General features: G+C 40.9%; 2 protein-coding genes and 1 long non-coding RNA gene across 3 annotated transcripts; 2 read left to right on the top strand and 1 right to left on the bottom strand.

The window, feature by feature from the left end:
- Positions 1–3,660: 3,660 nt before the first annotated feature.
- Positions 3,661–13,725, top strand: LOC139188464 (uncharacterized). The gene is made up of 2 exons (XM_070805924.1): positions 3,661–3,777; positions 4,837–13,725. Exon 2 carries the CDS (start codon positions 4,847–4,849, stop codon positions 10,331–10,333), a length of 5,487 nt encoding a protein of 1,828 aa, XP_070662025.1. The 5' UTR covers positions 3,661–3,777; positions 4,837–4,846; the 3' UTR covers positions 10,334–13,725.
- A 2,874-nt stretch (positions 13,726–16,599) lies between these two features.
- LOC114827706 (uncharacterized) lies at positions 16,600–17,234 on the top strand. The gene is made up of 3 exons (XR_003776898.2): positions 16,600–16,783; positions 16,862–17,019; positions 17,095–17,234. It is a non-coding gene; the product is annotated as an uncharacterized lncRNA (long non-coding RNA).
- Positions 17,235–28,507: 11,273 nt separating this feature from the next.
- LOC139188683 (uncharacterized) lies at positions 28,508–29,023 on the bottom strand. The gene has a single exon (XM_070806351.1). The coding sequence runs from the start codon at positions 29,021–29,023 to the stop codon at positions 28,508–28,510; it is 516 nt and encodes a 171-aa protein (XP_070662452.1).
- Positions 29,024–51,784: the final 22,761 nt, after the last annotated feature.

The raw sequence follows: 51,784 nt of genomic DNA, 5'->3' as shown, positions 1-51,784 counted from the left end.
ATCTTTTTGTTCTGAGCTTCCAGCTCATTGACTTTAACCTGAAGAGCAAACTTTTTTTGTTCATTCTTTCGTTGCTTCGCACCAGGTGCGAAGGGGTGTCGTTCTGCATGCTGTGGCTTCCTTCGCTCCCTATGTTAGAGAGGGGTGCATGGTCAAAAGAGAGTGTACGAATGGTGGAAACCAGCTTGACAAAGCTGAAGAGAGTAGGAATAAGTGCGATTCCCATAGACGGCGCCAAATTTTGATGCACAAAATCAATGAGGACTTTGGTACAATAGAAAGTGTTAAGTTTGTGACCTTCGCTAGATTGCTCTGGTCACTAATATGGATAAGTATGTAAATAGATACAGACAAGGAAGCAAACACAAGATGTATGTGGTTTACCCAGATTGGCTATGTCCACGGAGTAGAGGAGTTCTCATTAATTGTGAAGGGTTTACACAAGTATATAGGTTCAAGCTCTCCTTTTGTGAGTACTAGTGAATGATTTAGTACAAATGACATTAGAAAATATTGTGGGAGAATGATCTCTTTTAATAGAAGAGAGTTTCTAGCTTTGTTCTGATATTGACACGTGTCGTGTCGTGATTGGCTTCTGATGTTGACACGTGTCGCGCTGTGATTGGCTTCTCGTTGGAGGGAAACTTTTCTGGGTCCTTGATGGTATAACGTTGATCGGTGCTTGGTAGTTTTGAGATTGGTCAAGTATGGTACAAACCATGCTCCCCTAAGTTCTCGACTGAAGGAAGCTCCTTGGTTGGGGAATTGCAAGATCCAAGCCGCTGAGTAATTACGAAACTTCTAAGTATCAAAGTGTGATATCGTTTTCACTTGCCTTATCTGTCTCATAGGTAGATGTGGCATCTTCTCTGGAAGTATTTTTCCTCCATCCAGGTATGGTATCTTTAACCGGTGGAAATGCACAATGTAATGTATCAATTTCACTTGAAGCTTACTTGTAGTTTCAGGCTTGATCAAGCGCGATACAGACCATGTAGTATAAGTCATCCAAGTCGCCGAGCTAGGAGATCTGCGGAAAGAGGTGACAGACAAGGTAAGCAATCAGAGTTCCAAGCATTCAGTCCCAGATTAGAAGTTTAATTTTGAGTTCCGGTTGATTGTTCTCATTATCCCTATCTTGTAGGCAGCAAGAATGATAAAGAGAAGAAAAATGAGAAGATATGATATGAGATACTTTTGCTTTTAAAGAAGTAACTTTCCACAGGCTTATTCTTGAACTGGGTTCCTCCAGAGTATAAGGCCGACTTAAGAATTTGAGGGTCAAAACAAGTCCATCAAATCTAGAGTATGTTTGACCCTGATGATATGGGATACCTTTGCTGTTGACAAAGTAGTGGATGTGGCATGGCAAGGCTTTGCTATTTGGTGACGGTGTTAGTGAAAGGTTGTTGAAGCTTCTCGAGCTATTTGGATAGGGCAACGATGTCGAGCTTGGATTTGACTTAGGCTCATCCATCTAGATTATGCAGTTCTGCAAGAGGGCATCGTGCTAGAGTGATCTGTTCCAGCTCATCGTTGAACCTTCTGCTTCAATCTTTTGCATCATAGAAGTGGTGCGCAACCTTTGCATTTGAATGGTCTTTCAGAGTACTACTTCTCAGCGACTCATCCATGCTTGGCAGCTTCAGTGTAAAGAGCTAGTATCGTATCAACTGTTCTGAGGTATTTGCCAAAGGGATTCGTGACCTTGACAACAGTTGAGGATGAGTACTCGAAAGCAATGTTAGGCAAGAAACCATGCAAAGATTCCGGGCAATCAGTTCCAAATCGAAAGTTTGATTTCAGGTTTCGACTGATTGCGTTCTTCCTCTTTGTCTTGCAAGTAAGAGCAAAGGCAAAAGAAAAGACAGGAAAAAAGCATGATATGGGATACTCTTGCTTTTAACGCTGATGATATGAGATAATCTTGCTCTAGTGTGGCTTGTTTGCAGAGGTATTATCGGGGGGAAAAGAAGCTGAGTATTTTGAGAGACTTTGCTGAGAGTGCCCTCTCGGATGTGAAGAAAAGTTGATCATTTTTTTTATTTGCAGGTCTACCTAGCTGTGGAGGATGAAGGTCGACATATATAGGAATTGTCCCAACAATGATTAGTAATGATGTTCCTTTACCCTTTTCGGTCATAGCAATGAATTGGGAGTTGCAAGATTCACGTGTTTTAACTTTTTAGAGCACTTTGAAAGACTGGTCTGTGGTATTTGTAAAGATGATGTTGCGTGTGAAGATTGCAAACAAGCTTTATCCAAGGAAATTTGGCTCTCGAAGTTCGGAGAGCGGTGCCTCTTCGGTTTTCGAACAAGCAATCCTGTCGGGGATCTGGCTCTTGAGATTCGGAGAACGGTACCTCTTGAATTTTTTAGAAAGCAACCCTGTTGGGAGTCTCCGGTCGAGGGAGTTGACAAAGGAGGTGTCTTGCTAGTAGCCTAGTTTCCAAAGTAACAAAACTTCACAATTTTCCTTTCTAAGTGGTAGCCCAAAACTCCTCCTTCATATATATTTGTTATGAAAGTTATTAGACCCAAAGAAGAGGAGGCTTAGGCAATTTTTTTTTTTGAATTTTTGAATTTTCAAATATATATATATATATATATATATATATATATTTTTTTTTTTAAAAGCTTTATAGGTGAAGCTTTGGTGTTGAAGCTTTGTTGGGTACCTGATAGGAGCATATTTATGCGACTTAGTATGTTTGTTTTCGTGCATTTATGTTCTTAGTTCTTAGTTATGTTAGTAGTTTAAGCCATTTTTGTGTGTTTGTAGGTTCTATGGGCCAAGGATGCAAGAAGATGCATTTTGGAGCACTTTGGAGCATTTTTGGGCCAAGATTGGATGGTGCAAACATGGAGACATGAGGATGGACGAATTTGATGATTCAATGGGCTAGAAATCTACATGTGTGTGTGCAAAGTGTTGGCCTACAACTTCAAACATCATAGCTGCCATGTGATGGCAGAAAATGTGTTTATTGCTAGCTAAATGGATGAAGAACATGCATGTGCAAGTATAAACACCACATGGGCAGCAAGAAGGAAAGAAAACAGCAACACACACACCACATGGGCAGCAAGGAATCAGAAATTAAAGCATGGAAGAGTGGGAAGTGATGATGACAACACAAACACACACACACGGCAATGGAATGGAGTTGGCAGATTTCTACAACTTTGATCAGCTGACTTTGGGAGCAAATTGCGAACAGCTCAGAATGAATTAGAGAATGAGCCTTATATTCTTGGAAAGCTACAGATGTCTATTTTCTAGAACATTTCACGGATTGTTAATATCATTTTTCTAGAAGAAGTTATAGGCATTTGAGTAAGGGAAGGTCTAGCTGACGACAACTTGCAGATTGGAATTGAAAGCAAACAAAAGAAAAGAAATAAAACAAGGGGAGTGAATGGACAGCAGAAAAGCAAGGAAATTGGACCACTATGAAGTGGATTTCTTGTTGGTCTCCCACTTATAGCTTTGGGTGGCTTTGGCATGATTATTTCTAGGTGGAAAGAGCACAAAGACAGCACACACACACAAGGCAAAAAGCTGGCAGCATCTTCCTTCATTGCCGTGGGTTTTTTTTCCCTTGTCCATTACCTTGCAATTGCTTGACATTTCCAACCTCTATATAAGCACCATTCAGCCTTCAAGGATGACACACAGCCATTCATACACATTTCCATTAGTTCCAAGGCTTGCAAAGAAGGAGGAGTGCTTGGAGTTGTGCTAGCCATTCCATTGGAGTTGTTGGAGCATTCTAGGTGTCTTCTACTTTGTTTCTCTATGTTTAATATCAATTGTTTTTGTTTAATTGCAAGTATGAGGAACTAAACCCTTACTTAGCTAGGGTGAAGTTCGAAGCCATGAACATGTTTGAGATATGAATTGATTTCTTCCAATTGTGATTTAATAAGTTGTGAATGCAATTCAATTAACTACTTTCTTCAAAACTAATTCTTGTATGTTGATTAAGGATGCATACTTAGTTTTCATGCATGAATTTGATGCTAGGATATAAATGAGTTTCACCTAATCGTTACAAGTTTATATTCATTGGTAGTGAAGGTTGCTAGTCACAATCGCGTTAATTGAATTCTTGGCAAACGTATCATGCATTCATAGTTACGAATGCCTCGTTAACACTTATGATTTTCATAGAACGTAATGATCTTTAATTGTATCTCTATTATGCATTCATGTAGAGGACTTTTGGAGAATAATTTGGATTGTCGTATGCATTCATCCAATTCAATAAATCAAGGAAAATCTGAGAATTAATTAGTGCATCACGGTTAATCTGGGGTGTTGAGTTTCATAATCTATTGAAAAGCAATTGGAAATCAATTCATGTACAAGTGTGTCATGTGTGAAGAATGGATCTCTAGCTAATCCATCAACCATCTATTTAGTTTTACTTTTTGTTGTTATCTCAATCTCATCCAAACCAATACCTCCCATTTACTTTCTTGTATCGAAGTGTGTTTAAGTTTGTTTAGTTTGTGCCTTAAAGTGTTTTGAACTCTTTGAGTCTAGTTTAGTGTTTTAAAACCTACTTTTGTGTTTTTAAGTTTCTTCTTATATTCTTGAGTCTTATATTTGTTGATTAGCATCCCTAGTTAATCCCCGGTCTAGAACGATCCCTACTTGCATCATTACTACAATTGTCATCAATAGGGTTTAATTTGTGTGTCAAGTAATTCTCACATCAAATTTTGGCGCCGTTGCCGGGGATTAGCAAATTGCTAATCCCTTGTGTTTTTGCCGTGTGTTTTTAGTGTAATTTACCTAGTTTCTTATTTTGTTTTGTTTTCTTGGTTTAGGTACTAATGCATGACGCGGAGTTCTCAAACTGTGCATATCTTGGACTTTAACAACGATTTTGAACGTGATTTGAGAAGAAAGAGGAGGCATCCCGAACCTAGTGAACCTAGTTCAAGTTCAGAGGCCGAATATGAGTTTGAAGAAGAGAAAGAAGAAGTTATGGCAGCGGACAATCGGACCATTAAAGAGCTTTCGGCCTCGGGGTTGACCAATGCCGCACCATTATGCATTCAATACCCCGCGGCTGCCCAAGGCAAGACCGATGAATTCGAGTTGAAGTCAAGCTTGTTGCACCACATTCCGAAATACCATGGGCTTTCCATGGAAGAGCCAAACAAGCATCTCAAGGAATTCGAGGTTGTTTGTTCGAGCATGACACCCATAAATGTCGACGGGAACATTCTGATGATGAAGGCTTTTCCATTCTCACTTTTGGAAAAGGCGAAGGATTGGCTTTACGAGTTAGCACCCGGAACGGTTACATCTTGGGATAGTATGAAAAGAGCTTTCTTGGAGAAGTTTTTCCCAACTTCAAGAGTCATTCTCTTGAGGAAACGGATTAGTGGCATCCAACAAAATCAAGGTGAATCGTTTCCTTCTTATTATGAACGTTTTAAATCACTTGTTGCTTCTTGTCCACAACATCAAATGAAGGAGGAGCTGCTCATTCAATACTTCTACGAAGGACTCCTTCCCATGGAACGCCAAATGCTTGATGCCTCGGCGGGAGGTGCGCTGGTGGATAAAACTCCGGGGGCTGCAAAAGTTCTAATTGCCAACCGAGCACATAATGCACAACAATACGAAGGTGTTGGACAAAGAGACCACCCACGGCCACAAGTGAATGAGGTAAGTTCTATGCCCGAAATTCAATCCCAATTAGCTAACCTTACTTCTATTGTTTCTCAGTTGGCCGAGGGAATGAAGATTCATGGACCAAGTGTGTGTGGCGTGTGCTCTATGCAAGGACATGCAAATGATCAATGCCCTCAATTGATTGAGAATAGGGGTTGGGAATCTGCCAATGCCGTGGGTTTTGGGAACCAAAATCAACCACGCCATGATCCATACTCTAATACCTACAATCCGGGGTGGAGAGACCATCCAAATTTCAAATGGCGGGATCCTCAACAACCCCAACAACAAGGAGGATTTAGGCAGCAACCACCGGGCTTTTATACAAAGCCATTCGTCCCCAATCAAAACCAAGTGCAATCTGCCCCAACAACCTCAGGTATGTCTTTGGATAATGATCACATTGTTAAGTTACTTACTACTTTGACGCAGGAAGTACAAACTCAAAATAAGGAGAGACAAATCCAAGACAAACGGGTGGACAATTTGGAGAAGCAAATGGGTCAAATTGCAGAATTTATGGGGCAAATTAGAGAACAAGGCAGATTGCCTAGTTCAACCGTTATGAACCCGAAGGGAGGATTTGAAACCGCTAAGGCCATCATGTTAAAAAGTGGTAAACAGGTTGGAACGGACTCAAATACATCCAAATCAAGTCAAGACGAGGAGGACAAGTTGCTGCAAGAAGAAGCACAGGGAGAAAAGCCCAAGGCCAAGGAAGACCAAACCTTGCCGAATTCATCTAGTCCTCCTAAACCATCCCAAACCACCAAGGTAAGTCCCAATTCAACTTTTTCTAGTTCTATTCCACTAAATGTGCCCTTTCCTGGCAGGTTTAGGCAATCAAAGAAGGAAGAAGCTGAGAAGGACATTCTAGAGACCTTTCGGAAAGTTCAAGTCAATATCCCGCTCCTTGATGCGATTAAGCAAGTCCCGAGGTATGCTAAGTTTTTAAAAGAACTTTGTACAACAAGGAGAAGGATTTCGAACAAAGAGGTGGTTCAAGTAAGTGAAAATGTCTCTGCCGTGTTACAAAGGAAATTACCCCCTAAATGCAAAGATCCGGGTAGTTTTACAATTCCGTGCGTTATTGGTAATACTAAGTTTGAACAATGCATGTTAGACTTAGGGGCTTCAATTAATGTTATGCCATACTCTATTTATGCATCTATGAACTTAGGTGAGCTTAAAAATGATGGTGTGATAATTCAATTAGCCGATCGTTCTAATGCATATCCAAAGGGTGTTTTGGAAGATGTTTTGGTGCAGGTTGGTGACTTGATTTTTCCAGCGGATTTCTACGTGCTTGACATGGAAGATTCACCCCATTCCACCCCATTGCCGATTCTATTAGGGAGGCCCTTCATGAAAACAGCCCGCACCAAGATAGATGTGTTTAAAGGAACTTTAACGATGGAATTTGATGGGGAAGTCATTGATTTCAATCTTTCTGAAAGTATTAAATTTCCTAAGGACGATCATTCTTGCTTTTCTATTGATATAATTGATGATTTGGCGCAGGATTTTCTCGATTGTTTGGAGAGGGATACACTTGAAACAACAATTGCACAAGGAATTGGGCAAAAATCTGGTTTTGCTGTGCCTAGAAGTGTGGAGGAGGCCGAGATAGTGGCTGCCCTTGAGTCACTACCTCAATATCATGGTAAGCCTTCTAACCCAATTTCAATTTCAGTCTCCACTAATAAGTTGTTACCCTCAGTAACTCAGGCACCCGTACTTGAGCTTAAACCGTTGCCCGATCATTTAAAGTACGCCTTTCTGGGAGATAACGAGACATTGCCCGTCATTGTCTCCTCATCACTCACGGCCATAGAGGAGGAGAAGTTGATCCGAGTGTTGAAAGAGCACAAGACGGCCATTGGGTGGACTTTGGCCGATATTAGGGGAATTAGCCCGACTACGTGCATGCATCGCATACTTCTAGAGGAGGGGGCTAAACCAACTCGAGAGGCTCAGCGCTGTCTCAACCCTCCAATGATGGAAGTTGTGAAAAAGGAGATTATCAAACTTCTTGATTGTGGAGTAATTTATCCGATCTCTGATAGTCGTTGGGTATCACCGGTGCAATGTGTTCCAAAGAAGTCCGGAGTGACAGTGGTGAAAAATGCCGAGAATGAGCTTGTGCCAACCCGTATCCAAACAGGTTGGAGAGTGTGCATTGATTATAGGAAGCTCAACGCCACCACAAGGAAGGACCACTTCCCTTTGCCGTTCATTGATCAAATGCTTGAAAGGTTAGCCGGTCATTCTTTTTATTGTTTCCTTGATGGTTATTCTGGATATAATCAGATTGTCATAGCGCCGGATGACCAAGAAAAGACAACTTTCACATGCCCCTTTGGTACTTTTGCTTATCGTCGCATGCCTTTTGGTTTATGCAATGCTCCGGCCACGTTTCAAAGGTGTATGGTAAGTATCTTTTCAGATTTTGTGGAAAAGATTATTGAGGTATTTATGGATGATTTCAGTGTGTTTGGTGATTCATTTGATGGTTGTTTGGAAAATCTCACAATAATTTTGAAACGATGTGTAGAAACTAACCTTGTGCTTAATTGGGAAAAATGTCACTTTATGGTTAGACAAGGCATAGTTCTAGGGCATATTGTTTCAGAAAGAGGAATTGAAGTGGATAAATCGAAAATAGATCTTATACGCTACTTACCCTCTCCTACTTCGGTTCGAGAGATTCGTTCGTTTCTTGGTCATGCAGGATTTTATAGGCGATTTATCAAGGACTTCTCCAAGATCTCAAACCCTCTTTGCCGTCTCCTCCAAAAAGATGTGGCGTTTGACTTCAACGAGGAGTGTGAGAAGGCGTTCAATCACCTAAAAGAAATGCTAACTTCGGCCCCTATCATAGTTCCACCAGATTGGAGCTTTCCTTTTGAGCTTATGTGTGATGCTTCCGATTATGCATTAGGAGCTGTTTTGGGGCAAAGGAAGGAAAAGAGGCCGCATGTTATCTATTATGCCTCTCGGACTTTAAATGATGCACAATTGAATTATTCTACCACTGAAAAAGAACTTCTTGCTGTTGTATTTGCTTTAGATAAATTCCGTTCTTATTTGCTTGGTACTAAAGTTATTATTTATACTGACCATGCAGCATTGAAGTATTTATTCACCAAGAATGAAGCCAAACCACGACTCATTCGTTGGATGCTTCTTCTCCAAGAGTTCGATATCGAAATCCGGGATAAGAAGGGAAGTGAAAACGTGGTGGCTGACCACTTGAGCCGTATGGTGCATGAGGAGGATGTCGTGCCTATCATAGAGACATTCCCAGATGAGCAACTGATGTCCGTCAAGGTAAGTGAACCGTGGTATGCTGATTTGGTGAATTATTTGGTGTCTAAACATGTTCCTAGTGAATTACTTAAACACCAATGTGATAAATTGAAGAAAGAGGCACGGTTTTATGTGTGGGATGACCCGTATTTATGGAAATATTGCCCTGACCAAGTTATACGTAGGTGTGTACACGATTCTGAGTTTAATGCAATTCTAACCTTTTGTCACACTTATGCTTGTGGGGGACACTTTGGCACTCAAAGAACAGCACTTAAGGTGTTAGAATGTGGTTTCTATTGGCCTACCATCTTTAGGGATGCTAGAACATTTTGCATGTCTTGTGATAGATGCCAAAGAACGGGCAATATTGGTCCTAAACAACAAATGCCGCAAACCCCCATTTTTAGTGTTGAAATCTTTGATGTTTGGGGTATAGATTTCATGGGTCCTTTCCCTCCATCTTTTGGTTTCACTTATATCTTGCTAGCTGTTGATTATGTTTCCAAATGGGTGGAAGCCAAAGCCACCCGAACTAACGATTCAAAGGTTGTTGCAGATTTTGTGAAAACTAATATCTTTGCTAGGTTTGGCATGCCTAGAGTTCTCATTAGTGATGGAGGCTCTCACTTTTGTAATCGAACCATTGAAGCTTTGCTCAAGAAGTACAAAGTGACGCATAAGGTATCCACCCCTTATCATCCTCAAACCAATGGGCAAGCGGAAGTTTCAAATCGGGAGATCAAGCAAATTCTTGAGAAAACCGTGGGGCCTTCAAGGAGAGATTGGAGTTTGCGCTTGGACGATGCATTATGGGCCTATCGTACGGCCTACAAAACCCCTCTAGGTATGTCACCTTTTCGTCTCATTTATGGTAAACCATGTCATTTGCCCGTTGAATTGGAACATAGGGCGCATTGGGCTGTGAAGACCTTCAACATGGACATAGATGCAGCCGGGGTGCATAGAAAGCTCCAACTAAATGAACTCGAGGAGATTAGGCATGACGCTTATGAGAACGCTCGAATTTACAAGGACAAGACCAAGGCGTATCATGACAAGATGCTTCGTACCAAAACATTCTCCAAGGGACAGAAAGTGCTCCTATTTGACTCTCGCCTTCGGTTATTCCCCGGTAAGTTACGTTCCAAGTGGATTGGGCCATTTATTGTTACTAATGTCTTTCCTCATGGTGCAGTCCAAGTCCAAAGCTTGAAAACAGGACATGAAATCAAGGTTAATGGGCATCGATTGAAGCCCTATTACGACCTGTTTGAGGAGCATGTGGTGGAGGATCTATCCCTCCATGCCGTGGGCACCAAAGATCATTGATGAATGATAGACGTCCGGCTGCACGACGTTAAAGAAAGCGCTTCTTGGGAGGCAACCCATGGAAATAGAGAAGACCTAGGAATTTCCGACTCCAAAACCAGGTGTTTGCGTTCTTTAACCCTCCTCTCTGTTGCTTTTACTTTGCCATGTTTATCATGTTTCCTCGTTGTTTGTTTGTTTGCTTTTTTGTGAGTTTATGTTTGAAACATTGAGGACAATGTTAGATTTAAGTGTGGGGGGGTAAACAAGTTGCTGTTGCATGATTTTCGTGGGATTTTATTCACCTATCACTTACAATGTTGTTTCTTGCTGTTTTAAGTGTTTTTAGTGTGTTTTTAAGCATGTTAGTATGTTTTGACATAAAAATCCGAAAATTTGACAAAAATATAAAAAAATATAAACAAGTTGCTGTTGCATGATTTTCGTGGGATTTTATTCACCTATCACTTACAATGTTGTTTCTTGCTGTTTTAAGTGTTTTTAGTGTGTTTTTAAGCATGTTAGTATGTTTTGACATAAAAATCCGAAATTTTGACAAAAATATAAAAAAATAAAAATAAAAATAAAAAAAAAAAAAAATGGTGTTGAAAAAGCCAAAAAGAGTTGTTTTTGTGTGTTTGTTTGTGTCTTAGGGTACCTTCCAACACAAATAATGAGGATTTGGTTTTTAATTGCATGACTGTTAAAGAAAGTTATAAACATGGATGGAAGTTTGATATGCTCTTGATTTATGCTTGGTTATAGTTATAGTTTACGAATTCACATGTAATCACAAAAAAAAAAAAAAAAAAAAATCAGTTTTTGTAACATGCTTGAAGGAAGGAACTCAAACTAACACTACAACCTTGAGAGACTTGAGCCTAATACGTTCTTTGGAGAGTTATTAATCTGTGCATTTTTGTTTTCTAAAGTCGTTGCATGATCTCATCATTCTTTGCCTGGTTGCTACTTAGAAGGCGTTTCATCATTTAGTTCCAAATACTAGAACTTATGCCCGTTCCATTCAAAGCATGACATTGATTTGCATAACACATATTCAAGATGAAGTTCTGTAGTGAACTAGAGCCAAAAAGCTTATCCCGTGCATATTTGTTTAAGTTTAACCCCGTTGAGCCTTGTTTAGCCTGTTTTCTTTGTTAAACCACATTTCCCTTACCTAGCCTAGATTAGGACTATCCTTACCCTTGTTTTTAAAGCATAATGAAGCATGACTTAAAATGAATTCCTTTTGATTGTCCTTATGCAGAAAACAAGTGTGGGGGAATGAGAGTTTTGTGTTTAGTGTGCCAAAAGAAAGTAATAAGGCACGGGTTAAAAAAAAAAAAAAAAAAAAAAAAAGAGTTTGAAATAAGTGAGGAAATGCTCACAAGTGTTGTTTGTTGTAGAAAGGGTCCAAAAAGTTGAAATCGGCCCTAAAAAGTTGAATGAATAACCCCATTGTGTTTAAAGTTAGTTGCTGCATTCAAAAGGAATTCTAAGCATCAATTTCATTAATTTGCTTATTATGCTTTAAAAAACGTTTGTTTCCTTACCTTTCATTGTTAGCCAATCACCCCTAACCCCGTTACAACCCTTAACTTCAATCTTGAGTGTTATGTGTTTCAATATGTGGAGTTTGGGATTGGTACGAGCATATGGTATCCCTGGTTCTCGCATCTAAGTAGTAGCATTCCAGTCATGAGATCATATCTATACATGCTTAATAACTCCAGAAATTGCTTTCTTTGCTTTAAAGATATGTGAGTGTTCGTTTTCATGTTTACATCAATCTTCTCACATACACCTAGTGTAGGGTGTGTAGTCAGAAATTCAGAGTGAAAATAAGAGTGTATCTTGTAAGGAATTGAGCAAATTCTCTAAGGCATGTTACTACATTCAAAACATCGTTTTAATTGGTTATATGTGAACTAGTATATGGTGACTATGATTAAGTATGTGCTCAAGGGTAGGGAAGGCCAAAATATGTGGTTATGATGATCTTTTGCATGTCATGTTGCATTGAAAATCCCTAAGGTAAATGTTGGAAGGTTTAGGTTTTGTTTTGTTCTTATGTTTTGTTTCTTTGTTTTGCTCGAGGACAAGCAAAAGCTAAGTGTGGGGGAATTTGATAGGAGCATATTTATGCGACTTAGTATGTTTGTTTTCGTGCATTTATGTTCTTAGTTCTTAGTTATGTTAGTAGTTTAAGCCATTTTTGTGTGTTTGTAGGTTCTATGGGCCAAGGATGCAAGAAGATGCATTTTGGAGCACTTTGGAGCATTTTTGGGCCAAGATTGGATGGTGCAAACATGGAGACATGAGGATGGACGAATTTGATGATTCAATGGGCTAGAAATCTACATGTGTGTGTGCAAAGTGTTGGCCTACAACTTCAAACATCATAGCTGCCATGTGATGGCAGAAAATGTGTTTATTGCTAGCTAAATGGATGAAGAACATGCATGTGCAAGTATAAACACCACATGGGCAGCAAGAAGGAAAGAAAACAGCAACACACACACCACATGGGCAGCAAGGAATCAGAAATTAAAGCATGGAAGAGTGGGAAGTGATGATGACAACACAAACACACACACACGGCAATGGAATGGAGTTGGCAGATTTCTACAACTTTGATCAGCTGACTTTGGGAGCAAATTTCGAACAGCTCAGAATGAATTAGAGAATGAGCCTTATATGCTTGGAAAGCTACAGATGTCTATTTTCTAGAACATTTCGCGGATTGTTAATATCATTTTTCTAGAAGAAGTTATAGGCATTTGAGTAAGGGAAGGTCTAGCTGACGACAACTTGCAGATTGGAATTGAAAGCAAACAAAAGAAAAGAAATAAAACAAGGGGAGTGAATGGACAGCAGAAAAGCAAGGAAATTGGACCACTATGAAGTGGATTTCTTGTTGGTCTCCCACTTATAGCTTTGGGTGGCTTTGGCATGATTATTTCTAGGTGGAAAGAGCACAAAGACAGCACACACACACAAGGCAAAAAGCTGGCAGCATCTTCCTTCATTGCCGTGGGTTTTTTTTCCCTTGTCCATTACCTTGCAATTGCTTGACATTTCCAACCTCTATATAAGCACCATTCAGCCTTCAAGGATGACACACAGCCATTCATACACATTTCCATTAGTTCCAAGGCTTGCAAAGAAGGAGGAGTGCTTGGAGTTGTGCTAGCCATTCCATTGGAGTTGTTGGAGCATTCTAGGTGTCTTCTACTTTGTTTCTCTATGTTTAATATCAATTGTTTTTGTTTAATTGCAAGTATGAGGAACTAAACCCTTACTTAGCTAGGGTGAAGTTCGAAGCCATGAACATGTTTGAGATATGAATTGATTTCTTCCAATTGTGATTTAATAAGTTGTGAATGCAATTCAATTAACTACTTTCTTCAAAACTAATTCTTGTATGTTGATTAAGGATGCATACTTAGTTTTCATGCATGAATTTGATGCTAGGATATAAATGAGTTTCACCTAATCGTTACAAGTTTATATTCATTGGTAGTGAAGGTTGCTAGTCACAATCGCGTTAATTGAATTCTTGGCAAACGTATCATGCATTCATAGTTACGAATGCCTCGTTAACACTTATGATTTTCATAGAACGTAGTGATCTTTAATTGTATCTCTATTATGCATTCATGTAGAGGACTTTTGGAGAATAATTTGGATTGTCGTATGCATTCATCCAATTCAATAAATCAAGGAAAATCTGAGAATTAATTAGTGCATCACGGTTAATCTGGGGTGTTGAGTTTCATAATCTATTGAAAAGCAATTGGAAATCAATTCATGTACAAGTGTGTCATGTGTGAAGAATGGATCTCTAGCTAATCCATCAACCATCTATTTAGTTTTACTTTTTGTTGTTATCTCAATCTCATCCAAACCAATACCTCCCATTTACTTTCTTGTATCGAAGTGTGTTTAAGTTTGTTTAGTTTGTGCCTTAAAGTGTTTTGAACTCTTTGAGTCTAGTTTAGTGTTTTAAAACCTACTTTTGTGTTTTTAAGTTTCTTCTTATATTCTTGAGTCTTATATTTGTTGATTAGCATCCCTAGTTAATCCCCGGTCTAGAACGATCCCTACTTGCATCATTACTACAATTGTCATCAATAGGGTTTAATTTGTGTGTCAAGTAATTCTCACATCAGTACCATGAATTGATTTTGCTTCACACTATCTTGATCAAGAGTGTGTGAAGCTTTTGTAGGTGAAGCTTTTGTGTTGAAGCTTTGTAGGTGAAGCTTTGGAGGTGAAACTTTGGAGTTGAAGCTTTTGTAGGTGAAGCTTTGGAGGTAAAGCTTTGTAGCTAAAGCTTTTGTGTTGAAGCTTTGTAGGTGAAGCTTTGGAGTTGAAGCTTTAGAGTTGAAGCTTTTGTAAGTGAAGCTTTGGAGTTGAAGCTTTTGTGTTGAAGCTTTGTAGGTGAAGCTTTAGTGTTAAAGCTTTGTAGGTAAAATTTTTGTGTTGAAGCTTTGTAAGTGAAGTTTTGGAGTTGAAGCTTTGTAGGTGAAGCTTTGGTGTTGAAGCTTTGTAGGTGAAGCTTTTGTGTTAAAACTTTGTAGGTGAAGCTTTGGTGTTGAAGCTTTTGTTGGAACTATAAATTGGTTTTGCTTCACACTGTCTTGATCAAGAGTATGTGAAGCTTTTGAGAATTGTAGTTGTCCTCCATTGATGAAGCTTTTGTTGGCACTATAAATTAGTTTCGCTTCACACTGTCTTGATCAAGAGTGTGTGAAGTTTTTGAGAATTGTAGTTGCCCTCTATTGGTGAAGCTTTTGTTGGCACAATAAATTGGTTTTGCTTCACACTGTCTTGATCAAGAGTGTGTAAAGCTTTTGAGAATTGTAGTTGCCCTCCATTGATGAAGCTCTTGTTGGCACCATAAATTGGTTTTACTTCACACTGTCTTGAGCAAGAGTGTGTGAAACTTTTGAGAATTGTGGTTGCCCTCCATTGATGAAGCTCTTGTTGGCACCATGAATTGGTTTTGCTTCACACTGTCTTCATCAAGAGTGTGTGAAGCTTTTGAGAATTGTGGTTGAACTCCTTTGATGAAGCTCTTGTTGGCACCATAAATTGGTTTTGCTTCACACTGTCTTGATCAAGAATGTGTGAAGCTTTTGAGAATTGTGGTTGAACTTTTTTGATGAAGCTTTTATGGGCACCATAAATTGGTTTTGCTTCACATTGTCTTGATCAAGAGTGTGTAAAGCTTTTGAGAATTGTGGTTGAACTTATTTGATAAAGCTGATGTGTTCACCTTCTCCCCACTTTTTTTTTTAGGGGGGGAGAGGGTGCTGTAAGTTTGAAATTTTAAAACTCCCTAGCTTATGTGGAAGTTTGAAGACTTTCCATGTGGGGTTTTCTCATGGTTTGAATTTTGAATTTTGAATTTCTTTGGCCATGTTGAACCCGATAAGAATGATAAGTTTCTACTTTTTTCATTGTCTTCATTTGCTCATTTTGTAGTGATTTTTGGAGACATAGTACTTTTATAGTTGAAAGGGATTCCGGCATTGCTTTGCACCATCTTCAGGTTGGTAGTCTTTTCCACTAGATCACATGTTTTCTTTCTTGTTGAATTGTTTGAGTGTTCATGTATTTGGTTGAGAACATAATGAACTACTTGAGCTTTTCTCCATGCCCTAGGAATTTCCTTATGTTTCAATCTTTCATGTGGTGATAGAGTTTGTTTCTGTTTGTTGTAGATGTCAGAGCCTCGAAGTCCTAGTGATCAGGGCTCCCCTAACTCTAACTCTAGGTTTGAGCTTGCAATGTTGGAGTCTTGTACAAAAAATTCGAGATTTGGTGATCTTCGCAATTGTCAAGCCTTAGCCAATATTGGTTCTTCCTCTTTCATGTCAGTGGGTGAGGGGGTTGTTTGTGACGCCATACCCATATTTCACTCTAAGTTCACAGTAGACCATTTAGTGCAAAACTTGTTAGATAGCGAAAACCAACTTGAGGCCTTAAGGCAGTCATGTAGTATCCCCTGTAGTGTAGGAATGTGTTTGGTGCATCATGAATAATTGTCCTTTGAACTGCCCAAGGGTCATGTTATATTCTATACCCATATATTGTTGACTTTAAGGGTGAAGCTGCATTTGCACCCGTGGTTGCAATGGATGATGTATTTCATTGGATATGCGCATGGGCAACTCTACCCTGGTTTTTGGAATACCTTGATAAGATTTTATATTATTTGGATGGAATGTGGGTTAGGTGAACCTTTTTTTCATCAGTGGCGCTAGTGCTATAAGATGCACCCGGTGAAAGCATGCACTGGGTATGCCCAGTGTGCATGTCGGAGTGAAAGATAACATATTGTCTTTGGTAAGAAAAAGGTGTACTGCACTTGGAAAAACCGTTGGTGCCTTCTTTATAATGATTGGGAGTATGCTAAGGGTGTCATGCCTGAGCGACGTGTTCCTACTCACTTCCAAACTGTAGGTAGTAATGTATCCATTGTTTGCATTATTTGTTATTTGTTGTGACTTTCTCTTGCTTCTAACATTTTTCTTTGTGCAGTGACGCGAGGGACCTTCAAGCTGTTCGGATGGGAGCTAGCTGACGTAGAGAAGGTGTTGAGGGGGTGCCAAAAGATGATAGACATTTGGGCAAGCTACGACCCTTATTTCGAAAGTACGGTTTCCAACCCCTAGTGTCGGAGTGCCAGAGACGAGCAAGTAAGTTGTATCTTTCATTTCGCCGCCTCTTTCTTTTACAAAGTTGCATTCCTTACTTTGATTTTTCTTGTTCAGAGGAGAAAGTAGGCAAGAAAGGGGAGATTAGCGCCAAGAAAGGGAAAACACCCATGTTAGTTCCCGTAGACGACATTTTGTTTCACAAGAGAGCTCGTAAGCACTAGGTGAGGCCAGCCCCTAAACCTAAGTCTCAAGAGGAGGTTCTTAAGATTGCTTCCTCAAAGAAGGCTGAAGCTAAGGCCATCGGGTGTGCTGCTGCCATAGTTGCAGAGGAGGAGAGATGACTGCTGCCTCATCTTCCTACCATCAACCCTATCTTTCCTCCAACCATGAAGTCTACTGACCAAGAAGGTGACTCTAGCTCCAGCCGTAAGATAAAGTACAAGGAATAGGTTGGCAGCATCCATTGGAAAGACTTGAAAGTTACCATGCAGCCAAGTAGTTTTAGGTATGTCAATAATTGCATGGCAGGACGTCGATCCACTGTTGATGAGCTTGGCGAGCCGCTAGATGAGAATGAATCAGATCGTGACCGGATAATGAGGCTATCTTCTTATGTAAGTGTTACTCTGTTATTTCTTTACTTTCTCACATCTTTTTCCTAGTAGTGACGATCATCTTGTCATGTAGGTTTTGATCGAGTACGATGACAGATTACGAGAGGTCGAGCGGTACAAGGCAAAGTTTAAAGAGAATAAGCAGCTTGTGAATGACGCCAGAAAAGCGAGCAAAGCTTTGGCTGATACCATCCCTCTTAAGGATCAAAACTTTGAGAATTTGAAGAGGCAGAATGGTGACAACGTGAGGCTCAAGAAACAATTGGAAGCGACAAAAAAAAACAGTTGGAGACAACCATCCTTGATGTTTCCAAGGTTAAATGGGAGTTGGATAGTGCATTGGTTGAGGTTTCTGGGCTGAATAGGGGTATCCCAACTGAGATGGACGCTGCCGTGCAGGAGTTCTTAAGTTTCCAGGCCTTTCACGATGCCTTTATACCTCACTGCATCCGGGCGGCTAATTTTGAGAAAAGAAAATGGATGGCCGTCCTTATGCGTTACGATAATGGAAGCATTATCCGAAAGTACCGTGATGAGATGGATAAGTACCGATAAAAAGGTGAAGCCTTCGTCCTCGCCGTTGATCCTAGTAGTGATGATGACTCTGATAATGAGGCTAGTATCGATGTGCAATCTCAGGAGAGTGAAGATGGTCCTGGAGATGCTGAGAAAGGTGGTGATGGTGATGGGGTTAAAACGCAGAGTGATATTGTCAGGGGTTCGGCCTTAGATGAGGATGACTCGTAGTGCCCTGTTTTTCTGCATGTACTATGGATGTACGAGTTTGTTGTTTGTGTGGTATGTGGCATGTGCCATGTACTCTGGATGTACTAGTTTGTTGTTTATGTGGCACGTGCCATGTACTCTGGATGTACTAGTTTGTTGTTTGTGTGGCATGTGCCACGTACTCTAGATGTACTAGTTTGTTGTTTATGTGGCACGTGCCATGTACTCTGGATGTACTAGTTTGTTGTTTGTGTGGCATGTGCCACGTACTCTGGATGTACTAGTTTGTTGTTTATGTGGCACGTGCCATGTACTCTGGATGTACTAGTTTGTTGTTTGTGTGGCATGTGCCATGTACTCTGGATGTACTAGTTTGTTGTTTGCCTCAGTAATGGTTACCAAGGGTTCTACTTCAGCTCACTTTGTGAAGTAGTTAGCTGCAACGATTGCATAGCCGACCTTGCCCTTCCCTGTAGGCAATGGGCCAATTAAATCAAGTCCCCATTAGGCGAAGGGCCAAGTGCTGATCATAAGAGTGAGTGGCTCGAGAGGGGAGTGATGAATAGTTGCGTAGCGTTGACACTTATCACATGAGCGAGATACTTTGATGGCATCTTGGTGGAGTGTTGGCTAGTAATATCCTTGGCGAAAAGCCATGTGTACTAGGGATCGAGATCTAGCATGATTTCCGTAGACTCATTCATGTATTTCCTGAAAGATAATTTCTGCCTCCGCAGGCGTAAGGCATTTTAGGTATGGTAGGTTAAAACCCTGCTTGTAGAGTTGGTCGTTAATGATCAAGTAACGGGTAGACTTGTATCGAATCTGCTTAGCTTGGACTTTGTCATTTGGAAAGGTGCCATGAGCAAGGAATCTATAAATCGGGGTAATCCAACTATCCCTCTGTTGTAATTTGCACACTTCCGCAGCTATGGTGTTTAGTGCTGCCAACAATTCGATCTGAATTTTTCTCCCAATCTTGTCTTCCACCGCTGAGGCTAGGCGAGCCAAAGCATCTGCATAATTGTTTGCCGCTCGAGGAATTTGGGTGATCTGGTAGTGGAAGTGCTTGAGCAACAATTGTGTTTGTGCCAGATATGCTCCCATGAAGCTATCCTTAGCGTCAAAGTTGTTGATGACCTGGTTAACCACCAATTGGAAATCACTGAAGATATCAATTCGTTTAACCCCAAGGTGTTTGTCCAAACTTAAGCCTGCTAGGAAGGCTTCATATTCGACCTCATTGTTCGACGCCTTGAATTTGAAACGAAGAGCATACTCCATCACCATTTTGTCAGAGGTCGTAAGGACTAGTCCTGCTCCACAACCCTGTTGGTTGGACGAGCCATCAACATATAGACTTCATGATGGGGTTGTTGGTTCTATTTTCTGAGTTTCCAAGGGTAATGAAACCACTTCTTTAGGCGTAGAAATAATGTCAACATGATATGTGAAGTCGGCGATGAAGTCTACTACTGCTTGGCCCTTCTCAGCTGGCTTTGGTTGGTAGGAGATGTCAAACTCACCTAATGCTATCGCCCATTTGATCATTCACCCCGAAGTGTTAGGACTTTGGAGTATCTGTTGAAGAGGATGATTGGTAAACACGATGATAGAGTGTGCTTGGAAATAAGGACAAAGTCGAGCAGACATGACCAATGCTAAAGCCAATTTCTCAATGTTGGAGTATCGTGTCTCCGCATCTTGTAAGGCATTACTAGCGTAATAGATAGGCCGTTTGAAATTACCATCATTTGAATGAGAACAGAACTTACTGCTGAAGCCGATACCGACAGATAGATAATGAGAGTGTCACCAACCTCAGGTTTAGAAAGTAGAGGGGCTTTACTCATGTAGTCCTTGAGGTTCTTGAATGCCTCGGCATATTCATCAGTCCATGTAATGTACTTCCTACTTCCCTTAAGTGCTTTGAAGAAAGGAGCACATCTGTCTGTGACCTTAGAGATGAACCTAGTTAAGGCTGCCACCTTGCCAGTAAGGCTCTCAATGTTTTTTGAGGTTACCGGTTCCTTTATGTTGAGGATTGCTTCGATCTTCTTGGGATTAGCTTCAATATCTCGTTGGCTTATCATGAAGTCTAAGAATTTGCCAGAGCCTACGCCGAAGGCACATTTGTTGGGGTTCAACCTCATTTGATACCTCTTCAGAATGGTGAAAGTTTCAGATAGGTTGGTGATGTGTTGGTCAGCATGTTTGCTCTTGACTAGCATATCATCAACGTAAACTTCCATGCTCTTCCCAATCTGTTCGGCGAACATTGAATTGATCAGTCTTTGATAAGTCGCTCCTGCATTCTTTAGGCTGAAGGGCATGACTTTATAGCATTATAGTCCCTGTCAGTAGTGAAGGCTGTGTGTTCTTAGTCCGGAGGATTCATTAGGATTTGGTTGTATCCTAAGTAAGCATCAATGAAGCTCAGGAGTTCACACCCTATCGTAGAGTATATAAGTCTGTCTATGAGAGGAAAATGAAAGTTATCCTTCCGGCATCCTTTGTTTAGGTCGGTGTAATCGACACACATTATCCACAAGACCTTTTGGAGCAGGAGACTTTCCTTGGTCAGATTCTTCTTAACAAGGACAACATTTGCTACCCATGTTGGATAATTGACTTTGCAGACGAAGCCTTTGCCTTTGAGTTTTTCAACTTCTACCTTCATTGCCTCGTACCGTTCAACATCATAAGATCTTCACTTCTGTCTCACTGGCTTGGTCTTGGGGTCAATAATTAAGCGATGACAGATGATATCGAGAAAGATACCTGGCATGTCCTCGTATGATCAGGCGAAGACCTTAGTGTTCTCTTGCAAAAAAGAGATCAATGCCAACCAAATAGGTAGTGACAAAGTGGTGCCAATCTTCACCATGCGATCTGGATAATCTTTTAAGATAAAAACCTTCTTCAACTCTTCAGCGGGTTGTGATTGCTGGGTGAAAGAGTCATCTCAAGGATCGTTGGGTTGACTATTGCCACCTTGAAGATCCAAGTTGGTTTCGTCCGGGCTGGTCTTTATAACTTGGTTATGTATAGAAAGGGTTTCCTTGGGCATAAACAGGTGTTGTTGCTTGACCGAAGTGTTGTAACATGACTGTGCACTAAGTTGATCTCCTCTGATGTAACCATTGCCATAGGGGGTTGGAAATTTCATCAACAACATATTTGTGGATACCATAGCCTTGAGATCATTAATGCCTGTGCGTCCAAAGATGACATTATATGCCGTTGGACAATCAACCACTAGGAAGTTAATGGTAATGGTAGCTATGTAAGGGCCTGTACCAATGGTGAAAGGTAAGTGTATGCCCCCTAAAGGTTGCACGATATCACTAGAGAAGCTTATCAGAGGAGAAATCGAGCAATCGAGCAAGTGTTCAGCTACATTTAGTGCCCTGAAAGCTTCAACAAACATGATATTGATCAAAGCCCCCATGTCTACCAAGATTCGTCGTACTTCAAAGTTGGCTATGTGAGCTTCCATGATCAGTGGGTCATTGTGAGGGTAGATGATACCTCTTTCTTCCTCAGGGTAGAAACATATTAGATCCCAGTTAGGCTTTTGATACTTGCCTCCCTTAATGTCTTCCATATGAAACACTTAGTGGCCAGGCCTTAAAGCTCGTTCACTGTTTTTCATGGCCCGATTAGAAGATTTAGATATGGGTTTGCCGCCACTGACGGAATATATCTATTGACCCTAAAAACTACCAAGCCTACGTTGCGCGTAGGCCGAGTAATCTATAAGCTAACTACGTCCTTCGATGAATGCGGGGCGTGCCAACTCGTCGATCGAGGAGTAAATTTGTTGATGTTGCGTTGGGTGCACGGTTGACTTCTGCATCTTGCGATTGCGGTCGAGAAAGGAACACGTCTTTGCTTCTTGGGTTCTCGAACCTGAAGACAAGGCTACTATTCTTACGAAGTTCATGAATCGTCGCCGTCTGATTCGGTCACAGTGATGGTATTCGTCAAAGTAAACTCACGCCGAATCGACACCAAAGTGTAAGGGCACAAATACTCAAAGCGGATATAAGTCTTTATAGTGAATGTGGTTCGGCCATCTGAATGCTGAACTCTAAATCCCACTTGAGAGTATCCAATCATAAAATAACTCGGCGTGCAATGCACCGAGCTCAGTAAGCTGTAACACCTCACTTCGCTGAGAAGGCTAATGAGATGACCTCAATCAATAAGGATTCAGAAACCCTTCTCGACCGAGACTTGGATAGGTAACCAGCCGTCCTCACCGCAGTGCTGTTGATGCCAATGGAAGATGTTGCGAGATCGGCTGATTCTACGGCGACATAGCGATCTATGCCGACTGAAGATATCACCGGTTTCTTTCACAGTGCTGTTGATGCCAACGGAAGATGTATCAGCGAAAAGAGAAAATAAAAAATCTCAAAGTTGTTGAGAGAGTTTACGCAGGGCAGTTGTGTGTTGAATTGGAGGAGACCTCTCACGCTGCACAGCACCTTGTATTTATAGTAGTAATGTACCTTCTAGGCCGAGTTAACAACCTACTCCGATTAGGATTTCTTCTTCTAATCAAACATCCCCTCGAGTACTCCTACTTCCATCAGGATTTTGAACCTATCATTTCATCGAGCCAGATTCACTTACGGGTTATTAATCTCGCCGAGACTCCTTATTGCACCAGGATTCGACTCATCTTGCAGTATGGCTTAACTGATCTAGGTTTGAAAGCCCACGAACTAAACGCTTCATGGTAACCTTGTCGTAAGGCCTCATGGGCCGATAATGACTCTACACTCGGCCCAAACTAATATTTTGGGCCCAAACATTGCCCCCTCGCTTCTGAGGTCTTGGTCTGAATCCTTTGGTCGAGTTCCGACCTTGAAGAAGCGAAACTAATACTCAAAATCCAAATACTTTATTTTTGAGGTGCATTTATTGAGCACGATTGCACGATCTTGATCTTGCTGACCAATACACCACGTGGCATTTTTTCACACGGCTCATCCCTAATGATGACATTTAAAGCATGCGGCTCCCTGAACCGTCATACCATCATGACCTTGCTGCTGAGCACAAACATGTCACCTTGATCCATGAACCATTCACCATCATGCAGACGCCAAAACGTCTTTCACCATAAATCTCACCGCCACACGCAATCGTGCACCCCTCAAAACATGAAACCCTCGGTCTTTTCAACTGGATTATCTGAATGTTCATAATGATTAGCAAATTCTTCGGTTGATTTTATCCTTCATTTTGAATTTCGAACGATTGCCCTTCCTTCCATAATTCTATAAATACCGAAATTCTCTCATTTGAACTGTACGCTTTCAAACTCTCTGAAATTTCTTGCCCCCATTCTTCGGTGAATCCCTTTCTTCCAGACCTTCGTCTTCAAACCTCCCAACCCAGAAAAATTCCTTTCGTGTCACATCTTCAACCCACATACAATGGCCTCTTTCATCTCCAAGCTTTCCAAGGAATGTGACCAATGCTAGAAAATTATTGATCGAAGTTCGATCAAAACCATCCATTTTGAAAGTGACATGAGCACCCCTCATCAAATATTGGGCCCTCTCTTCAAAGCGGCAATACCACCAACCATCATCGGACTTCTCAAGGAGCACTGCCTATTACCCTTGCTGCAAGGGTTTGAATGGTCAAAGTGGGACCTGGCAAGGCCTCAAAGTTCATGGCCTTCGACCACTACAGCTTGGGTCGTACGAATGGAAAAACTCTTCGGTGAGCAATGGAAAGCCCTAGGCATCTACGACGCCATTCACCTTTCATCCATGGAAATCATCCTGGACAAGGAGCTCCTCTTAGCCGCCCTATGCTTCTGGTGTTCGGCTACCAACACCATGGTCCTCCCTCTTAGCCCTTTTGGTCCCACCATCCTTGACATTACTGCCATTCTGGGGACTTCTCCAACTGGGATTCCAATTGACGCCGCCCTCTCTGGGTACCCGTCGAACCTTGACCTGAAGGCGTTTTTCGACAAACGGGCCCTTGAAAAGCTGAGCAGTGAAGGCCAAGCACCCTCGAAAGAAGAGGTTCACAAACTTCACAAGAACTTCTTCAACTATAATACCCTCTATCTCCATTTCGCCGGCTGAAGAGAAGAGGCTCTGCGAGAAGGGGAACACGAGGCTTTCCTCTTCTATTGGTACAACAAATTTATCTGTTGTACCAAATCCAATAAATGTCTGGTCGAGAACATGCCAGTAGCCGAAGCCCTAGCTAGCGGTCATACCCTGGCACTCAGCTCGGCCATTCTCGCCCATCTCCTACGCTGCTTGGTCGAAACGACCCTAGATAAGATTGACCCATACCAGAATGGTCATCTCTGGGTCTTCCAGCTCTGGTTGCAGGTCTACTTCGCCCCTCTTCGGTCGACGCTCGCTGATTTCTCGCCTACGGAAGCGCTCGACCCTCAGCTGGCTTCTCGGTCAACACCCCCCCACCAAGCTGAAGAGGTGTTCATATATTTTTTCGTTCTCGACGATCTTTCTAATGACGAGTTCTTGATTTGTCATCGTTAAGAATACCCTTTGTCGATCAGGCTTCCTACATCCTTGTGGGGCGCGGATAAAGACGCTGACCTTCGTCAATCCTGGGGGTCTTTTGTGCTTGCCCGCGACCTGCCTCTCGGCTGTGAGGGTCGCCGAGCGGGTTGTGAGGTGTATCATCCCAACTTCCTCACTCGGCAGCTTGGCTACCTTCAAGGTTGCCCGGTCCCCCTTCTCTCCTCATAGTCCGTCCTAAGCACGAACGCGAACCTGGTTCTTTAGAGAAGGAATGCGATGACACCAAAAAGGAGTTCCAGGAGCGATGCCAAAAATTCCGCCTTCGACCGGCCATTACAGAAGCTCTTAGCACCGAGACCTTCGGTGATTGGTGGCAAGAATACACTCATAGCTTCTTCAGTGCACTGGTTGAATATGTCATTAACAAGATCTTCGGCGATCGTCCCCATAAGGCTCCTGCTCCCCAACCTAAAGAGGCTATCCATGGTATATAGCTTCCTTTACATATTTGGATATATATATATCCTTACTGTTATTGACTTGGCTTTCAATTCTCAGGCAGCCGAGCGTCGAAGAAGGTAAAAGCGGCGGCTGCAATTGCAGCCAAGAAAAAGGTAATCCCCTCTTCCAAGCTGAGCAAACGACCCCATCAGGAGACTGAGACGGCCGTCGCAGTCTCTCATCCTACGAAACACGTCAAGAAATTGGCAAACAAAGGGCAACGAGAAATTCACGTCATTTCTAGCCAAACGTCGGGAACGGCCACTCTCGACGTTTCTCATTCCACCCTAGTTGTACGCATCTCGACGGTCAAGCAGCCGGCTCTGACAAGTCAAGCTCCCAAAGCTCGTCCTGACCCCCCAGTCGTGACCAGGCCAAGGACTGCTCCATTGGTCGAGCCGTCTGTAGTTTCGGGGTTGGCCGCTGCACCTGTCGTGGAAGAGGCGGCCCCCATGGCCAAGAAAACTCCCCCTAAAAATCCAAGACACACGGCAATCGTTCTAGAAGAGAGCGATGGGAGCGACGAGATTCCCCTAGCGGGTCGTCTCCAACCACGCAATCAACCTCCTCCTGCGTCTGAGGCAGCTGTCCAAGTCGGCCCTTCTGCGATCGACCATGGTAAACGACCTGTCGTAGAACCAGAGGAAAACGATGGGAGCAACGAGATTCCGCTGGCGGGTCGCCCTCAACCCTGCAGTCAACCTCCTCCTACGTCTGAGGCAGCTGTCCAAATCGGCCCTTCTGCAGCCGATCGTGGTAAACGACCTGGCGTAGAGCCAGAAGCGACGACGGAAACGCTCGTTCATCCGCAGGACCAGGACTTCACCATTCCTCCCCAATAAGCCATTTCGGCCTTCGTAAGTAACCCTACCGCTTTCCTTGGTTATTTTCCTGTCTTAGAGCTCTAAACCAGGAAAATATTAAATGTCAGGTGCCTGCCTACTCTTTTCATCGAACATTCTATGCGCCAAAAGGTGTTATTTATATTTCTTGGCCGCTTCAGTGGCCATCGAACGTAGATAACCTCCATCGGCCGCGTAAACTGAGAAGCAGTCTAAAACACTGGGCTCGGCCATTAAGTTCTTTAGGTTCGAGCAACGAACCTGAAGACATGGCCGAAGTATCCTCTTGGCAGGCTTACACAAAACCTTCTTACTATCTTTTTCTTGATTTTCTTAAGCTTAAACCGATTTTTGTGTGTAGCCTTCATGGGAAGTTGAGTTCAAAGCTCTATTGTCAAGCACTACCGGAGCGGCTGGTCCTTAGACCACCACAACTAAACCCGCTGATTCAACTGCTCTGGCTCGGTTGCAAGAAGTCTTGTCTTTCTCGGCGTCATAAGTCCTTGAGTGCAAAGGTCTTGATTTGTTGGGTGTATGCCTAAACGACCTCGGAGCAGATGGTCAAATGAGCACCGAGGCTATCATTCAAGCATCGTCCACCTTGGAGCGCGTTCGGGAATCCTTTAGTGTCATCGAGAACGCTCTGAGGGCTAAACGAGATCTAAAAGCTGCCGTGGCGTCCAAGACGCTCTTCGACCGAAGATCGATGTCTTGAAGGTGAAAGGAGAAGCCTTGGCCGACCTTGACCGTCAAATAGCTGAATTGGCAAAACGAAGGTCAGCTATTGCTTCTGAGTTTGCGAAGGACTTCGAGTCGGGCAGCAAAGATTGTTTAATGGAGTATGCGGTGAGCGCGAAACGAATCAAGCAGTTGAAAATGGACAAGAAGAACCAGCAGGCCGAAGTTATAATGGGTGAGGTGCGGTGGTTGGAGATGAAGGCCCTTCTCGGCACTCTTCTTCCTTCTTCGTCCTAAATTTATTTAAATGTAAACTGATCGACCTACTCAATTTATGTATTCTTTTATTGATCTTAATAAACTGAATTTCTATTCCCGCATTTCCCGTATGACCGGATAATACTTCTTCAAAAACTTCCCATTGATTGGTAATTTGTGAACTAAACCGGTTCGGTCTCTAAGATGATATGCGCCTTTGCCGAGAACCTTATGTATGACGAACTGCCCTTCCCAATTTGGTGACCATTTACCGAACCTGGGGTCTTTAATTCCTACGGGCAACACCATTTGCCAAACTAATTCTCCTTCGCCAAATGTTTTCTGTCTAACCTTTTGATTATATGCTCGCTCGGCAACCTGTTTCTGTGCCACCAGCAGGTTATAAGCGTCAAGCCGCGCTTCTTCTAAATCTTCTAATTCCTGTCTCATGGATTGATTATATTCGGCGCTGCACAGACCACTTTGTTCAATCATTCACAACGAATTGCCCATTTGCTTGTGGATAATACGGTGTAGACTGTTCAAGCCGAATTTTCAAACTTGCCGTATATTCTTTAAACCTCTCGGCTGTAAAGATTATGCCATTGTCAGTTATGATCGTTTCTGGTACGCCGAATCTGGTCACAATGTGTTCTTCCACAAAGTCGCAAACTTCTTTAGACGTTAGCTCGGCATATGATTTTGCTTCGACCTACTTAGTGAAGTAATCGGTTGCTACCAATATCCATGCATGCTTGGCAGCCCCAGAGGATGGTGTGATTTTACCAATTACGTCCATGGCCCATCCTCTAAACGGCCATGGTTTAGTGATCGAATGTAATGATTCGGTCGGGACCCTTTGTATAGGACTGTGAATCTGACACTGTATGCACTCTCGTGCAAACTCGATACAATCCTTTAGTATTCTTGGCCAAAAATAGCCGTGTTGTCGAAGCAACCATCGCATTTTACGTCCGGACTGATGAGCTCCGCAAACCCCTTCATGGACTTCTGTGATTGCCTAAGCACTCTCTTGAGGGCCGAGGCATAGCAGTAGTAAACCATCATCGCCTTTTCGGTATAACTCATTTTGATACATGACATAGTTTGTGGCGTGAACTCTTGTCTTACGATCGTGTTTGCCATTGGGATTGTCAAGATACTACATAATGAGCTTTCTCCAATCCTCTAGTATTGCCTCGACAGCGTAAACATCTATAAGGTCTTGTCGGTTTTATAACGAAGGTAAGGACATGACTCTTGTACGTATCACATTGTCGCGTCGAAGGACTTGCTGGTTAACCAAGGCCGGGTATAGCTGTCGTAACACGGGTATTTCTTAGCCTAGCTTGCCCCTCAAGAGTTGTGCCCCGGAGGCGATTTAAGCCAACTCGTCTGTGGTGGTATTATGAATCTGGGAAATATGTTCAAATGTAATACCGTCGAAGGATTCGGCCAAATAGCTGGCAACCATGTGGTAGGGTGCCAAGGTACAACTCATGCATCGAAAAGAACCATTAAGTTGGTTAATCACAAGTTCGGAGTCATTGAGGATGAGGGCACGGGTCGCTCGCAAGTCGTGAAGGATTCCAAGGTCGATGATAAGGGCTTCGTATTCAGCTTGATTATTTGTGCAATCAAAATCCAGCTTGAGTGAAAAATACCAACGATAGTGGTTTGGGGATTGAATAACAACTCCTACGCCAGCCGAGGATGAAGTACTTGAGCCGTCAAAGTACATCGTCCAGTAGTTATCGCGCATTTCAACCATGCTGATTTCGACGTCGTTGCCCCTAAAACCATATGGGGAAGGGTGTTGAGCAAGGAAATCAGCCAGTGCCTGGCCTTTGATAGCTTTCTGGGGCACGTATTGCAAGTTGAATTCGAATAACGCCATTGTTCATTTCCCAATTCGACCTTTTACTATTGGCCGAGTAAGCATGTAGTGGATGACGTCAGTCTGGGCGATGACCTGGGTGACCGACGAGAGCATGTAATGCCTAAGTTTTAATGCGGCGAAAAATAAAGCGAGGTAAAGCTTCTCGACGGCAGAATAATTGATCTCTGGTTGGTTGAGATTTCGACTAAGATAAAAAATAACCTGCTCTCGTCCAGCGTCGTTGTCTTGCGTGAGGAGGCAGCCGATGGACTCTTTGGCTGCCGAGATATATAGCTTAAGAGGCTTACTGCGTCGAGGTGGGACGAGGACATGTGGTGTCATGAGGGAGACTTTGATTTGCGTAAACGCCGCCTGATGCTCGTCTTTCCACTCAAATTTATCTGAGTCCTTGAGTTTCAATAGCGTAGATAACGCTTTCATTTTACCTGCTGAGTTAGCTATAAATCAGCGGAGAAAATTTATCTTACCGAGTAAGGACTGTAGTTGTTTCTTTGTCGTCGGGGGTAGAGCATTGATGATTGCACGTGCTTTATTTTCATCCACTTCAATCCCACGGTGATGCACGAGGAAACCAAGAAAATTACCGGCTAACACACCGAAGGCATATTTGGCAGGATTCATTTTGAGGTTGTGTTGACGCATGCGGAGGAAAGCCTGTCGGAGATCATCCAGATGTGTTTGCCGGCGTTTAGACTTGATTACAACATCATCGATGTAGACTTCGATTTTGGTTCCAATTAAATCATGAAATATGGTGTTCATTGCTTGTTGGTACGTGGCACCGGCGTTCTTGAGGCCGAATGGCATGACAACCCATTCGTATGTGCCGAGTGCCCCCGGGCAGTGAAAAGCAGTCTTGTGCACATCGACTTCGGCAATGAAAATTTGGTTGTACCTGGCATGTCCATCCATAAAAGATAAGATCGCATGATTTACCGCAGCGTCGATTAACAAATCCGAAATCGGCATCGTATACTCATCTTTGGGAGTTGCCAGATTCAGATTTCTGAAGTCGATGCAAATGCGCAATGCACCACTTTTCTTTAAAACAGGAACGATATTGGCCAACCATTCAACATATCGAGCTGTCCGAATGAACCCTGTTTTCAAGAGATGAACCAGTTCATCCTTGATGCCGAGTTGCACTTCGGTCGAGAATCGTCGATGTGGTTGACGGAAGGGTTTACACCCAGGTTTAATACGTAACTCATGCTCGACGAGAGTGCGATCTAAGCCAGGCATCTCGTGGTAGCTCCAAGCAAAACAATCTTTGAACTCCTCAAGCAGGGCACGAAGTTCGACTTTCATAGGTTGGGGAAGCAAAGCACTAATAAATAAAGGTCGTGGGTCATCGGCCGTCCCAACATTAATTTCTTCCAATGGGTCCTTGACTTGGGGTCGATTATCTTCGAGCTCGGCCAGGGCAGCTTGAACTTTGTCAAGAGATAAGACAGGACCATTATCTCCTTCGGCGAGGAACTCTACGAGGTTAACGCCTGAATTTGGTTACTTAGATATAGTATACCAATAAGCCAGCAGTCGTTCCATAGTAGATGAAACCGCGGCCCGATGTTTTTTCTAATCGGTGTTAAACATCAGGGTCGGGGATGAAGTTAGCGAACCCAAGTCTCGCCGAATCCTGGTGGACAGTTTCGGTGCCAACCTCGATAGCTTTCTGAACAGATATTTGAGTCAGCCATCCTTCATCATTGAAACCTTGTAGGGTGATGTAGCCAACGTGGTCATCATAATACTGTGCTTGGATCATGTTAGCTTCGAAGGGCTGACTATCGGTCGGGTGAACAATGACCGATTTACCATCAAAAAAACGAGCACTTGATATATGATGAAGGAATACAGCTGGTTTAATGAATCCAGTCTCGACCGAGCAGTATATTATACTCGGTCTTGGAATCGACGATGAAAAAGGCGGTCATGTGATTACGGCCGATAATGTTTACCGCTAAAGGAAGCACCTCTTTGGTTTGGGATTTATCTCGGACGAAACTGCTCATTGTGATCCCAGAAGGAATAAGTTCATCATTGGAGCGACGTAATGCCTTCATGACGTTTATAGGCATGATATTGACGGTGGCTCCACAGTCGACAAAAACTTTGGAGACTGGATACCCTTCGATATGGGCCGTTACATACAATGGCTTCAAATGATGAAGTTTGGCCAATGATGAGCGAGGAAACAATTCGGCCAAAGCTGCCTTGAGGTTATCATCTTTTGTTGTCGACTCGACTTCAGCAACAGTTACAAAATCAATATGATCGGCTTCCTCGGCAACTACGTCACCATTGAGGAAATTCGGTTGAGATGTGCTCGACTAAAAATCAGCGGGCAAAACATGGACCATACTGATTTCCATGTTATCCAAGACCGACGGGCCCATCAGGTTACGATCATCTTCTTCAGCCTCTTCTCTTTCCTGGTCACCGACTGCGACATCTGCTTCCGTTAGAGTTGTACTAAGAGACTCATCTGCTTCTTCTTCAATGGTTTGTTCCTGCGGTGTTTCTTCGGAAGCCTGTTGGTTCTGTGTAGGTGCCTCAGGTGCGTCGGAAATCAGAATTGTGCCTGAGATTGGTGCCAGGATACGAGCTTGCTCTTGGTACATTATACGGGCATCCCTGGTGTCGAGATAGGCATCCAACCATGCGACTCGTGTTATTTCATCGGCCGTAAGGCCGAAGAGAGAAACGACCGAAAAGCCTTCGAAATGGTATCATAAATACTGAAGGTCATCCATTGAGAAAGGAAGGTCGGCTGCATCGATATCAGTGTATGGGTCGACTTCAAAGCCAAGGACTCAAGCTTCTCGTATGTGCTGGAACCTAGCTTTCAATCCTAGGTCTGAGGTCTTCTGAATAATTCGCTCGGCATCCGGGCAAGTTAGGACGAGATCGATTGTATCTTGACATGCTTTCGGCAAACCATATAAATCGTTGGCCGAATGTTTTTTATGAAACTCTTGCATATATTCCAAGGCCTCCCCGAGGAATGGTGGATGTAAATTCTGTCGAATTTTGATCAAAGGTTCTTGTGTGGTTGGCGGAGGCAGTTTGCTTTCAGCTTTTTGTCTAAAATGCTCGAAGCGTGCCTTCATTTCCCTGGGCCGAAGAAGAAGTTTGATCTGTTTATCATCCTCTTCAAATGTGGTTTCGACATCTCGATTGACCAGCCCTTTCCCTTGAACCAGCTCTGTCATAATAGTTGGAGATGGTCGTTCATCATCATTGGCAACTGTTTCCTTCGGCAGCCATTTAGGGACCTAAGTTTCTTGGGCTGCCCGTCGGCGGGCCATGCAGTCTATTCTTTGGTGCCAATGTTTCTGGGATTTGGACAGTGCAGTGTAGACGCCTCTCGAAGAGTGATATGTATACCAACGCTGGTCTCGAGGTTCGGGAGGTTTGAAAGTTTTTTGGCTCTGCGATGATTCCGAGCTGCTAGAATTGCGTATGTAATAATCTTCATCATAAAATGGAGCATCAAAATCGAGGCGCCATCTGACTGAAGGTGTCTCTTCCACCCGCACTTTAGGGCCGAGCCTATAAAAAACCCCTTGATGTTGGCCTGCGTTAAGCACCTTTTGTGTGTTGCGGCTGTAAGTTGTTCCATTATAGGCGAAGATGACTCTTCCTTTGGTTCGGTGTTGACATTTGCTTTACATTTTCTGCATAAAATCACCGACCCACTGTCTTCATTAGTGCTGTAATCTGTCATGGGCTTGACAATAGCGGGTCCCGTTAGAGCTGTAGGTGGTTTGTTTGAACGAAAATCAGCATTGAAACGTGGTCGAGAATTCTGATTCAAAGAACGTTACGTTGTAGCGACCTCTGCCTTCCCTTTTTCCTTTGTCCCTAGGTAGGCGAGCATCTACCATATTTACTGTTGCCGTGGGAAATGGGTCGGTATCAACACTTATCTTCTTCTCTGAAAATCTGAGTTTGTCGTTATCAATCCAGCTTTGGATGTTGTCTTGAAACAAGACGAAATTATTTGTCGTATGTTTGCTTGAATTATGGTATTTGCAATATATCTTTCATTTAAGCTCTTCGGCCTTGGGAATGGTATGCCCAGGCCGAAGTTTGATGATCTTTGCTGATAACAATTGATCAAAAATTACATCGGCCTTTGTAATATCAAAAGTATAAACTTTTGACGTTTTCATTGTTTCTTCAGTGGCTGAGCGGGTTCTAACTTCCTTAGAGTCAATTTGAGTCAGTGCCTTGCAAACGTATGGCTTATCTATGACTATCTCAGATGCGTCCACGCTAACACATTCACCTTCGGTTGATGCGTAACTGACAGTGAGATGTTTGTAGATCGTCCCTCTGGATGGAGCTTTCGAGATCTTCTCTTCGCGAAGCAAATAATCATATTGCTCGACATGCTGGGCTAGTTCATACATATCTCGAAAGTTTGCCCCCAAGAATATCTTTTTGTATTCTACGTCAAGACCATTCAGAGCAAGTCTGACGAATTCGACTTCGGGGAGAGGTACTCGGCACCAATTCCTGGCTGATTTAAATCTGGTAAGATAATCCATTGGTGACTCGTCGGATGCTTGAGCCATCCTTGCTAATGAGGACACTGACATTTCCATCCCTGGCCAATAAAACTGCTCATGAAATTTCTCGACCAACTCCTCCCAGCTCTGGACATCTCCGCATTGCGCGGTGAAATTTCTCTACCAAGCAAATGCTGAACCAGTCAGCGAAAAGTTGAAAAGTCGTAGCTTGTGAAAGTCGCTATTGACATCTCCGCATTGCGCAGTGAAACGAGCCACATGTTCTAACGAGGATAAAGATGATTCTTCGGCAAAAAGGCTAAAATCTGGGATTTTGAAACCTTTAAGGTATTCGAACTGTTCCACATAAGTTGGATACGGATGTATAAATTTAGGGAACTTCGGCCCTTTCTTCATGGTCGAATCGATCATCCGTTGGACCTCGGTCATATCGACAGGTGTTACTTCCACTCTCTGGTCGGATCCGTCTGACCTACTATTTGATTCTTCTCCTTTTTCCAAGTTAATTCGTTTGAGCCAAGCAGGGATGGACTCGGCCGGTGCAATTGGTAACAGATTATTTCTTGGTGGCAAGTGCTGGGCAAGATCGAAAGACCTACCATCGCTGACCTTACTAACCAGTATTTCGAGTAATCAGGTGTGTGCCTCATTGGACGTTTGTTCAACTAAAGTTTATTGATTCCTCGACTAAACGTCTGTTCAACCATCCGAGACTGCTCGTTAAGTCGTTTTCGAAGAAACGATCTTGTTGGTGGATCAGATCCTTCATCACCATCCTGGTCACAATCCTCTATTATCCCTTCATTGAGAATGCAGGTGTTCCTGTTAGGGATTTCTAGACTGCGAAATTGACCGCCGAGATTAACTTCCCTTTCTCGACGAGTCGCGCTTGTGGACTCAAGTGTCACGGCGCTAAGGGGATTCTGCGTCTGCAGCACACTTTGTCCTATGTTCTGAATTGGCAAATCAGCTGTTAATTTTCTCATAGCTGTTTTCTTTTTTACCGATCACGTTTCAATTGGCATGAACTTCGTAGTTTAGCACTGGGTCCTACTAGGCGTGCCAAAATATTGACCCTAAAAACTACCAAGCCTACTTGGCGCGCAGGCTGAGTAATCTATAAGCTAACTACGTCATTCGGTGAATGTGGGGCGTGCCAACTCGTCAGCCGAGCTCGACCGAGGAGTAAATTTATTGATGTTGCGTTGGGTGTGCGGCTGACTTCTGCATCTTGCTATTACGCCCGAGAAAGGAACACGTCTCAGCCTCTTGGGTTCTCGAACCTGAAGACAAGGCTACTATTCTTACGAAGTTCACAAATCATCGTCGTCGGATTCGGTCACAGTGATGGTATTCGTCAAAGTAAACTCACGCCGAATCGACACCAAAATGTAAGGGCACAAATACTCAAAGCGGATATAAGTCTTAATAGTGAACGTGGTTTGACCGTCTAAATGCCGAACTCTAAATCCCACTTGAGAGTATCCAATCATAAAATAACTCGGCGTGCAATGCGCCGAGCTCAGTAAGCTGTAACACCTCACTTCGCTAAGAAGGCTAATGAGATGACCTCAATCAATAAGGATTCAGAAACCCTTCTAGACCGAGACTTGGATAGGTAACCAGCCATCCTCGCCGCAGTGCTGTTAATGCCAACGGAAGATGTTGCGAGATCAGTTGATTTTACGACGACAGAGCTATCTATGCCGACTGAAAATATCACCGTTTGCTTTCACAGTGCTGTTGATGCCAACGAAAGATGTGTCAGCGAAAAGAGAAAATAAAAAATCTCAAAGTTGTTGAAAGAGTTTGCGCAGGGCAGTTGTGTGTTAAATTGGAGGAGACCTCTCACGCTGCACAGCGCCTTGTATTTATAGTAGTAATGTACCTTCTAGGTCGAGTTAACAACCTACTCGGATTAGGATTTCTTCTTCTAATCAAACATCCCCTCGAGTACTCCTACTCCCATCAGGATTTTGAACTTATCCTTTCATTGAGCTGGATTCACTTCCGAGTTATTAATCTCGCCGAGACTCCTTATTGCGCCAGGATTCGACTCATCTTGTAGTATGGATTAACCAATCTAGGTTTGAAAGCCCACAAACTAAACGCTCCATGATAACCTTTTCGTAAGGCCTCATGGGCTGAGAATGACTCTACACTCGGCCCAAACTAATATTTTGGGCCCAAACAATATCACATTCACCTGGCGTTGGTTACGGTTACCCATTCGAGGGTGAAGGAGGAATTGATCAATTTTTCCTTCACGTGTCAAACCTTCAATATGATCACGAAGGGTGATACACTTCTCCCCGTCATGGCCGCTATGTTCGTGGTAGCAACAAAACTTGCCCGTGTTCTTCGTGGGCTTGTAATCAGGTGCCTCGGCTTTGGCTTCGTTATTAGGTGTGCTATGCTGGGGTAAATGGCCATGCATGTGGCATTCAAAGGTGTGTATGCCTCATACCTCGGGGTAAGGCCTATCCTGACACGTGCTTGACCCACTATATTGACTGTCTGGGGTCGGGGATTATCGTGGCGATACCCTTGGTTATCACTGTAGTGTCCCTTACTCCTTTTAATAAAATGAGATTGGTGAGGATGGAAATCTTTCCTTTTACCCTGAGATTGATATGTCTGTTGACTTGGCAAAGTATTAAGCAAGGCAGGGGGAGGCACCGTTGCGGTTTAGAAGGTTGAGGTATTCTCATTTGGGTGGGTCTGGTTTCCGCTCCCCACTTGTTGATAAGGGATGGTTGTTGGGGGTTTTTCTTGGTATGTCTTTGCCTCTGTAGAGGCATGGTTATAAGCATGTTTCATCACCTCAGAGTAAGTCTTCCAACTGTTGGCATTGCTCATGTACTTAAAAAAACAGTCGCGTAGGCCTGCCGTGAAGGCTTTAAGGGAAATCTTGTCATCTGCCTCGACATAACTAGAATACTCATAGCTGAAGCGGCCAGCATACATACGTAATGACTCGTCTGGCTTTTGACGAATAGTATACAAGTCATCCGTAGAGTGTAAGCGATCGGTCTAGAAAATGTGTTGAGAAACCATCAGTTTCCTCATTCCTCAAATGAGTCTACCGTCTCAGGTGGAAGACGGCAATACTAGTTTAGAGCTCCGCCAGAGAGGGTGGAGAGGAAGAGAAGACATCGCTCTTCGTCGGTGTGCATCCGGTATGCCATGGTGAACTCAAAGAGGTTAAGGTGTTCAATCGGGTCCACCTTTCCAGTATAGAGTTGCAAGCCAAGCTTCTGCTTTGTCTTTGCTTGGAGGGGGTGTCGAGGATCCTCCTTGTAAGAAGGGCAGGCCTAGGTTGGTTCCAATCAGGTATCTCAGCTTGTCGTTTGGCCTTTAACTTGTTTACTTCCTTAAGGAGCTGTAGGACAAGAGGGTCCTGAGTGGAGTCATGTACCACTGGAGCTTTCTTTCGTAAATCTCCATCTCCTCTTGGAAGTAGGAAGGTTTGATCAAAAGCATGTGTTTTTTCCCTGGACTCGCCATACTGACTTCCAAGGTATGTCTGTCGGAACATCTCTGAGTCCCCTATACCTTCGTGTTTCTTTAGGACTTGTTGCCCCTTCCCCAAATTGGTAGCCGGCCTGGGACATGGGAGGGGACCGAATCTTTTAGAGACCCTTGGGTCATTGATCTTCGAGCTTACATGGATGAGATTGTCTTGACGTTGCTTTAGGAAGTCTCGACAGCCGCGAAAGACGGATTTCGATCCTTCCACTCCTTCTGTAAGGAGGTGCCTTCCTCCACTTCTTTTGCTTCGGGTCGAAGCAGCTGGGTTGAGAGAAGTCTCATGTCGGTCGCCATTTCGATGAGTAGCTCACTCTTCAACAGGAATACCCATGTCGAGGGCAAATGACCCTCCGTGTTGGGGGGCACCCAATTGATGGTTGACTTCCACATGGGTGATGAGCTCGTGTGTTTTAGTATATCTAGCCTCGTGTAGCATCTCGAAAACCTTCTCATACTACTCTTAGAGGATCTCATTCTTCATCCCAATCTTGTTGTTTTAAGCTTCCAGCTCATCGACTTTAGCCTGAAGAGCAAACTTCTTTTGTTCATTCTTTCATTGTTTCGCATCACGTGCAAGGGGGTGTCATTCTGCGTGTTGTGTGGCTTCCTTCAGTCCCCATGTTAGATAGGGATGCCTGGTCAAAAGAGAGTGTACGAATAGTGGAAACCAGCTTGACAAAGCTGAAGAGAGTATGAATAAGTTTGATTCCCACAGACGGCGCCAAATGTTAATGCACAAAATCAGTGAGGACTTTGGTACAACAGAAAGTGTTAAGTTTGTGACATTCGCTAGATTGCTCTGGTCACTAATGTGGATAAGTATGTAAATGGATACAGACAGGGAAGCAAACACAAGATGTACGTGGTTCACCCATATTGGCTACGTCCACGGAGTAGAGGAATTCTCATTAATTATGAAGGGTTTACATAAGTACATAGGTTCAAGCTCTCATTTTATGAGTACTAGTGAATGATTTAGTACAAATGACATTAGGAAATATTGTGGGAGAATGATCTCCTTTTATAGAAGAGAGTTTCTAGCTTTGTTCTGATATTGACACGTATCGTGTTGTGATTGGCTTCTGATGTTGACACGTGTCGCGCTATGATTGGCTTCTGATGTCGACATGTGTCACGCTATGATTGGCCTCCTAGTTGGAGGGAAACTCTTCTAGGTCCTTGACAGTATAACGTTGACCGGTGCTCGGTAGTTTCTGAATTGGTCAAGTATGGTACAAACAATGTCCATATAACCTTTTAAAATATATGAAAAGATACAAGATTAAACCGCCACACTATCGTGGAGAAAAGCTTAATGCAATTCTTCTAGGTTTTGCACTATTTCACTATTTGTACCACGTTAGAAGAATGAATCGATGAAGTTTGATAGTATACCAAACCTAGCAATTCTTATAGAACATGAATTTGCATCAGCACGTCGAGACACCACAGTCCTGTAAATGTGCTTTTATTAAAAAACTTCGCACTAATGCACACATAATTGGTTAGTCATGCAATCAGTTTGTGTGTTTTATATAGGGGTGTGATATTCACACACCCTTTTTTACTTCTCACACACCCTTCTAAGTTTCAGCCGTTCGATCAAGTGAATTAAAGAAGATCAAGGGTAGAAATTAACAAGGGGTGTGTGAGAAGTAAAAAGGGATGTGTGGATAGCACACCCCTTTTATATATGATTGATATATGTATATATCGATACATTATTAGATACTTTAAACCCAGGATATGCATACTAGTTGTACACAATTCTATGTCTGAAATGACCATTTGAGGAACCATTGAAACCATGCACATTAGCTGTTTTGTGGTAATTTTGTAGCATATATGTTAATTTATATTATGTTTCATTGATTAGTTTTAGAACTTTATATATGACATAATTGTTAAACTAGTGTCAATATCTTGATGGAATGAAGCCAATCAGTTATACTAAAAGCAATTAAGATAACTTCCCAACTGCGCGGTTATCCATGAGTGTGGTTCATGCAGAGTGGAGACTCATACCTGTTCATGAGAAAGTATATATTTGTATATACTGACGATCAGTCGTTGGAATGGTATTCTTGCGTCAAAGCCCATATGAATTGGTATGATTGTAGATGATATGAAAATATATCTCTATATATGCATTACTTGGCAGAAGGGCGATGTGCCTTTTAAAGTATTGCAAAATGTTGGAAAGGCATGACTATTTTTGTGACCGCCATGACAACAGACATATGACTTTGAATTGCTACTGAGGATTAATGAATATGCATGCTGTACCTTCCAACTGATTTGGATGATGAGGAATCATGGTCCCATCTCAACATACTAGATCATGGTTTCTTAACCACTGTGGCTTTTGAAAAATGGTTTCTTATTGGAAATTGGAGAAAGCTAGTGATCTCAGTAGTCTGGTTTCTGTAACTACTGCCAAAGACATAAACAGTGATACATCTTAGACTGCAGAATCATACCTGTTCGTGAACTGCAGACGAAATCTTGTACATTTCTGATCTCGTGCATGAGAGTATGTGTGGAGATGATACAAGAAAATGATGTTGGCAGTCTTCAAATATGATCTGTTTGATTCTACCGACTCTCGTAGTGGATAAAGTTCCTTTTCTAGAAAGGAATTGCTTTTGAAATTGATGTATTCAGTGCACGTTAACTGTTGCGGTGCCTCTTTCTTCGATTTGAGAAAGAGAAGATATTCTATGTATGACTTACAGAAACATGAAGGTTTGACGGCCATGTAAGAATTCTAATTGGACTCAACTAGTAGTGATAAAGGTGTGTCAAAATTATAAATCAGTTAGGGTTTTGTATATGTGTAAAACCATGTCCTATAATTGAGGAGTTACATCCATCATGCTTTGCATTTTGAAGCACGTATTAGAACTACTTCCTCCACTATTGGAACTGAAAGCAACGGCTCTATAACCAACCTCCACGATAGATGGAAGTTGGGTAACCTGCTCACAGAGAAAAGGTTCTTCGTTTTTGGGACTATCACCATAAGAATATACATGTCTTCAAGTGAGTAGAAGAGTCTCTTTGCATCATGTTCATGGTCTCTGTAGGAACGAACTGGAAATCTTTTGTGTTCTGCAGGTAAGGTTTCACTAATCTTATTGCGTTGTGTTCTAGAGTTTACTATTAGCTTTTAGGGTTAATTACAATAGGCCAGTGATAGAGAAACTTAAACAGTCAGTTTTGTTTATCAATTAAATACACGATCATGATACAATCTGTAATGTTGTGGCTGGGCATCTACGGGTATAGGCTGTATGCTCTGCAAACTCATTTAATTGAATTAACGTATTTATAGAATGATGAGCACTTCCTGATAAAGGAGTAACATGTGAAGGTAACTACAAAAATGAGTTTTGCTCATAAGCAATGTTAGTCATGGATAAAACAAAAGTCAATTCCTTTGAGAAGATTTATACACTGAAAGTGTGGGGGTTTTCCTAAAAGGAATGATGAGGTACTGAAATTGATGCTTATTAAGTAAGCATACACAATTAAATTAGACACGGTGATGCTTATTAAGTAAGAATATGAATGGACATGTTATGAATTCAATGATGCTGGGTAATTGAATATAGCCTCAGATAAGGCTAGCGAAGATGTACTTTGTGATAATTAAGCCGAGTAAGGGCTAAACATATGTCCAAATTGTAAAAGAGTAATTTGTTTCTTAAAAGAGAGATAATAAAAAACAGTTATCTCTTATAATGAGTAACTTTAAGGTATGAAGAGGTTAGAGACCTTTCTACAAATACCTTAAATGTGGGGGAGTTTACTTCCAAGAAAATTTATATATATTAAAACCCAAACATGTTCATTAACAGTAAAGTGACGAAAATACCCTCCAAATTTTTATCTGGCAGTGCTTTATTTCAGATTTTCTACAGTGAAATTGCAGTTATGCCCTTCCGCTCCACTTGTCGACCATTGTTGCGTCTTTGAGCTTCTTCCCTTTGCTTTTCACTCTTTGTGCTTCTATTGCTTTTCACTCTTTGTGCTTCTATTGCTTTTCACTCTTTCTCCACTAATTTTCGTTCGATTGTTTTGCGTTTTGTGCTTTGGTGAGATATTTTATTAGCCTATGTTATGTGTTCTGAACAAGGATTGAATTGGGTTTCTTAGTTAAAGCGAAACTGGGCTCTTCCTTTTGCTTCCAATACGTTCTTGCATCCCACCTCCAGTTCTCTCTCGACAGTTTTCTAGGAAGCACAACGTGAATCCCGTCCCGGTTCTCTCGATTCGAAGAAAATTCTTCAAATGGCTTTGATTTCAGGGTAACTCTTCTCTCTCTAGAATTTTGTTTGGGATTATCTTTTTCACTCTGTTCTGTTGAATCTCTATGGCCTCTTATTGAATCTTTTCTAAAATGGGTGTTATAAAGCAGCTGTCATCTTTGCATACAACTTCCTTGCTGCTGCATTAGGGTGACGACCTGAAGTTAAAGGCCTCAAATTTACAACTAATACAAATAGTAAGTATTGCTTATCGCATTTTATCTTCGAGCTTAATCCATCACTTGATATGCAGTACTAACTCAGTTGTTCATCAATTTGTTTCACTTTTAGGTTTTATTATGGTAAGTAATTCCTCTATTTCAAGTATCGTGTATCTGTTCTTGATTTCCACTGAATGCATATATTTGTGTTAAAGTATTAATTTTCGGTTTTTTACATTTTCGTAATGCCTTCTTTTGTCATGTCATTAATGATCATATGTTTGCTAAGCATGTTCATGTGCAATAAAATGCATCTGGTGACTTCATTAATCCTTTATCTAATATTTTTATTAGTTGATTGAGAATTAGAGTTACGCGATTTCCCAATAATGCATCGAACTGAAGGTTTTTCTCGGAATTTTTTGTTTTCTGTAATGATAGTTGCAATAGACTTGGATTGTATTTTTGCTAAATACTATGATATGCTAGCTGGGGAACTTCGATTAGTATGCTAACTTCTTAAAACTGGGACGTCTTAATGTTTATAGACAATTTTCCAACTTCATCAACTATATCAATTCCGCACCAAGTCCCAGAAGGTCATGTTGGGGTATCTTGGAGACGATGCGCTCTTCTGAAGGCAATTACAGATCCAGGTGATTCACATTGAGAAGTTGCTTGTAGAGGGCCTTAACTTTGCCTGCTTCTCATTATTTCAAATTTCAGGTTTTCATCTCAAACTGCCTCTAGTCACCCATTTTGAACCCATTCAAGTGACCCTGCAGACTGATCATGTAACTTTGGTAATCCATGTTTGGAAGATTGAGGATTTTGTCTTTCCATTCATTATAGTTTTGAAAGCTTCTGTTAGCAACATTATAGGTAAGGGATATTCCATATGGTACAAAAGGGTGTGTCATGATCAATTTTGAGAAGATTGAGGTAGGGCTATGCGATATTATTCTTTAGTATTTGTATATTAGTTTCACTTAGTTGAAGGTCTTGAAAAACTCCATTTAATAAATCCAAAATGTGTAATCCTTTAGGAGCCATTTGATAACCATTTGGTTTTTAGTTTCAAGTTTTCGTTTAGAATTATTTTTGGGCATTTACGATAACTTTACTTAAGTGTATGTAGATTTAATATGACAATTTAGTATAAATTTATATATTATCTTCTTCTTAGGTTCTTCAAGCATTTAGCTTCTTAGAATATCATTTTTTTTAAAAGCTGGAGTAGTGCATTTTATAGTGTGGCCTAACTTCCTTTTCATTGAAGTGGGATTTTTGAGAGGGATTGGTGGATCTCTAAAAAGGAACTTACTGGAAATTCCTTATTACACTGTTCTGTCTCAAAAGTTGTGAATTATATACAGGTATGGATGTTGTCTTAGCTAGATTGTTGTTTTAAACAACTGACTCATTTTTTGCTATTACTTTTCAAATTTTACTTATGTAGATATTCTCTCTTCATTTTTAGATGGTTGACAAATTGGATGATAAAACCATGGCAATAGAACTTGGTCCACCTGATTCTAAAGAGGCCCTATAAGGTAATATGCTCTACCTCAATTTTCAGAGCTCTTACATTAGTTTTTTCTTGCTCCTTTTTAACTCTGGACATGATTTCAGGATGTTGAAAAAGCCCTCTTCTGAGCACATGTCGAGGGTCAACTAAAGGTTAACAAATTTGTATATTTATTATTAGCTAACTCTTAATTATGATGCCGTTAAAAAAATGTCAAGGATAAGTTGAAGGGTTTGAAAGAAACTAAAGTGGTATTAATTGGAACTGAACCATTCACTAGAAATCGATATATTTTTAGGTGTATTCGGAATACAAAGTAGTATAATAAGTGGTATAGGTGGTTTATATTTTCTATACATTTTCTTATAATCTCTTATGCCTTGGTCTAATTACTTTCTTGAATTCGATCTGTTTTTGTAGAAACTTGGTTGCAAGGCAAGTTGGAAACGCACAAAAGTTAGATCGCGTCCTATAGAATTGCAAGAGAAGGTCATCTCCATTTCGTGCAAAATCAGACTTCTTTCTGCACACAAAAACACTAGGTAAACATGCATTATCCTTATTTTGTTCATGATATAATTCTACTGTCTATAAATTTATTTCAATTTTTTTTCCCTTGCCTGGGAAGCTTCCTTAATGACCAACATAGCAGAGGACAACTTTTAGTATTGCAGTAAACAACATTTTTAATAGACAAAATAGGTTTCTCTTTTGATATTTAAATTTGTTTCATTCATGATGAGGTTGTGTATAATTTGTGTTGGCATTGGTAACTCAGTTTTTGACTTAAAAAGTGTTTATGAAGATTGAAATTGCATAATCATTCATATAGTTTTCAATCCCGCAGCAACGAGCGGATACAAATTCTAGTTACTCACTAAAGTCCCATAATGTACTTTTGAGGACTTGACAACTACATAAGATTGTTGGGAAAATAGGGTCTAATTGCTATATTAAATCACATAGAAAATTAAGAAATAATTCATGTAATTATATATCATAATTAATGGATGCACATGAATAACTAATGTTAAATGAATATAACATAATGGATTAGAAAACCGGGAAAATTCGGTCGAGTAAAGTGTTAGACATTTTGTCCTTAAGACAAATTTATGCCCCACTAAGATGCTCATGGTTGATCGGCGCTCATCTCCCAAGATACAATGACCACATCCTTGTAATAGTAGCAGTCCAAATCACAAGGTTCCATGAACCACGATTGTGTTGAAAACTCTCATATAGACTCAATGAGACTCTTTAATATTAGTGCACTCTATGTATAATTATGTAAACAATGAAAAAGTTTTTTATGTTTATAGGAGGCTTCCCTATTTATAGATTTTAAGATACCTCTTTGGAAAAGTTGTGACTATTTATGAAGAGTCAAAAGTTACAACTCTTCATTTGAATAGACGCATCCTTCTACCAAAAGACTCCCCTTCTAATTTCCATTCAATTAATAAATTTCATATAATAATAATAATAATTTTCTAGCACTTTGTTCTTCCAATATTTCTTTTTGTTTTTCTAATTGGATGAGGATCCTAGGGATCCTTACATGCTAGTCCTTCATCATATATCGTGTAGCCAGTTTTCTTTAGATACTATTTGTGTTTAATTTTAAATAATAAAATTCAAATGATTTCTGACTGCACGATGTATGATGAATGGCTAAGATGTGAGGATTCCTATAATCCCCCACAATTTGGATCTGGATAGGATCCAAATCCTTTATTTGATTTTCTGGATATCTAACATGACCTCCAATGCATGGTTTCCATCACTATTGCAATATGAATGCAACAAAACATTGTTCTTAAATCATATGTCACGAATCATGCTCTCCAAATTTGTTCATCAAATGATACAATAATATGTCTTTAATTTATTAAAATAGAAGTCCACTTGTGATTATTTGATGCAAAAAATACGATGATTAATTATTTAGTGAACAAAAATTGATAATTTGATGAGTGTGGTATTTTAGTGATGATCTTATACTTTGTGTCAGAACATGCAGGGGTTTACTCGATCAAATTCACATTCACAAACAAATGTCCCAATAAAGTTTGGCCAGGAACCCTAACCGCAGGCGGCGGCCCACAATTACCTTCCACGGGATTTGAGTTAGCGTCCGGTGCTTCAACATCACTGAATGTCAAAGCTCCATGGTCCGGCCGCTTCTGGGGCTGCTCCATTGCCAGTGCCACTCATCATCCATCATACCTTGTTTATTACTTTGACTTGTATTTCCTTGTTCAGTTAATTTCTCAATTCCTTAATTTTGACTGTATTTTTTTACTTTATGTGCTACTTTTAATAGTTCCGTTATCTTCTATAAATATGGTTATTTATCCTACAAATTTATTCACTGAATGAGAAAGACAATGTTCATGTTAAAGAATTGAAACTCCATGATAGTTATTCTACACTACTAACATTTTACTTTATTCCATCAATTTCTTATTGGGCTAGAAAATAAGTTGGATATCAACAGAAGCTAGTGATGTCTCCACCGTTTTACTGAAAACACAAAATTAAAAACCATGGAGATAATTGTTTGCCAAACTCAGTAAGTGACCCTTGGATTCAGAGAAGCATATGCCAGCAGCTCCGGGATGCTTTCAAATAATGCCATGCTTTCTTCGCTTAGGGTCAACCATATTTCAATCCCATTGCAATCTCTTTTGTCCACGAAACAAACTACATTCTTAACTGAAAAACCAGCAAAGCTCACCCATGACGGCTTTCCCCATCCGAAGTCTGCTTCATAGAAAGGAAACCTACGCCAACTTGTGCAGGTATAAGTTTCAATCTCCTGATCTTTCATCAGGTTTCTGTCATGACTAGCGTTGCCTCATTAGGATCAACTAATTTGGTGACACATTCTTTCATTTCTTCATTCCCGGCCCGAATTTTTGCAACCAAGTCTTTTAAATCCCGCACACCGATAGTACTTTCTTCGGCTTAAGTGTTTGGAAAGATGGTGTAATTGTTTGCATCTCAATTATTTCAACCGTGATTTGTGTTGCCATACTAATTTGAATTTTGATCGTACTCGTAGATTCATAGCAGGGATTGCAACGGGGTGGGCGGAGGTCCATCCCCGCCTCCAATAGTTATTTTTCTTCCCATAACCCCACATAAAATTAAAAATATTTAGTTAAAAGTTTTTCTACTCCAAATCCGTAGCGGTGTTGTCATCCCTAACTCATACATCCTTGGCCTGCTCACCATATACCAATTATTTGTCATGTGTTATTTCAACTAATTTTAGTTAATTTTCACATTGAATGTTACTTATTCAATTTAAAAAAAAAAATTAAACATTGTTAAGTGAAAAAGGATACGTGCTAGATGATCAGGTGTATGGTGAGTACATACCAAAATTTAAAGTGGTGAGCAAAATTGTTCCCCATTGAATAAGGGGAGCATTTTTGCTCACCACCCTTAACTATAGGGTATGCTTCCCACCCCTACTAAAACTTCCGCTTGTAATCCACATTAATTTTAGGTAAGCCAAATTTTTTTAGGTAACTCATTTCACTCATTTACTTTCAAATTTACCTTTTTAATTTTTCTACTCTAATTAATACGAGAGAGAATCCTCATTTCACTTATTTACTTTCAAATTTACTCTTTCTTCTTCTTTTATTTTAGGGTAAATTACAAAAAACTACCTCAACTATTAGGTCATTAACAGTTTCATACCTCATCTTTAAGAAGTTTCAATGTCTTACCTTATCTTCGAATTTGTTGCAATGTCATACCTTCCGTCAGTTAGCTGTTAGTTCCTCTGTTAAATGCTGACATGGCATGAGACGGGGTCCACTTTTTATTAAAAACTTAAAAAAATGTTAATTAAATATTAAAAATAAAAAATAAAAAAAAACCAACCCGCAACCCAGAAGAAGGAGGAAGAAAAAGAAGAAGAAAATAAAACTCAAACCCAACCCCCTGCAACCCAGAAAGAAGAAGAAGAAGAAGGAAGAAGAAGAAAAAAAAACCAAAACCAACCCTTCCCCCTCTTCCCTCACAAACCCAACCCCCTGCAACCCAGAAAGAAGAAGAAGAAAAACACCCAAACCAAACCCAGTTCGTCCCCCCCCCCCCCCAAAAACCCAACCCCCTGCAAACCTAGAAAGAAGAAAAAAAAAAAAAAAAAAAAAAAAAACCAGTTCGTCCCCCCCCCAACCCTTTTCTGGGTTCTCGAGTGGAGGGGGGAGGAAGATGAGAAAGATGGGTGCGTGGAGGAGGTGGAGGATGGGTTGCGGGTTGGGCTCTGGTTTTGGTTTTTTTTTTTTTCCCTCTTCTTCTTCTTAGTTGCAAGGGTTGGGCTTTTTTTTGAAATTTAATTTTTTTAATATTTAGTTAATATTTAATTAATTTTTTTTAAGTTTTTAATAATTTTTTAATAAAAAATGGACCCCGCCTCATGTCACGTCAGCATTTAACAAAGGAACTAATAGTCAACTGACGGAAGGTATGACATTGCAACAAATTCGAAGATAAGGTATGACATTAAAAAAATTTAAAAACGAGGTATGAAACTGTTAATGACCCAATAGTTGAAGTAATTTTTTTGTAATTTACCGTATATTTTATTAAATTTTTGTTTTTGAACTAAAAAATCTGCACTAGAGTTAATGTGGATTACATGTGGCACGCTTTGGAAGGGACGGTGAACATACCCAATAGTTAAAGATGGTGAACAAAAAATGCCTCATTGGATAAGAGCTTCCTATGCAAAGCCAGCTGCCCACATGAATTTTAGGCTTGAAATAGTAGTGCAAGTCAACTAGACAGTTAATTATCCTGTTACCAAAAAATTATTCTATTACTACATTGTAATTTTCAAGGATAATACTAGGGAGACCATCTTTAAATCACATGATATATCACTAATAAAAATGAACATGTTTATTAATATTTAACTAATAATAATAATCTAATAATCAACATTCATATTATTTAATTTAAAATTTTTAATTTAGAAATTTGGTCTTCATATTATTACCCAATTCTAAATATCAATTTCGTAATCTTTTGCATTATTGGCAGCGGTGCAACTCACGCAGTTTAGTTGGGTTGGAAGGTCTCATCTTTTATATTTTGACTTTGGGTTTGGTTGGGTTTTCGTCGAGTTGGAAACCTATAACCCAACTCAATCCAAGGTAAATTTCGGTTGTCCAACTTTATTGGGTTAAGCTGAACTATATGCTAACATGTCTTGAAAGATTTACTATAACTTGTTCACAATTTTACAAGCATTTTTGTAAGAGAAAATGATAATAATCAACTACAATGCCAAATAAAACACAAATGTGCTGTAATTTAGCTTGTAGAACTCCTTTACTGTGAGAGTTAGTCACATACGTAGATCCACCAATTTATAGTGCATAATTTGGCCTAATTTGGCCAAGTTGGCCTTAATTTCTTATGTCTCTAGTCTTTGGTTCGAGGTGCCTCCGACTCCTATTCAAGATTCTCTCCTTTTTGATTGTATGCATCATTAATTTTAGGGTAAATTACATAGTAGCCCCTCAGGTTTGTCTATTTGCAATCTTATATAACATCTTTAAAACATTTCACTTGCATACCTCAAGTACTATTTTATTTCAATTTCATACAACCGTTACATTTTCCATCCATGGATCTGTTAAATGCTGACGTGGCTGCCACATATATGCATGTGGCTGCCACATATATGCCATGTGGCTGCCAAATGTCTGCCACGTGGCAAATAAAAATAATTTTTTAATTTTTTTTTAAAAAACCTGAAATTGGAAGAAAAAAAAAGGGACCGAACCCCTGCAACCCAGAAGAAGAAGGAGGAAGAAGAAGAAGAGAAGAAGAAAGAGGAGGAGGAGGAAGGAGGAGGAGGAAGAAGAAGAGAAAAAAAAAAAAGGGACCGAACCCAGAAGAAGAAGGAGGAAGAAGAAGAGGAGAAGAAGAGGAGAAGAAGAAAGAGGAGGAGGAGGAAGAAGAAGAAGAAGAAGAAGAAGAAAAAAAAGAAGAAAGGGACCGAACCCAGAAGAGAAGAAGAAAGAGGAGGAAGAGAAGAAGAAGGAGGAGGAGGAGGAAGAAGAAGAAGAAGAAAAAAAAAAAAAAAAAGAAAAGGACCGAACCCAGAAGAGAAGAATAAAGAGGAGGAGGAGGAGGAGGAAGAAGAAGAAGAAGGAAAAAAAAAAAAGGGACCGAACCCAGAAGAGAAGAAGAAAGAGGAGGAAGAGAAGAAGAAAGAGGAGGAGGAGGAAGAAGAAAAAGAAGAAAAAAAAAAGAAGGGACCGAACCAGAAGGAGGAAGAAGAAGAAGAAGAGAAGAAGAAAGAGGAAGAGGAGGAAGAAGAAGAAGAAGAAAAAAAAAGAATGATCGAACTCCCTGCAACCTAGAAGAAGAAGGAGGAAGAAGAAGAAGAAGAAGAAGAAGAAGAAGGAAAAAAAAAAAAAAAGGACCGAACCCAGAAGAAGAAGAAGAAGAGAAAAAAAAAAGTGGCACAGGTTTTTAAAAATAAAAAATAAAAAATTATTTTATTTGCCACGTGGCAGACATTTGGCAGCCACGTGGCATATATGTGGCAGCCACGTCAGCATTTAACAGATCCTTGGATGGAAAATGTAACGGTTATATGAAATTGAAATAAAATAGTACTTGAGGTATGAAAGTGAAATGTTTTAAAGATGTTGTATAAGATTGCAATAGACCTCAAACCTAAGGGGCTACTATGTAATTTACCCTTAATTTTATGAATAAAACCCCTACCGTCTCTTCTTCTTCTTCTTCTTCTTCTTATTCTTGAAAAAAAAAAAATGTGATTGTATAAATGTAGAAGTAAATTCCAACACGATATGAGATATCTAATCCCTATATGACTTGTATTACTTGTGAGGCAAATAAAGTTCACATAACTAGTGTAAATAAAGACATCAGGCCACCAAACAACATAAGTGAAAATACAACCGTTGAGCTATTTTTTCTCTAAATTTTCCATCAACGCTTTGTAAGCACGAATTGTGTACCTAAAGGAGAGGATCACTCAAGAACCGCATTTAAGCAATTGCCATCCAAGTATTTACTAAACTTGATCTTTGTCAAAGTTCTATAAACCTTTATGCATGTTAAGTTGTTAACCATCAATCCCATGAAGCATGAATCCTTCTTTCAATTTCAAATTATTTTTGCTATGTTTGCGATTGATTTTATGATTTGAAATTGGATTTCTTAAACTATATATATGTGTGTGGAAATTAAGAGTTGAAGAGAAATATCCCAATACATATCTCTTTTTTTTCTTCAATAATCCATAATTGTAGCAATGAAATACTAGTGTTCCCATCCCAAGTAATAGATAATTGATTACAAGATGGTATATATATATTTTTTATTATAAAGGACCATAAATTCCTTGCTTACGTATCATTCGAAAGTGTTTTAACATAATTACGAAAAATGATATTGAAAATCCCTAACCCATGTAAGCCACGGCTTCAAGCCACACTGTAGGCACGAGCCCAATCCAATCCCCTGACCAAACGACATATTGTTTAGGTTCTCCCACCTCCAGGTTGAGGAATGCGAGTCTCCTTGGCTACCCACGATGCCAACGACGACGGTACACTGTCATGGTTGGTTTCTAACACATCTCCAATGTCAGTGGACACCATTCCTGAGATGGTGTGGTGACCGAGAGCTTGAGATTCCGTTGACTCCATAGCTTTTCTGAAAGCAAGACAAGTCATACACGAGAAAGGATCGAGAAGAATCAAAGGACTGGCAACTAAAAAATACAACTTTACATTACAATGACTACTTTACTTTACAAGACTTAGTATTTATAGTAGCAGATAACAACTTAGCTATTAAGACTCCAAAATAAACCGTTTAGAGAAAAACCAAAGGAAAAATTCTCTACTACCGGCTCTTGCCTTTGACTTTGGAGTCGACGGTAGTCTTCTTGAAAATCATTCTTCATTTCTTCCCCTTCACTTTCCGTTTACTTTTTTGAGTTGAATTGTCGCCGCGAAGTGATGTGGTCACCGTGATAGTTGTCTTTTGGTCCACACACATAGAATTACCACAAGGTTTTGGATCTAATTATCACCTTCGATATAGGGTTGAAGTGGGAAGCCATGGGAGAAGTCGAATTGCGTTGGGATTAAGTTTAGTTAGTACAACACTTTGGGTTTAGCTGGTGTAATGATATGACATACAAATGTCTGGAGGATATGGAGTGGCTACATGATTTTATTTTATTCTTTTATTTTGTTTCTATTTAATAATTTTCAGGAATTGTCCTGGAATTTGGTTTGCTTTCTCTCTGTAAGAGAGTTTGCTAGTTTGATTGCTCTCGTTAGGAGAGTGCATGATTTTAATTTGCGTTTTGGTTCGCTGCCTATTTTGGATCTATGTGTGAAAGGTGGAGCTGTTCGATTTGTTGGATCTACATCATTTGATGTTCTGGAATCGTGGTGGTGATTAGGTGAAGTGATCGACGCATTTGTATCGCACTCTCTATCCCAATTTGCGGTTTGAGATTTAATTATCACATCCTATAACACAAAGTTTAACAGTTTTATTGATCTATGTAATTGTGCGGTTCCCGATGAGTTCGAACGAGTGCTTGAAGTCTACTCATGACTTTGCGATTAGGGATGCTTTATTGTAATATTTTTAGAGGAAAACTAATG

The sequence above is a fragment of the Malus domestica genome, chromosome 10 (genome assembly GCF_042453785.1).
Source record: "Malus domestica chromosome 10, GDT2T_hap1".
Classification (NCBI taxonomy): domain Eukaryota; kingdom Viridiplantae; phylum Streptophyta; class Magnoliopsida; order Rosales; family Rosaceae; genus Malus; species Malus domestica.
Note: the sequence above shows the minus strand (reverse complement) of the source record. Positions and strands in the feature narration are given on the sequence as shown.

Coding starts and splice junctions, on each gene's coding strand:
- LOC139188464 (XM_070805924.1), top strand. CDS start 4,847: ATGACGCGGAGTTCTCAAACTGTGCATATCTTGGACTTTAACAACGAT.
- LOC139188683 (XM_070806351.1), bottom strand. CDS start 29,023: ATGGCGTTATTCGAATTCAACTTGCAATACGTGCCCCAGAAAGCTATC.